Source organism: Gossypium arboreum, chromosome 3, assembly GCF_025698485.1.
Source record: "Gossypium arboreum isolate Shixiya-1 chromosome 3, ASM2569848v2, whole genome shotgun sequence".
NCBI lineage: Eukaryota > Viridiplantae > Streptophyta > Magnoliopsida > Malvales > Malvaceae > Gossypium > Gossypium arboreum.
This window is the reverse complement of record NC_069072.1, coordinates 27,142,805-27,214,893: the sequence shown is the minus strand read 5'-3', so window position 1 is coordinate 27,214,893 and position 72,089 is coordinate 27,142,805. Positions and strand designations below refer to the sequence as shown.

Sequence of the window (72,089 nt, the reverse complement as noted above, 5' to 3'; positions counted from 1 at the left end):
TTACACAGTAATAAGCAAAGAGGGACAGCTGTAATAAACCAAATTTGCCCAGCCCGTAAAATAAATAAATAAAAACAAAAACAAAAATTAAAAAATAATAAAAGTTTTTATAGTCCATTTACAAAACCCAAAATTGCTAGCCCATTTACATAGGCCAAATACCTAAACTACCCAGCAGCCCACTACACCCTTAACCCAAGGATACACGGCCCAAAGGGGCCCAAGCCACAAACAACAGACAGAAGGCCTAGGGTTTCTGAAACCCTAGGCATCGCAAGCACTAGACGAAGGCCCCAAACTCGCACTGCAATCTGTGCGCCAATCCCACCATCGACAAATTCTTGCCGTCATCGCCTCAATCAGCGTGCCAGTGAATTACCATCAACACCCCGTCGTCGCCGAATTACTCGCTGGTACCTGCAAAAAAAGGAAAGAAGAACAGCAAAGACAAATACAAATATAGCAAGAAAATCAAAGATTGTAAATATTTTTTCAGTGGCTATAAAAGCCCGAATCGAAACGATGTAAGACCACGTTTTTTTACAAGCACATATACAATAAAAATACAACAATTTATTGAAGAAACCGAGGTGATTCATTTTTATCCTTTTTTTCTTTTTGTTCTGAATATATACATATAAAATACTAAAAAATAATAAAAGAAGATTACCTCTCTTTTCGCTAAAAAAGCGAAACGTTTCGTATTCCGACCGCCGTACATGGCGAAGTCGGCAGTGGCGCGTGGGCACGTGGGAGCCCGATGACGGAGGCTCAACGAAGCTCCGAGGGTTTGCTCTCTGCCCCCTTTCAGAGATTTCTTTTGTTTTTTTTTTAATCGATTTTAAAATGATTTTTTAGGCTGAAATTTGGCTTTTATAGCCTCATGGAAACGGCGTCGTTTTGCTTAAAACAATAAGCCACAAAACGGTGTCGTTTCAAAGATCAGGATCCGCGTGTTGACCCGTGACTCGAATAGGATCCGCGTGTTTTCGTTTAAAGGGAAAATTGCCCAATCAACCCTTTCGCATTTTTAAATTTATAATTTCATTTTATTTTTATTTTAAATTGGCCCAAACCTTTTACATTTATTTCAATTTAATCCCAATGGCCATTATAAAACCTATCCTGAGAACGGCGTCGTTTTTGGGATTAGGGCTAAATTGCCTAGTGAGTCCTTTAGATTTTAGTGAGCATTTCAATTAGGCCCAAATTTTTTTATTCATTTGTAAATTAACCCTAGATTTTTTAATTAAATTCAATTTTAATTCCTTTTTATATATATTTAATTTATTTTAAATACTATATGTATTATTTATTTCTATAAACATTAGTTACATGTAAATAGTATATATATTATTTATATATTATCTATAATATTGTTTATATTATTATATATTTTGTTTATAAATTTTATTATATGTTATATATTTTACTATATATTATTCCTTACATTATTTTTATTTTATTATAAAATTTTGTTTCTATTTAACATATTATTATTTTATAAATATATTAAGTTATTATATCATATAATATGATTTTTATATATTAATCAAGGGTTCTCCTTTATCATTCTTATATTATTTTAAATATTTTTTAATATTTTTATTTTTATTTTGACTTATATTTTTATATGTTCATAATTTGTTTATTTATTTTTGTATTTTTATTTTTAGTATTGTTTTAATATGTTAAATTTTTTATAAATTATTTTTTATTTTTATATTTTTATATAGTCGCATGAAAATTGATTATTTATGTTGATTTAAGTTATATTTGCATGAAACATTATTGTATATGTAATTTATGATGTTATATTCGTTATTTTCTATGATATATTTTGCATGAAATATTAATGCATGTATATTTATGTTATTTATATCTACATGAAAGGTTAATGTATATTATGTAATTTATGTTGTTATTCATTATTTTCCATATTATAGTTGCATGAAATGTTAAAACATGTAGTTTATATTGTTTAGTATTAATATCTTGTAATATGTCAAACGCATCATTGTTATAAAAGTTTATATTTCATTTAACCCAAAAGAATTTTAAAAAATAAGGCAATGTTTTTTAGTATTTAGGAATTCGGGAAGTAGTATCCTAACATGTTGGGTTGCGATTTCCCGTTTGTCTAAATGTCTAAAAAACATCTCTCTAAATAAATTTTGTAAATCACAAGATGATTTCAGTTTCAAAAGTATAGGAATATCGTGTCCAATCATGCTGGATGTGATATTCGTATTCTTTTGAAGCGAAGGAATCTTGATTTTTAACTTAAATTATTATGGTTTTAAAAAGAGATCTTATTTCTAAATTCCATCAAACTTTTGACATTAAGACAAAACTATTCAATTTGGTACCAATTTTGGGCGTTGCGAGGGTGCTAATCCTTCCTCGTACGTAACCGACTCCCGAACCCTTTTTCTCACAATTTCGTAGACCAAAATATTTTATAAAGTGTTCCAATCACACTTAAAAAGGTTGGTGGCGACTCCCGTTCGTTTTCAAAATACCCCCCACCTTTTTAAATGGTTTCGACAACTGGTACTGGAAGTTGAAGAGATCATTGCGAGAGAAAAGAGCCATACGATTGAATGTGTAATTTATGGTTGAACTTGTAAACTTCATCTTCCTTATGTAACCGAAAAGAAAAAATTGGGATTTAGTCCCTATACTTAAAAAAACAAAAGTAATTTTTTTACTTGTTTGATTTAAAAGTCTTAGTCCAATTATTAACATTGCCAGCATTTATTGTCAAAATTTACCAATTTATTTGGTTAGGTTGCTCTCATATGACATTATATATATTGACGAAAAATAAACCTGTCAAGTTGGCAATTTTTTTTGAAAACCACTGTTTTCAAAATTTGATCAGATTAGCTGGTTGGATCAAGAATTGATTGAGGTACTGATTTAGAATAAAGAGTTGAATTGATTTACCTATAAATCGATACAAACTGGTGAAATTGGTTTTCTCCATTTTTAATATATATATATATATATATTTCAAATTTATGATTCTTTAAATAATATATTCAATTGAATCAGAAAATTTGATCTGATCGATTCAACCACTGAACTAGTTTTGAAAATCTTGACGAAAACTATTAACAATGTTGATTATTGGACTAAAATTTTAAATTAAAAAATAAAGATAAAATATTTAAATCCAAATATTTTAAAAATTAAAAAAATTAAATATTTGCAAATATTCAAATTTTACTCTAGCTAAGCTAGTTTTATGTGATTGACTGAGGAAGAAATGAATGGGCTGAATGTGTCCTTATACTTAAAAAGTTAAATAATTTACAAATTAAAAATATTGGGATTTAGTTCCTACACTTAAAAAGTTAAAAAAAAAAAAAGAGAGTAAATTTTCTTACTTGTTTGATTTAGAAGTCTTAGTCCAGTTATCAACATTGTCGACATTTCTTGTCAAAATTTACCAATTTATTTGATTAGGTTGCTATTCGGTTAGGTTGCTCTCATATGACATTATATAAATTGACAAAAAATAGACTTGTCAAGTTGGGAAATTTTTTGGAAACCACTGTTTTCATAATTTGACCAGATTAATTGGTTGGGTCGAGAATTGACCGAGGTATTGGTGTAGAGTAAAGAGGTGGATTGTAAAATTTATGATTCTTTAAATAATATATTCAGTTGAGCCAAAAAAAAATTTGATCTGATCGCTTCAACTACTAAACTAATTTTGAAAATCTTGACGAAAATTATTAACAATATGGATGATTGAACTAAAATTTTAAGTTAAAAAAAATAAAGTGTTCAAACTTTAACTTTTAAAGCATAAGAACTAAATCTCAAATTTTGTAAATTTCAAAAATTAATAGCATGCCTAAGTAAAATATTTAAATTCTAATATTTTACAAATTAAAAAAATCAAATATTTGTGAATATTCGAATTTTACTCTACCTACTGGCCATGAGAGGGCTAATTTACTAAAAAAGGGTCATTTCCAAAATTATTTACGGAAATGGGCCAATTTTTTTATTATTTACCGGAAAGGGCCGAATTCCTTGAAAGCGCGTCTACATCAGAGCGAAGTCAGGGGCTGTGTCAGCAAAACGCGTCCCTAGGGGTGCGTTTTTACCATGTCAGCACAAATCGCGCCCTCGTGGACGTACTTTGCTGATGTGGTAAAAATGCTCCCCCAGGGATGCGTTTTAGCTCATGTTTAAATTTTCAAAATAAGTAATTTTTTAAAATATTATAAAAATAGACTAATTTTTTAAAAAATTTTACAAGAATAAACCTTAAAAAAGACTCAAAGTGATAATACCACTTTTTTAAGGTGTCACCAATTAATATGAAAACAAAACTTACAAAGAAAATCTTTATATAGAATCAAAGTCTCATTTCCCTTGTTTTCTTAAGCAATGTGGGATATGAGATATGTATATATATAGACTCATGAATAGATTTGCAGCTTATTCCTAAACAATGTGGGATTCCTTCCTCTTTTAACTAACAACATGAGATTAAAAGCTACACTATATTTTATATTTTTTACTTAGAGTTTAAATTTTTTACAAAAGTTAACATTTGTTACATTATAAATAAAAATTTTAAACTCTATAAATAAAAAATTATAAAATATAAAATGAGTATGGTAAAATATTAAAAATAAATATTTAAAAATTACTAATAGTTGAGAGATCATTTTTAAGTTTTTATAATTCTATAGCTAAAAATCATAGTTAAGTGACTACTAATGTAATTTAATCTAGATATAAAAATATGAAAAGTAATTATTATATTTTATGTATATTATATATTTCTATAAAAACTTATTTAACATAATTATATACTATGTTTAAATAGATTATCTATCTAGTCAAAATACATCTAAAATAAATTTATCAGCATTCATTAGGTGATGAAAATTAAATTAAAATTAAAATTTAAAAAATTAAGTATAGTAAAATATTAAAAATAAGTAAATATTTAAAAAGATATATCAATTTTTAAAATTATAAAAAATACTATTTGAGTGCCAAATACTCACCATTTATTTATTAATCAAACATTCATAATATAAAATAAAAATAAAATTAAAAAATTAAAAGTATAACTTCTAAATTTAAATAATGGAAAATTATTTTAAAATTAGAATTGCATTGATATTAACTTCAAACATTTAAAGTTGAAAAGAAGATTATTGCATGTACAAGTTTCATATATGCAATTTGTTCTCTTTTTAATAATTCTTTTGTATATGTTAACAATTCTAAAATACAACAAGATTAAATATCTCAAAAGATAATTTTATAATATGAGAAAATATTAACAAAATATAAAAAAATAGAAATTGTTTTGTAAAAAATTATAAAATATAGTATAGCATTTAGTCTCATGTTGTTAGTTAAAAGAGGAAGGAATCCCACATTATTTAGGAACAAGCTGCAAACCTATTCATGAGTCTATATATACACATATCTCATATCCCACATTGCTTAAGAAAACAAGGGAAATGAGACTTTGGGTCTATATAAAGATTTGTTTTGTAAGTTTTATTTCCATATTAATTGGTGACACATTAAAAAAAATAGTGTTGTCAATTTGAACCTTTTTTAAATTTTATTCTTGTAAATTTTTTTAAAAAATTGGTCTTTTTTTATAATATTTAAAAAATGACCTTTTTTGAAAATTTAAATATGGACTAAAACGTGTCCTTGGGGGAGCGTTTTTTCCACATCAGCAAAGTGTGTCTATGAAGGCGTGAGTGTGTCTATGAAGGTGCGATTTGTGCTGACATGGCAAAAATGCTCCCTAAGGCTTTCAGTGAATTTAGACCTTTTTGATAAATAATTAAAAAATTAATCCATTTTCATAAATAACCTATTTTCATAAATAATTTTCGAAATGGGCGCTTTTTAGTAAATTAGCCCCATGAGAGGCTAGTTTTCTATGATTGACCGAGGAAGAAATGAATGGGGTGAATGGGACCCTATATTTGGCCAAAGTAATCAATCTTTCTATGGTTTCCTTCTTAAACCTCATTTTAAACAAAGCTTTTTTCGGTGGATTAGCTGTTAACATCACTCCCATAACCCTTCCCCACTGCTTTGCCGTTGATCTGTTCGGTTTTACACACTAATGGATTCAATCGTAAAGCGTACGATAAGATGTCGTCAATTAATGTCTCAAAAAGGATCCTCCTTAACATCATCAACAACAACGTGTATGAACGTAGTTACAACATGGAATATTTATAAGATAAGAGAGAATCGAAGAAAATGGCATACCTAGGGGTGAGTATTCAATCGAGTCGAGTTGAATTGAGTAAAAAAAGTTTATGTTAGTTGAGTTGATGAATCCTATTTTAACAACCTAATTCCATTTGAAATTTTTTCGAATCGAATTGAATCGAGTCAAGTCGAGTCCAGTTAACGAATCCTATTATTTATACTCAATATTGTATTTACATAAATCGATTATTTAACTAATAGACAAAGTACAAGATTATTTAACTACATAAACAATATAATGATTTTACCTTTTAACTTAATAGATAAACAATTATCAAAACAATGTAGTTTTACCTTATAATTTAATAGTTTTGACTTTGAACTTTAGAAAAGGTAAACATTTATTAAAACGACGCAATCTTACTTTGTCTTATTCGAGTTTTCGAATAATTTGAATTGTATAATTTATATTCGAGTTAAACTGAAAAATTTAAAAAATTTTATTCAAGTAACTCAAGTAACTCAAATAACTCAAATAAGTAAAACTATTTAATTCAAAATTTAAATTATTTATCAAATTTTTCGAATTAAATAAGATTTTGATTATGTGTGTTATGTTTTGCACTTGTTACAGGAAATAAAATAGAAAACAATATTTTGATACTGAGTTCTTTCCCACCAAATAACTACATTGATATAAAAGTATTGATTCCATGACCTAATTAGCAAAAATGAGGGTGAAGAACTTATTTATTTATTTATCGAAATTAAAGTGTTTATTATTAGTAATAATAATTAATCCCTTTCTAAAGAGATAGAGATTAAATTTTGATCTTCTTTAAAATAAATAATCCTCATTAATTTTGATATTGAGTACAAACATTATTTATTTGTTCATTTATTTTATGGATGTCCAAAGTGTAAAGCAAATTGGGCACAAATTGATGAGTTAGTGCACTCCACATGTTTGTCCAACAAAACGAAATGATTAGGTGGCGACCGCCAACATTGAAATTTCTGTTTTTTAAGAAAATAATCTTACAATTCCATTTACTCTTTGCTATATTCTTATTATATTTTAAAAGCATATAAATGTGAAAGTTGAAATCATCTCCATCAATATATACTGTGAGAGTAATTAAAAAGTAATAAAATAAAATAATAATAACAAAGCAAGGAATCAACAGGCTTTTGTTGTCGGTTTTTCATTTTCTTTTCCACTTTCATCTATTTAATATTTTAAATGTATATCCCACTGTAAATTGATCCACCAAGGCCACCATAACTGTTAGTAGATTTGTCTACAAGTTTGAAGATTATGATTATTCATATATTGGTGGAAATTATAAGAATTTAGATATTTTAGAAAGTGAATACATTTAGACCATAAATTTATACAAAATAAAAACCCAGATTTTTCTTAGTGAAAACCAAATTTAATTATAATTAAAAAATTAATTTAATTGCTGATATTAAATTCAGTGTTGAGAAATGATAAAATTATAAATATGAGAATTTTAAAATTTTGCTATTATTCTTTTGTCTTCCATTTATTCTCTAGCAATAGAACATAAATTATTAGAAATAAGAAAAATTACATGCAAGACAAACAAATTTCAAACAGGAAGACATGAAATCTCAATGAGAATTAGCTGATTAATTTAATTTTAAGGTTTTAGAAGGTGGAAATGATTTTGTAAATTTATTATTATTTTTTAATTAATTTCAATGAGAATGAGACCACTAATTTAATTTTGAAGTTTTCTTGAATCCAGCAATGAATAGAAATTACATTAGTAAATAGTAATTGAAGAAGAAAAAGAACAAGGAATTTAGTTCTTCATATTTTCTTCATCTATCGGATGGCCTTGGATTCATTAATTCTAATTTACTACACTCAAGCCCGTGCTCTTTGCCACGCCCTTAATACCGAAAACATACTCGGCTTTAGCATCTCTTCCATTACCAAACATTGGAACTCTTTTGTTAGTTGTAAGGCCAAAGGACAAGTTTATTATCATTGTACTGGCACAAATTCTTCCTCCCCAAAATCAAACTAAAAAATAAAAATTCTAAGTCCATTTACAAAAATAAATTGGCCCAAATAAGAAAGCCCAATAGCCAAATCTATCTACTAAATTTAATACCTAATAGCTCAACAAAACTAACAGAAACTCTAGTGTCACCCTAAAGCCATCTGCGCCGCAACCTCCTCCTCGTTAGCAAGCTCGTCGCCCAAGGTCTAACGCCTCGTTTGCCTCTTTCACCGAAATGGCAAGGCGCGGCTCCCCAACGCCGTTGACCTTGCCATGGACACCTGCAAAAAAAAAAAAAAAAAAGGACAAAAACGCAGCATGCAAAGAACAACAAAAATGAAAAATGAAAAATAGTAGTATAATATAACACATTCGGCTATAAAAGCCACAATAGCCATGTAATTTTTTTTTTGGATACAGAGAATAAAAAAAAATAGAATACAAGAAAGCAAAAAACTACAAGTGCTTAAAAAAAGAAAGAAGGTATTTTCATTTTTATTTTTTATTTCGAAGTATATATATAAAAATACAAAAGACTTAAGCTTTCACCTGCGCCGCTATTTTCGGTGGTCTTTTTGGCCTTGAAGGCTGCCGAATCCCTTGCGATTAGCCTATGGCTGTGCCGAAAAGGGATAAAAGCCAAAAAATCTCCTTTTTTGTTATTGAGCATTGACAGAATTCTAGAGATTTTGAACCCAAATTCGGTTTCCCCAAAAAAGTAGGAATAAAAAGGAAGTTTTTTGGGGTCTATGGCCACCGAAGGCGGCAGTCTCCGTCACCGATGACCTGTGGCTACAACAGAGACTCGCCGGCACCAAGGCTGGATAAGGGAAATAAATCATGAAGTTAAAAAATAACTCTTAATTTAAAGAAAATAAAAAGGTTTCAAAATGAATTCACACATCCAGTATTTTCAGTTTAATTTATTAATTATCTTTTGAAACCTCTTAGTAAACAAAAGTATGCATTCATTTTGAAACTTTTTTAGATAATTACATTTATTTTCTTTAAATTAAGATTTTTTTAATTTCATGTATGGTTTATTTATTTTATTATTTTTCACATGTAATTATCTTATTGGGTTGCCTAAGTAATAAATTAGATTTCATTAAAATATTCCATATCATCCTGTTAATTTTTTTAATGCTTTCATCAAATCTATTAAAAAAAAGCAGTTTGAAAAAAAAAATAAAGGATGAAGGTCAAAAAAGGCTCCAAAATACAATTAGGGCCATTTTGACAAAACATGTAAACGTTAGTGGCCAAATTTGTCATTAAGTCAATTAATATATATCTATATATATTAAAATAATTAATTTTATACATTTTAAAAATTATTGAAATTTTAAAAATAAATTAAAATTAATATAAAATTATTTAAAATTAAGTCCAAAATAAATAAATAAAAATACACATACAATTAATAGAATTAAAATTTATTTATTTTCTAAAATATTTTTATATTTTATATAAACCAAAAGATACTAATAAAATTAAAACATTGATATACATATATAATATTTTAAACTTTATATAATTTTAAAAATTATCTTGAATGAATTTAAACATACTAAACATATGGTTGTCTATATGCCTCGATTCTAAACTTAACTTTTAAATAATTTTATTAATTTTAATTTTTTGAAAATATTAAACTTTATTTAATATTTTTAAAAGTTATTAAAACATTTAAATTGATATAAACTTATAAAAAAATATAAAAAATATAAAAAAAGTCATAAAAACCGAATCAGATTAGTTGGTTGGACTCATTAGACTGAAATCAACAAGTGTATTAGTCCGAGAATACCATTAGACAAGTTGACCTGGAAAGCGGATGGTTGAACCAATTTTTAATTTTTTTAATATATAATTTTTTAATTTTTTATCTAATTGAACTGAACAGATCAATCGAATTGATAAATCGGTGGCCTAATCTATAACACTCCAAAAATTAAGAGGTTAGAATTTTAAAATTTACATAAACTAAATCCTAGCATTAGTGGTTAAAAAGCCTAGTAAAATCTCTCGAGAACTAATGTTCAAATTTCACTTTTTCCATTTTTCCCTTTTATTTTTCTGCACTTAAAGAATCATGGTGAAAGTAAATTATGTATTAATTGTGGTAAATTATGGCCATAGAATGGGCATAGCCCAATGGCCAAGCTTTATCCTTTCCATCCCTTTGAGTAGAAATTTAAATTATGTTTGTTTCATTTCCTTTCCTTTATTTTTTCCCTTGATTTCGGTTAAAAATGGTTTTAATTGCCAAACAACCTTTATTTATTTTTACCAAACCCAAACTAATAAACCACTTCCTAGCACAATTAGAATTTCCTATTTTATTCTAACCCAAATTGAAACCCCCCATTCTTCTTATTTCTTTTCAATTTTCTCTACAAACCCTCTTTTGCAAAACTCTCTCAAAGTTCTTTCAGGAAATTTAGTTCTTGAATCTTAACTTTGCAATCAAGTTCAAATTGAATCATTTATCATCAATCATTGAATTTTATGCCATCAATTTCTAAATTTCTATCAAGATTGGTAAGTTTTTTCTCGTTTCTTAATAGCTAAATCTCATCAATTCTGGAAAATTATTGTTTCCGATAGATCTTTCACCCGTTACGGATCTTTTATGATCTTGTCGAAGACCCCTTAAACCTTGAAACCCATCATTAATTCTTGTGTTTTGTCAATAGAAAGACCCGAGTAGGTAATCCGGATCATACTTGGATTTGAGGACCATCATACGAGACACCAAAAGTTGAGTGTGTGTTCTTTTACAAAAAATCGAGTCAAAATTAGAAACTACTCGATCGCTCATGGCCTACCACAAGGCTAAGGGTGAGCGTTTGATCGAATCCAATAGAAAATTTTTGAGTTAATCGATTTGACCAATCCTATTTTATCATTCTAACTTGACTTGAAATTTTTTCGAATTAAGTCGAGTATGATGGTGATAAGCCATAAAACTAACATATTTTAATCTCATTCTTGATGCGTTTTTGGATGATTTATTATATAATTTAATGAATTTGATGCTCCTAATCCTTTAATTTCATGTTTCCATACTTAGGAAAGCATAGGGGAGAAAAAGGAGCAGAAAATGGGCCAAATCAGACAAAACGAGCTACTTTCAAGATCCATACGGCCTGGCTATTCCCACACGGGCTGGCCACACACCCATGTGCCAGCCCATGTCGATATCGCTTCCTGTTTCCTAAACAAACAGAAAAAGCCAATTTTTAGGGTTTCTGAGCATTCTAAAGTCTATAAATACACACTAGAAGAGGACCTAAGGGAGCACACAGAGAAGAATGAAGAAATTACTCGAAGAACGCTATCGGAATCAACTCAGAAGCAGGATCTCCTTCAAGATTAAAGATCTCTAGTCAACTTCTCTAGAAGTTTTTGGGTTTCTTTATGTTTTGTTGTTTTTCTAATTTTGAGATGTTTTCCCCCCAAATTATGAACTAAATTCCCTAGATACCAAGGGAAGATGAAACCTATGACAGATCTTGTTATTTAATTTTTTGAATTACATGATAAATACTTGATTTCTTGATCTCAATTATGTGTACTTAATCCATGTTTTAATGTTTTCAGGATATTAATTCATGATTGATGTGCTTAATTCAGTGGAGCAAAAGTCTATGTTTAAGAGTAGATCTGTCATAATTGAGTGGAGTTGCATGCAATCCTAGAAATAGGACGACATAAATCTACCGGATTAGAGTCAAATCTAATAGGGGAATCCATAGATCGAGTTAATGCGACATGTAACACCCTAACCCGGCCTAGACATTATGGTTGAATCTGGCGATGTCACATGATAGGGTGTTTGAAAATTAAGTGTCTACGATAAATCCATTTCCATTTAATTACTTTTCTTATCTCTTATTACTTCCAAAATCCTTACTCGTTTAATCGATTGTCTTAAACTTAATTCGTTGCGGAAGCTTTTAAAATCATTTTAAGTAAATCGTGTGTTTAGAGAAAACTTTGCCTTTCTGAAAACTGAGTTTTCCTACATTTAGTAGTTATAAATCCATAAGAACAAATAAAAACCAAATTTAAACAAAAGTCTCGAAAAGTCCCCAAATTACATCCAAATAAACCACTGTAAATAAAACCATAATCATAAATTAATATAGATCGTAAAAGTCCAAAAACTGTGGTCATCATCGAGTCCTCCGCCGCACAAACCCATCTAGTTCTAGGGATTACCTGTACAGATAAAACAAAAAGGGTTGAGTTTAAGTTAACTTAGTGTGTAATCCCCACAGAAAACATGCATACAGTCAAACAACAAACAATCAATGCGATGCAGGCCTAAGCCCGATTCGATTTCGATGCAGTTCAAGCCATAGCCCATTTCGGTTTGAAGATCGATATGTATCGTATCGTAGTAGCCCATCACAATATCAATAATGCAAACAGTAATCAGTAACAGAGTCCTACCCACTAGCCTCTACATACAATCTTTGTCCATTCCTACACTCCATGTAGGGTTTAAAACACTCACCCATCCCTACACTCTAAGTAGTACCGAATGCGGCACATATTCAGTATATTGCAACTGAGCTGCCAGGTAAATAGACTTAAAGTCTTTCAGTACAATTCCTCCAAGTATCATCATCCCAACCTAATGCAATACAAACATACAATATTTCATGCTTTTATGCAACCATCAGTCATACGTATACATATATATATCAGTAATCACAAATAATTTATCATGCATCACATACACTCAGATCATATATTTAGGGGTCTAGGTGATGCTTACCGACCCTACAGTAGATTCACAATCAACTTGAGGGTCTCGTGCAACCCTAGGAACCATTTCAAATAAATGGACTCACACGCTGTGTGGACTACCCGTGTGGGCCCACACGGCCCAAATCAGTCTAGCCCGTATGTTGCACACAGCCTACCTGGCCATCACACAGTCGTGTCTTACGCACACGGTTTGGCCTCGTCGATCACACTCTCATGTTATGGCACACAGCTTACCACACGAGTGACCACACGCCCGTGTAGCGTCAACAGTGGGGTTTTTAGATTTCGTCGAAACCCCATTTTTTACATTTTTGGGTACAGACCTGGTATCGTTTCAATGCGAAACCATTTCTGAGCCTTCAAAAACTTTCAATCAAACAATGGTATTTTCCACAGAACTAGGACTCTATCAGCTATTTCGAGCCTCTGAATTTTCACCGATTCAAGACGTAATCAAACACAGCACAAGCGATATAGGGACAAGTTGGAAGGGAAACGAACAAGAAGAAAGGAAAAGAGAAAAGGCGAAAATTAGCAGAAAGAAACAGAAAATGAGATTTTTGCAAAAAAACGTCAAAACTGAGCAGCAAAAATTGCAGGAGAAAGGGAATTTCAGAAAAAGAATGATATCAAACGGATAATTCCCACAACTCTCATATCCTTTAAATCTATCCACTAAATCCCACTACCCAGACTTTTCATTCCACCGAAACTCTTACACATATCTGAGAAAAAATAAACTCCTTTGTAGGGATTCGAACTCAAGACCTCCAACACATCAACACTCCACCTAACCACCAGACCAGCAGGCCCATTCTGTTATGAGATTACAAGTAATTAAATATAAGCCTGTTGAACTAGTATCAGGCTTAATTCCAAAATAGCCAAAATTTGTCAAAAGCAAGGCTTGAACTTGGGACCTCTCACACACACCCAGAACACTTAACCACTGAAACATATACACAGTTGTGTCACATTTCCACAAAAGTCGAAATAGAAATTTTGGGGCGTTACACGACAATACAGGTTTTAATTAGAAAGAGATTTCAATTAATCAACCTAGCGTCACTTATTTTTACTCTCGAAAGAGATATTAATATAATTTAGGGATTTCTACGGATCAAGGCAAGTGAATAAACAATTTAATTCAGATTCAGAATAATAAATGAAGTCTAGGTGGAGTTTTTCCTGGATATTGTCTCTCTCATTGGTTTATTCGATTGTTTTCTTACTTTATCTCTATCAAGTTCTTAATAATTAGTTTAGATAATTTTAGATTTAAAACAAACTTCTTTAATTTACCGGCTAGATAATAGAAAGATAGTAAGTACTAGTACTTTTAGTCCTCGTGGATACGATTTTCCCGACTCACCAGCTATATTATTATTCGATAGGTGCACTTGCCTTTGTCGTGATTTTAGTTAGTTAAATGAATCATCATCAGATGGAATTCAAATCAAATATATTTGTTCGAGTTAAATTTTAAAAAAATGACTTTGGGTCCTTGTAACCAATATCACCCACCATAATAACTTTCATCACCTCATAATTTATTTATTAATCTTTTATATACGGGTTAGCTTCTTTGGCTGTTTAGTTGCTTAAATTATCTTATGATTCTTATCATTATGTATTTTGAAATTAAAAATATATTAAATGTAAAATGTGATTTTTTAATAAAAGTTATTTTAAAGATAAAATGTGAAATTGACGCCAACATAAAATTTTAACACGTATATTTTATGGAATCATCAATAATTTAATTTTAACATATTTATAAAGATTCAATATGATTAAACAATTCAATAATATAAATAATACAAAATGTGAAATTTAATTTAATAATATAAATAGTAGATATAAATAAAATTATTACTATTTAGGCTTAGTGATTTTTTGGATTATTTTAATTTTTTATTTAGAGTTAAAGGCGAGAAGTAAAAGTTTAGGGTGAAAATAAAAAGTTTTGGGAGAGAAAAATTTTGGGTGAAGATAAATGGGGGGAGTAAAATCTTGGAAGGAAAATATTCAAAAACATTTGAGGGGGGTGAGTTTGGGGTAGATGGGGGGTGAGATGGGAGGGGAGCAAAAGTTTAGGGGGAAAAGTAAAAAAAAATTGGGAGTTTGGGGTTAAAATGTGATACGGTCGTTGTTAGCATCAAAAATATCTTATCCCTATAAAATAATGAAAAAGAATAGTATAAGGGAAGTAGGGTCAAATCCTCAGGAATTGTATTTGCACAAATGCTTATTCCCCAAAATCCCAGACAGAATTGTGGCAAAAAAAACCTACGTACCTGGAAAAAATAAAAAAATTTGAATCAAAAGTTTTGATTGATTTGAAATTACGAAAATTAAAATTAAAATAGTAAAAATAAATAGAGTTGAGGAAAAGAGTTCTTATAGAGAGATTCCAGCCTTCGATTGTCTCGATCCGCCTTAGGTTCAATCCTCAGCTTTTAGGTGATCATTCTCAAAGAGAATAAGCCAGTTATAGTGGAAAAGGACGCCTACGACCACCAACTCCAAGATTTTAGACTTTTGATTTAGAGGAACCTGACTCTAGCCAAAAATCGCTTTTGTGGGACCATTTTATGCTAGATCATCACTTCTCAATGGCGAATGCCACTCCATTTTGCCTCTTTGGCTCACCAACCTCTGGCCCTGTAAGCTAACGAATTGACTGTGCAACCTTCCCAAAACATACAAAGCGGTCGTTCCTTGCACAAGTTAAAAAGATCACCTTTTAAGGGACATGGATGGAAGCGTTAGCCCTGTAATGCAAAAAAACGATGAATACTCGTTGAGAAGACTAATCACGGATTCTAAGCCTCATGAACCCTTTTGGGGAATTTCGACAACCTTTGGCAAGATAAGTTTAGTGGCTCATGATTTTTGGGGAAAAAGAAATAAATGTAATGGAAATAGAATTTTTATTGAATAATATGAAGGGAAATAAGGCTAAGCTTTTTGGGGGAGAGAGTGTTCACAGAAAAAATGAGTAAAATTTGTGTCACTCCATCCCCTATTTATAGTACTAGGAACATAGTCTATTCCTAATTAAATTCTAAAAGATAAATACAAATAAATAAAGATAATTAAAGATAAATAAAGATAAAAGCTAGGATAAATAAAGATAAAAGCTAAAATTAAATCTAAATAATTATCCTTAATAATTATCCTAATATAATTAGAATTTAAATAATCTTGTGCTATAAAATCTCTTCTTTGCACTTTTGCCCCAAATCATTCACAATTTATGTTTTTGACACTACCTCTTGCATGTTGGGTCATTTTATCTTTAAATTCACGCTTTTAGCCCTTAAATTTTCTTTTGCCTTCAATTTAGCCCCTATAAGATAAAAAACCATAAATAGCTAAAATTAGTAGAATCATACTCAAAATAAACGTATAATTAATACAAATATGTCATTCTAGAGTATTATCAAATTCCCCCTATTTAGCCCATGCTTGCCCTCAAGTATGGTTCCTACCCACTGTGAAATTTAGAACTTTTGCCAAGATTGAAAAACCACTCTAAAGTTTTATAAAAATTAGGCATAATTCATATGAAAGATAAAGAGAACCTTTAGCTTGCTTTAAGTAAAATTGAAAAAGTATTCCAATTAATATACACAAAAATTAAAATCGACTTGGATTATTTCATGAAAATTAGGTAATTTACTAAACTTACCCAGACACCATATTTGTTTTCACCTTTAGCCCCCGAATGCAATTTTATTATTAATACATTATTTTTTTTCTTTTTCTCTTTTTTTGTTCCTCTTATTATTATTATTATTATTATTATTATTATTATTATTGCTTAATAATACATTGAACATTTTGACACGAAGAGAGATGACAACCAAGCACCTTACCCAGGTTACTCGGCCCAACATACTCCTAATTTATTATATTTTTCTTAAGAACATATCGAACCTTTTGACGCGAAGAGAGATCACAGCCAAGCACCCCACCCCAGTTACTCAGCCCCACATATTCCTAAAAAAAAAATTTAATTCTGGTTAGTAGAGTTATCTAATATGTCACACAACCTTTTGACGCGAAATAGGATGACCACCCAAGCACCCTACCCTGATTACTCAGTCAGTCATGTTTTAAGCTGTACTCATAACCACAGAAGCATCACAATTTATTCTGATGAAATAAAATTTTAATTTGGAGGACTAGGAAAAACAATCAAGTGTCAAAAATAAGTGTCGGCAACTACCTAACAGTCATGTGCAAAAATTTAGCATGCAATTTTCATTTAGTGTCCTCTTTACATTTAGACTTAATCGATTTTACTATAAGCAAGATAGGGTTAACTCTATTAATCATAATTATTCAGCCTAAAAGAAATAAAACAGTGGAGATGAAATCAAACAAGAAAAATCATAACTCAGTAGACAAGAATCATGCATGTAGGTCAAACAGTGGGCAAGTCGTGGTGAAATTCTTGGGTATGAAAAAAAGTAGAATATTATTAAAATATATATGTATATATATGGGCAGCAACGAGTACAAAGCAACAGCAACAATAGCATATAAAATGACAAAAAAATGAGGAATGTCTCCCCTACTTAAAACATATTATCCTCTATGTGGAATAAAATAAATAAATAAATAGAAAGAAGAAAAGTTCAGAAGAACTCCCCATGTGGTTAGTTTCGTTAATGCATAACTGCAAGGAGGAGAAGGTTTGGCATCGCATGGAGGAGAGGAAGGAGGGGAAGGCATTCTTCGGTTAAGTTGACATGTCAGGGCATCGAGAATCAACACCGACAATTGTTGAAAACGAAGGAGGGTTCAGCAGCGGCATGGCTTCTAGTCTAACCATGATGGTGGGAAAAATCTGTGGTGAGGGTGAGGAAGAAGAGGGATAGTGGCTAGAGGGTTATTTGGGTGAAAATGAGGAAAAGTTTAAGGTTTGAAAGTGTATAATAAAGGGTGTTTTGCTGTAGGATGGGTGTTTGGATACGCGTTTTGGGTAAGTATAAAGCAGGGATACGCTATTCGTACTTGGAATAGGGATAGAATAAGGGATGTTTATGGAAGCATACCAATTCCTGAGTTTTTTTCCTCACCGATTTACCTAGACAGAAGAAGAGAAATTTATTAATATCCAAACAAAATAAAATAATATAATAATATAATAATATAATAAATAATAAAATAAAAATAAAAATTGAGTTTCCTCCCAACAAGTGCTTGTTTAACGTCGCTAGCTTGACACCTCAACTAGTATTGGGGCTGTTCCAACTGAATTCTTTCGTTTGTATGGGCTTGGAAATTCTCATTTTTTTCCACATCCACCATATTTGGGTTCAATCGTCCTTGTGCCTCTTTCTTTGGTTTCGTATTTTCCTCCAAGAAAATCTTGTGTGTGCCTGTCAAGGGGTTAATCCCTTTTAAGTCGGCAATGGTCTCATCATTCTCTAAAAATGCGCGCTTGAGATGCTCGGAAAGTGGTTTTAATTTTAGATCTGGTACCTGCACAATAGAATGTAGAAGTTTAGTATCCACAAGAGCCAATAATTCATTAACAGATTCAAAATTAGCAAACATTATTTTAGATTTATCTCTATAAGATGACTCAAAAGTTTCTTCTACTAATGAGTCAATTATGTCTACACGGTTTACGTTTAAGATTTCACTTAGGTGACTAATAGCGTCGTAAACGTTAAACTTCATGATCTCTCCGTCAAACTCCATCGTGAAAGTTTTGCTACGCACGTCAATCTTAGTATTTGTAGTACTAAGAAAAGGTCATCCCAACAAGATGTCTGAAGACCCAGGAGCTTTATCCTCTTCTATTTTTATCACATAAAAGTCCACAGGAAAGATAAGCCTGCTGACTTTCACTAATACGTCCTCAAGGACTCCTTCGAGATGCACAATAGACCTGTCTACTAATTGAATGATAACACTTGTTTTCGTCAAAAAACCCGTGTTAAGTAATTCATAAATAGAAAAAGGCATGACATTTATAAAGGCCCCTAAATCACACATAGCTTTTTTAATTCCTAAATGTCCTATTTTGCATAGTATTGCAAACATGCCTCTATCTTTACATTTTGCTGACATCCTCTGCTGTAACACTGCGAATACATTCTCACCAATGCCTACCTTTTTATTACCAGTTAATTTTCGCTTGTTGGTGCAGAGTTCTTTAAGGAACTTGGCATATCACAGAATTTGTTTGATGGCACCCAACATTGGTATGTAGATCTCGACATTCCTGAATGTTTTGAGGATCTCCTTGTCCTCTCTACCTTTTCGACATTGGTTCAATCATCTTGGGAATAGAGGTTGAATTATGGGCAGTAGAGGTTTCATTCCGACCTGTTCATCGTTCTTGTAACATTCCGAATTAGGGTCTAGTCGAAACAATGGTTTTAAGACCAAAAATCTAAAATAGAAATAATTATTTTATGATTATTTGATGATCCATGATATGATTTCATGTTTGTGTGAAATTTTCATGAAGAAATTCTATGCCTAAGATGTCCAATTTGACTTTAGGGACTAGATTGAATAAGTTGTAAAACTTGTGTTCTAGAAACTTCAAGCATGAAATTGCATTAGATTATTAATTAGAGGTCCTTAAATAGTAATTTGACCAAGTTTTAAAATTTTGGACAAAAATGGACATGAATAGAAAAAAATTGAAAGAAAGGCCCTAAGGGCATTTTTGTCATTTGGTAAATAAAAGAATAAAAAGGGGAAAATGAAGCAAAATTTTCTCATCTTCTCCATGTGTGTGCCAAAATTCCAAGAGACGCCATAGATGGGGTTTCTTCACTTTTCAAGCTCAAAAATGCATCCTAGTCTCTTTTTTAATGTTCTTTACATTTCTGAAGTTGTCATCAACCGATCTAGCTATTTCTACCATTATTTTGAGCTAGGGTTCATGTATGAAATTTGACCCATGTGTGACATAGTTGTATTTTGATGTTTAATGGAGGAATATGAATGTTTGATGTGTGATAAACATCTTTTGCTAAGTGATTTTTAGTGAAAACACCTAAAAAGGACTTGTTTGTAAAAGGTGTAAAAATGAGTAGTAGAAATGTGAAATAAAGGAAAATGTGGGCTGATATGAGTTAGAATATGAATCGACTAGGTTTTGGTAACCAAGAAAACATGCATTTTATTTGACGAGCCTACAGACTAAAGTGTAAATAAGTGAAAAGTTAAGGGTAAAAAGGTAATTTTACCAAAGTATGTGTTATGGGTCTATATGAGCAATGTATGTATTGAACAAGTTGAATTTGGCATTATAGATCAAGAAAAACGTGATTCGGGTCTTGATCGGGGGAAAAACAAAGTTTACGAGGATTAGGGTCGTTTCTATCATTTTGTATCAAGGTAAGTCCATTTGCAAATATTGCAGCATGTGCCATACTTTAAGTGCTTTAATATTGCATGTATGGTAAGTTCATATGAGATGTTATGTCATATTTCTATTGCTTTGATATCAAGTGAATTTTAATGCTTTATTACTATTATGAGTATGCTTGATTATTCCATGAGCATGTGATTAGTACTATGGATATTGAAATCGGCATTTCGAGCAAGCTCAATGGAAATGTGGTATCGAAGAATCCCGTTTGAACCTTAGGAATAGTTTAGGATATATGAAGAATGAGTTTAAGAGATTTGATAATATGCAAAATTATGTTCATTATGTTCAATGTATGATTAATACTTGTTTAAGTTGCATTTTATTTGCATGTGAACTTACTAAGCTTTAATGCTTACCCCCTTCTTTTCCTTTTCTTATAGTGTCGCCAAGCTAGCTCAGGGATCGAAAGACGTCAGAGCCTCGATCACACTATCAATTGAATATATCATTTTGAGTACGGCATAAATAGGGACTTGGTCTTTTAGTTATGTGTCATATTGATTAGCCAAATGAGTTGGCTCATGAAAGTATTATGATTATTTTGTATATGTCCATGAGAGGTGGCTCATATTGATTATTTGGGTTATAACCCTAATTATTGGTGCATGCATTCAAATATGCTTATGATTTAATGTGGTTATAGTTACTTATGGTTAATGAGTGTGATGGATGGCATGTATGTTTGGTGTATGAAATATGATTAATGTGCAATACAATAAATGTGGTACAAATGTGTAACTTGAAAGTAGGTTAGCAAAGATGATAGACAAATATGAAATTGGTGTAGAATGCCATATGAAAGTATGATAGTTTGAATAGGTGATATGTTGACATTACCAAGTCATAATTTAACCATGAATGTGAATGCTTGAGTAATCAAATGTGCCATGTTGCATGCCAGGAAGGGAGTGTAAGTATGTGAGTGTTTAAGAACGGCATATGGCTTGGAAAATAGCCTAGAAATTGTCCACACAGTTAGACACACGGGCATGTGTCTAGGCCGTGTGTGACACACGGACTGCCCCATGTGCGTGTGACCCGGCCTTGTGTCCCCTGCACCATAATTCTGCAAAACAAAATGCCCAATAGTAAACACACGGGCAGAGACATGGCCGTGTGTCTCAGCCGTGTGAAGGATACAGCCTTAGGACATAGGCGTGTGCCCAGGCCGTGTGAAGTCTGCACTTAATTTTTGGAATTTAATTCGCCACATGGCCTAAGCACATGGGCGTGTGACTTGGCCGTGTGACCTTATTTGGTTGATGACATCATAGTCAAAGAGTTACACAGGCTGAGGACATGGGCGTGTCCCAAGCCATACGGTCGTGTGTGACCACACGGCCTACCCACACAGGCGTATGACTCCCCAAAGTAGAAAAGTTTTCTAAGTTATCCTAAAGTTTTTTAAAGTTTTTGGTTTAGTCCCAAACCACTTTCGATGTATGTTTGCGGCCTCGTAGGCCCATATAAGGGACAATTTGCATATGTATGAATGAAATTGATTTGAACAAAAATTTGATGGTCCAGTTTTGTATGTGTGCTTGTGTTAAAGTCTGGTAACGCCTCGAACCCTGTCCCGACTTTGGATATGGGTAAGGGTTGTTATAGTTCTCGTGCTTTTCTTGGGTGGAATCTTGGCCAAGATTTCTATAAAGAATTGGTTCTAGTACTTTTCCACTTCACAACGTCATTGCATTTGCGTGTTGTCTTGGATTAGGTTCCGTTTGTGATGGCAGCTTCCCTTGAGAATTCATTTTCTCAATTGATGTGGTCAATTCTCTTAAAGACGTCTCAGTTTTCTATTGAAACTCCTTTGTTTCTTTTTAGAAATTAAGAGTTTGCTGCTGGAAATCAAGGACATTAGCTGTTAATTTATTAACCATGGTTTCTAGAGAGTTACCTGAATCTCATGGCTGTTGTGGAAACCAATTTTGATATGGTTGGTTATACCGTTGGTTGGCCCCATAACTCAAGTTAGGATGGTCTCTCCATTTTGGGTTGTAGGTATTCGCGTAGGGGTCATATCGCCTTTGTGATGGCCTAGGAAAATTTCCCACAGCATCCATATGAGCTATAGTATCATCATACAAACTAGGACATACATCAGTTGTATGTTCAAGTGTAGCACATATTCCGCATAATCGAGCTGGTTTTGTTTTTTCTACAATAAGAGAATTCACAATATTAGTAAGTCTATCAACTTATCTTCTAAGGTTGAATTACTTAGTTGGTGAACCTTTCTAGAGGGCTCAGGATTGGCTCGAAACTGTTAAGTATTTGCAACCATCGTAGATATCAAGTCCCTTGCTTGTTGGGGAGTCATGTTGACCAATGCTCCTCCACTGGCTGCGTCTACCATATTCATCTCCATGGGTTTCAAGCTTTCATAAAAGTATTGGAGTAGAAACTGTTCTGTTTTACCATGTTGTGGGCAACTTGCACATAACTTCTTAAATTGCTCCCAATAATCGTAAAGAGACTCTGATTCTTTTTGCCGTATCCCTACTATCTCTATTCTTAACTTAACTGCATGTGATGCTGGAAAAAACTGTTAAGAAACAAACGAGAAAGATTAGCCCAAGTTGCAATAGATCCAGGGGAAGATAAAACAACCATTCCCTAGCGGAATCCGCTAAGGAAAAGGAAAAGCACGCAATTTGATTTGATCCTCAGTTACCCCTCGAGGTTTCATGCTAAGACAAACCATATGAAACTCTTTCAGATATTTGTGGGGATTTTCATTTTGCAACCCACGAAAAGTTTGCAGTAACTGGATTAAACCTAATTTCAGTTCAAAATCAGTATCCATAGTAGGATACACGATGCACAATGGTGATTGTTCTGCCGGAGCTTCAGCCAATTGTTGAATCGTTTGATCCATAGGTTGATGTGCTAGATTCGGGTTTTCGTTAACCCTAGCGTTAAGCACTTCCTCTGGTGAATCAACTTTTACTTTTTCGCTTTCAAGTGTTTGAGTAGTATTTTTGTTAACCCTAGACTTAACTTCATCGTCGACTTTGATTTCTGGTGGTGGGTTACTTTGAGTCTCAACCACTCCTAACTGCTTTTTCTGTAACTTTGTCTCCTTGCGGTTAGCTCTTGCCTGAATCAAACACAAAAATACATGGAGTAGATCTGGTCATAAGAAATAAAGAACCAAGATTAGTACATTACCAGTCCCGAGCAACGGCGCCAAAATTTGATGCGGTGGTTGAAAGCACCAAAAAATCTTATCCCTATAAAATAGTGAAAAAAAATAGTATGAGGGAAGTAGGGTCAAATCCTTAGGGACTGGATTTGCACAAGTGCTTGCCCCGAAATCACGGACAGAATTGTGCCCAAGGAAACCTGCGTACCTGGAGAAGATAAAAAAAAATACAGACTTAAAATTTTTGATTGAATTGAAATTACGAAAATTAAAATTAAAAAAGTAGAGATAAATGGAGTTAAGGAAAAAGAGTTCTTATAGAAAGATTCTAACCTCCGATTGTTTCAATCCGCCTTGGGTTCAATCATCAGCTTTTAGGTGATCCTTCTCAAACAGAATAAGCCAGTTATAGTGGAAGAGGATGCCTACGACCACCAGCTCCTAGATTTTAGATTTATGATTTAAAGGAACCTGACTCTAGTTAACAATCGCTTTTTTGGGACCATCTTATACTAGATCATCACTTCTCAATGGCGAATGCCACGCTATTTTGTCTCTTGGGCTCGCCAACCTCTAACGCAGTAAGCTAACAAACCGACTGTGCAACCTTCCCAAAACATATAAAGCGGTCGTTTCTTGCACAAGTTGAAAAGATCACCTTTTAAGGGATATGGTCAGAAGCGTTAGCCCCGTAATGCGGAGAAACGATGAATACTCGTTGAGAAGGCTAAGCACGGATTCTAAGCCTCATGAACCCTTTTTGGGGAATTTCGACAACCTTTAGCTAGATAAGTTTAGTGGCTCGTGATTTTTGGGGAAAAAGAAATAAATGTAATGGAAATAGAATTTTTATTGAATAATATGAAAGGAAATAAGGCTAAACTTTTTGGGGGAGAAAGTGTTTACAGAAAAGATGAGTGAAATTTGTATCACACCATCCCCTATTTATAATACTAGGAAACTTATTCTATTCCTAATTAAATTCTAAAAGATAAATACAAATAAAAAAAGATAATTAAAGATAAATAAAGATAAAAGTTAGGATAAATAAAGATAAAAGCTAAAATTAATTCTAAATAATAATCCTTAATAATTATCCTAATATAATTAGAATTTAAATAGAGTCTTGTGCTATAAAATCTCTTCTTTGCACTTTTGCCCCAAATCTTCCACAATTTATATTTTCGACACCACCTCTTGCATGTTGGGCCATTTTATCTTTAAATTCACGCTTTTAGCCTCTAAATTTCCTTTTGTCTTCAATTTAGTCCCTATAAGATAAAAAGCCATAAATAACTCAAATTAGTAGGATCATACTTAAAATAAACATATAATTAATATATAAAAATATGTAATTCTAGAGTATTATCAAAATGTAAAATATTATAGTTTGATATTCAGTTTATTCAAATTATTTGAGTTATTCGAATTCGAAAATTTAACTCGATTCAACTCGAAATTCAAAAAAAATTGAGTTGACTCGAATAACTCGATTCATTTAACTCAAAATTCAAAATTTTTCGAGTTGAATTGAGTTTTGCTCACCTCTACACACGGGTGTGTGGCTAGTCCGTGTGGATCACACGGCCTCACACACGGCCATGTCCCCCTTAAAATCCCAAAACTCCACTTCTCACACGGTCTGAGTCTCCCCACACGGTTCTGTGGCCCTTGCATTTTATTTTGCCTTTGCACGACGTATCGCACATGGTCTAGGGCTCTCCACGCTGTTTGTTCACACAACCGTGTGGCCCCTAAATCTCAAAATTACAGGTTTGTCATATTCTTTATTATTTTTTTCAAATTAGTCTTTGATTAATTTTTAATGACATTTAGAGAAATAGATTTTGTAATTAGGTCCTAGATTAGGAATAGAACAATGAGATATATGGATGATTAAATTTACTAATTGAATTACTCTTGATTGATTGCTTGAATAGTGAATAATGTTACATGTATTTTATGAATACCCAATTGAATGATCTGAATGCCTAAATTGTTGGCAAAATGGATGCCTAATTTATTCATGATGGTCATTGATTGGTTATGAGATAAAAAGTAAACGATATATTGATTGAATGTCTTGGAATGTATTTATATTACATTTGCATGGGTTGGGTTGATATGATTAGAGGAAGAACTGGCAGTATATATGCATTTAAACGTTTGTTGTGTACTCACTGTTACAGCAAGTTCCAACTACGAAGGTCTCGCTGTGTACCCACAGTTATAGCAAACCCTGACTGCGACGTTTTCACTATGCTCTCACGATCCCTCTGACAACTCTTATCAGCAAAATGGTCGTGTTTCCGCAGTTACTAGCAGCTTTTATCTGTAATTACCTGAATCCGTATGTGGTATTAAGTCCACAAATTAGAGTAATGGTGGAGGGAGTTTGAGGGAACTCCCAATTTGGAGCGCTAGTGGTTAGGGGTACGACAACCGATTTTTAAACCTATTTCTGTACGACATGTTTCACAATTTATGCATAAATGACTGAATTACTTGATGAAACGATTGAACTGATTTATGTGCATATATCTTTTGTGAATAGTATGAATAACTTTGAAATTGATTTAAATGATTGTCTATGTTTGAGAATATTACTATTAGTTGACTAAAGTAGCAGCATCGAATTACCGTATTTGAAATTGCCAAATAATTATAACTGATTGTTATTCTTGATAATGAGGTAGGATGTTATTTAATGTTTTAAAAAATAAATGTATGATTTGGTTCCATAGCTCACTCCCCCTAATTTTCATCTTTACATATAGCCCTTTAGGCTAGGACGCAGACATGACACTCGGATGGTCTCAACTGTTGTTTCATCTTTATTTCCGTTAATGTTATTATTTTTAATTCCTTAAGAGGTAGAGTTATTTTTCGTTTTCTGTTATTGTGAACCGTGGTTTGGGTTTAGTTTTAATTTAATTGTTAGATGCATCCAATTTAGTATAGGTTATAAGAATTAGGTTATTAATTGTTAATATTTGATTAAACCGAATTGTTTTTTTAAAAAGACTTACGTTTTAATTCTGTTGCTAACTCTAATAAGTTTAACTAGAATATAAATTGTAAATCACCTGAATAAACTAGAGTTTTAAATGAAAATTGATTTTGATAAAGGCCAAGCCACTTCGATGGTTAATGTAATCTCTCGAATTCTAGTCTACTGTTTACGCTAGGTTAGGGAAGTTACATGATCAATTCGACCATTAGTTCGGTTTTGAAAAATTGGTTAGAATATTTCATTTTGGCATATGTTGATAGTTGGATAATGAAATTTTAGTTTGATAAAAATTTTAGATAATAAAATATTCGTTCAATCTATAAAATTCCTTTCTAGCCTACCTTATCTTTGGATTTTTTTAGGTAGAAGGTCGAAATAGCCAAAAACTGGTAGTATCAACAATCACAAATTCGTGGATCTCATCAAGAAAATCCACATTAAAAGTAAAATCATTAAAAGTCTTAAGTCCTAGCCAATTTAAACGATCGACAGTCCTATTACCCAAATGGACTACATAAGAAAATCAAAAGACAAAAATAAACGTTTAAACAAATGAGCCTCATACATGTAAGAGCCCAAGAAAGAAATATCATCCAAACTAGAATGAAGTTTTGAAATTACAGGTGCGCAATTAGATTCGAGCACAAGATGAAGATTGAACACATATTCCCATTTTAAAAAATAAATTTGTGTTTTTATAAGATTTTAATCAACAAATGTTGAAAGCAGAAGTAAGATGCATTCTAGTGTTTGAGAAAAAAAGTCAATTTTGAACTATAAAGATGACATTATTGGAAAGACAGTCAGGAATCTCTAAAAAATATATTTACGGACCCTAAAATGAATATAAAAAAAGGTTAACATATATCGAGACACATGAACTTGATAATTTATATCTACTTGGTACTTAAACTTGGAAATCGCAAATCAACTTAGTATTTTTTTAGGTACTTGACTAATGTCATTGAAATACACTAACATGACATTGATGTTTTGTTACAGTTGTGTAACCCGAATCCTGTCACTTGTTAAAGAAATAAAATAGAGAGGAAAAATAGGGGGATTTGTAGGGGCGAAAGATTGTAGCCCACCTTTAGATCCCCATTAAGCACCAAACGGGACTGGGGGTGCTAGGGCGGAGCCCTCGCTATACGGACCATGCTACACAAGTTGAATCCATATAAGACTAAACTTCTTCTATTAGACATTGATTATAATAGAGTTGTTTAACCCTTAAATAAATATAGTGAAACTCCTCTTGTATCATGTGGTTTTTCAACATTAGAGAATTTCTCCTCATTTGCCCGTGGTTTTTCCCGATAAGGGTTTTCTACGTAAAATTTGTATGTTCTTATTTTTCTTTCTTATTACTTTGCGGTCATTCTTATTGCCATTATTAACGTTAAATATAACGATGGCCAATAGCATGTTGACACATGACAACCTTATATTTTGACAAGTGGCAAAAAAATTTAAAAACAAAGAATATTAAAACACTGTAATTTTTTTACCATGTATCAAAATTTGAGGCTACCACATGTCGCTACACTATTGGTCATCAACGCCACATTAACGTATTATTACAATGTTAATCAGTACTTAAAAAAAGTATCAAGTTGATTTAGGTACCAATTAAGTAAAAAAAAAATTAAGTATTAAGGAGATATAAATTTCCAAATTTAGATATATTTGTATATGTTAACCTTATAAAAAGATACTTTAATTTTAAAAACAACAGGAAAATTATATTAAAAAATAGAATGAAAGTATTTAGTTTTCACGTATCCCTACCTGTACAAGTATAGACCCACTCGTGCCCTCCATATTGTACAAGGCCTATTATTTACTAGATAAGTCATAAACTCTGACACCAAGAAGTGTTATTATTATTGCCTACTTAACTTTGCTAACTTTTCTTTAGAAATTCTTACATTGTTAAAATGTCTATTGTTTGGCTCGACTATACTTCCATTTGCATTAGGACACGTGATAGGCCAAAAAGATGCTTGAACAGTAAGTTTGCCTTTAGCAAGTAGGAAAATCACCTGCAAGCTCACCCTCCCGAGATGATTACTTGGGCCTTAGATGGCCTAATATTCATTGAGAACATGAAGCCATTGGTCACCAAACATCATATGGTCTCAACTACTTTATTTCATCAGAGTCTGAATGAATGAAGGGTTTTATCCTCTCATAAACATCCTCATCTCATCAAAGACATTTCTTCTTACACATTCCATAATGATGACTAGATGGCAGGTCCAACATGTTAACACCATATTACACATGATCTTTTCCTATAAATACCTTCAAGAATGATGAAGATGGATTAACCCTTCAAAAACACGAAGATTGCATCTTGCCAACACCCATATTACACATGATCTTTTCCTATAAATACTTTCAAGAATGATGAAGATGGATCGAGCCTTCAAAAGCACTACGATTACATCTTGCCAACACCTTTTTAGCCCTCAACCTTCAAGTTCTCTACACTATCACTTTCCAGAACCTTCGGCTACCTACAATGACTGGATGAATGGCATCCACAATAATAACTCTTATCTCTTCTATATTCTTCTCTTTTTGTATAATTGTATCAACAATTGGTGTGGTAAGCGTCAAAGACATGGTGTCCTCAAATGATCAACCTAACCAGACCAACAATCCGACTGACCAAGTCAATTCTTTCACTCCACTCAACGCTCCCATCTCACCTGTTTCAAGTATTTCTACTAGTTTAAACTCTACACAAACCTTCCTTCTGCCTTCATTTTTGTTGAAACTCATTTGCAATTGCAAGTGTCCTCCTCTCTACATTAGAGCAACTAGTGAAAGCTCTAAAAAAATCCATCAGACTCCAACCCTACTGTTCATGTTACACCAATAGGAAATGATTTTCCAACCACTTTGACTCCCTCAACAGTTGTAGTGCCTCCGTCACAGCCTAGTGTAACTTCTCCTAGGCCTTTTGACCATATAACCCGCTATTTGTAAAAAGTTGTAACCTATCTTACAGCCACACCTCACCCCCCAACCGTGACGCCTATTCTACTATAGCGGTCTCACCAACAGGCATCAGGACCTTAGCATCATGACTTAGAGACTCAAGAGAAACTACGGCATTTGGAAAAGCAATTCTTTTAGAGAAAACGTTGATTCAAGAAGTAGCAGGAACAACAACCAAAAGAATACTCAGAATGAGCAGCTTATTGAGAACTAAGTTGCACTTGAGGAAAGAAAATCTAAAACTTCAATAGCATGAAACTCAATTTGCACTCTAAGGGGATAACAAGCACAATAATTTGGAATGTCGACCTCTCGGTGGCATCCTAAGCTCCTTGGAAAAACAACTCAAAGTTTTTAAGGCTAAGCTAATACAAAAGGTAAAAAAGGGAAGATTAAACAAATCTATCTAGAATTACTCCAATGGACCATTGGCACCCAAAGTTCTAGAAAATCGCATCTACCTTTCAAGTTTATGAAGTTCTGATATAACGAATTATGAGATCCAAAAGACCACTTGGCCCGGTATAATAACTACATGAATATACTAGGAGCATCTGATGGAGTGAAGTGTAGAGCCCTTTCCATGACTTTTTCACAATAGCCTGACAATGGTACCTATCACTACCTTGAAGATCAATCCATTCTTTTGATTAGTTAGTTGAGCAGGTCATGACCCTTTTTTTAGCCAACAAGACACTCCAACAATCCCCGGCATATTTGATAATCATCCAGTAAGAAGTGAATGAATCCCTATGTGATTACGTTAAAATATTTAGTGCTCCAGCATGACAACAAAGGAAGTCACTGATGAATGGGCCATTCAGGCCTCTATTGTCGGGACCTCTCATCAGTACCTAAGATGCATCATCATTGGGAACCCTCTAACCAAACTCTCCCATCTCTATAAAATGGTGCACAAATTTTAAGAATGAGATGAGGTTAGAAAAATCCGTGCTAACTTCTCCATATTAGCATCTGGCCAAAGCAACCTTCCACAAAGATCACCTTGTAAGAGATTTCAAGACTATAAGCAACCAAGGACCATCAACAACCAAGGACTAGTTTAGAACTCCAAACCTGACATTGGCCAAAGCAACCTTCCACAAAGATCACCTCGTAAGAGATTTCAAGACTATCAGCAGTCAAGGACCATTAGCAGCCTATGACCAGTTTAGAACTCCAAACCTGATATAACACCAATACGGAACTTCTTACAATGGAGTTCATAATAGAAAAAGATGTTCACATAAAACAATGGAGAACAACCTTACAACAAAGGTATTAGTAATCCCTTAAATTTGCCTACCATTATATATGAGAATGTCCGGGCCAAATAACCCAAGCAAGGTTAAGACCAAGATCTATAAAACATAAAACTCCTATGCGGTGTATGATATACGGCGAAAAGAAAATGCAAATGTTTCCTATGTTTTCTCCCTTCCTTCCCCATTCTCTTGACAACTGAAGAATTCACCAGATGGGCAACATTAATTCAACTAATAAAGCTACAATTTTAAACAACAAAATATACCAAAACATAGCAACAAACACCTGTTGTATTCTGTGGAGGCAGCAACAATCAGTTGCTATGATCGGTTCCAGTAGTAGCTTAAAGAATAGTGGCAGCAACTCACGGCATAAAAATGCTAGAAGTTGACAGCAATATTAGAAACTATATTATTGTTTTACTTAGTTCGGTGCAAGCTACTTATTCAGTAGCTAAGTTTCAAAAATTTAAAAGCAAATTATTTTTGTCCCTTTTTGTAGCTGGTCAAAGACCAAGCATGAAGTGAAAGTTGTATCGACGCATAACCCCTTCAATTGCCACACTAAGCTTTCAATTGACACCTAGCTTATGCCATGTAACTATCCTGTTTCTAGCTTTAAATATCTCACTATCAACGAATTGTGTAGACATTAGGCCACATGTTTTAATTAGCCAAGTATCTTATTTTCATTTACATGTAGCTTAATTCAAATATATAGTGTGGATTTTTGTAAGTCGTAGATTTGACCGTTTGAATTCACCTGATTTTGAGCGCAATCTTCGAAGCAAAATGTGTGAACTACTGCTTCTGTTTTCTTTGTTGGTATTTATATTGGGGAGGATATATGGATGTGATGGAGATAGAAAGCCGCAAGTTTCACATTATTATTTGATCAAAGTAGCTCTCTTGGTTTTTATTCCAGCCAGTTTTAGCTTTGTTTTAGTTTTATGTAAAACATGAAAGGGCTTAAAATCAAATAAGGTTACATCTGAATTTGATTAAGTAATTAATACATGATCCTTAAAAAACCATTTTAGTTTTCAATATATTCCTCAAAGAAACATACATTTAATGAAATGGGGTCTAATATTGAATAATTTTAGGTGAAACAAGGACCCTTTCCGTTCTATATAGCTTACGTAAAGTCTAAGTCTTCTTCGCTATATGTAAGGCCAATCGGAGGACGATTTCATGGTTTATAGTGCTCCCAAACTCTAGTAATTACTCTTATGTCATTTTCCATTGGTATGGCATATTTCATTCAGTTGATAACTGCTCAAACTCATCAAATGCCTTAAATATGAGCCTTGGCAACCCCTTTTCATCTTCTAGAGTCGATTACACCTTTGAAAAAAGCAGTTTAATCCAAAAGAAAAGATAATTAAATCTTGCTAATGGCTTACATCTCAAGCTCTCACCACAATTGAATCATTCATTGCACTAACCACTCAATATGCATAGCTTGCAGAGAAAAATTGCGGAGTCTAGATTCTGGCCAGTAGAACCATTTTCAAAGCTCCTTATACCTTCCATCAAAATCATATAGATTTACCAATTACAAAGGCAAAAACTAAAACATATTAGTCAGAGAAGGTGATGAGATTGAAAGGAAGAGAGAGTCCGGCTTGATTGAGAAAGTGAAAGATGAGATAAAAGGCAACCCAACCTGCCATCTCCCCTTTGTTCAATCTGAACCTTAGAGGTGATAAGATTTTGGATTATCAGTAATTTACAAGTTATCCGAATTGAGAGGGGAATATACTTCTAAAATTGAAGACAATAAATACTTCAGCAATATTTTTCCGTACTTAAATTTCATATATGAGCATAAGGATAGATGCAATCTAATATCTAAAAAGGATATTGGATATTCAGATAGCCCCCCTTACTGAGCATGATTCGAAGAAACAATATTGAAGAGGCTAAAAGGATGTAGTTTTTGGCATATATAAAAGATGACTTACTGCAAAGCCTTGGACACTGTCTTTCCAGATACAAACTGAATCCGAGACCATAGCTTTGAAACTGCAAAATTTTCAACATGTAAATAGCCAAGGTAAGGATAAAAGAAATTGCCACAAAGCCGCACATTTTGATTCTTATCAAAGCTACCAGATACCAAATAGTAGCCCAGATTCTGTCACTAGGAAACATTGAAGGTGCTGTATGAACCTGAAGGGCACCAGCATACAGCTCACATTCTTTCTCACTTCTGGTCTCGAACAACTAACGGAGTTCCCCTCAGCTTATTGATTTTCCGAGTCAAATTTAAAGCTTCATCCTTCTTCCCCTCATCAAGTAGAGCCTGTTTCAGATTACTAAACATCTTGGCCGGAGGTCGAATACCTGCATCCAACATTTCCTGAAAATATTTGCAAGCTTCACCTAACTTGTCCTTGTGACACAAACTGGTAATTAAATCAGAGTACATATGCATCCCTGGAAGCACTCCCTTGACCTTCATCTGATCCCAAACCTGCTTTGCCAAATCCACTCGATCCTCGTTGCAGAACATCCTTACTATAATTTCGTAAGTACTCACAGTTGGCTCACAGCCCGGCTCATTCGACATTTTCTGGAATCTGAAGTAAGCCTCATTCGTCCTCCGAGCCTTTATTAAGTGATGAAGAATTATATCGTAAGTTCTCGAATTTGGACCAGCCGAATGTTTTCTCATTTCATCTATCACTTGAAATGCATCATCTATTCGCATTGACCAACAATAAGCCCCAACAAGGGAATTATAAGTAGGAGCTTCTGGAGTAAAACCGCAACTCTTGAAACGTTCAAAAAACTCCAGAGCTTCACTTAACCTCTTCTCTGAACCTAATCCATTAATCAAAGTACAATAAACATGAGGTGTTGGCTTGCAATTCTTTGCCTCCATCTCATGAAATAACTCAATGGCTGCATCATACTTCTTCGCCTTACAATACGCACTGATCAAAATACCATAAGTCACAACATCTGGCTCGAAACCGTCATATTTCATCTCTAGGTAAACCTCGTCTAACCTCAACAAGTTGTGTTCTTTTCCCCACCCTTCCAACAAAATCGTGTAAGACTTTATATCGGGAACAAACCTTCTCTTTTTCATTTTATCAAACACTTTGTTTGCTTTCTCAACATGTCTGGACTTACACAGAGTATCAAGCAATCTATTGAAATCCGATGTTTCAAGCTTGAAACCGAACTCTTCCATCCTCTCAAAAGCCTCTATAGCCTCTTCAACCTTCCGGGCTCTTGCGTGCCGCCTTGAGATCAATGCAAAAGTATCTTTATTCAGTAATTTTCTACTCTTCATTTCATTCACCAAACTCCATATTAATTTGAACTGCTTAATCTTACCCAAAGCTTCAATCAAAGCATTGTAGCTTTCTGTGTTATATTTAAACCCTTTTTGCTTCTCTGCCCATGTAAAAAATGACAAAGCAATGACACCCGCATTGCTTAGCCTCTCCAAAACCTCTACAACAAGTGAAGGAGACACTTCAATTGAAGCATCTTCGAGCAATTTACCGGCATGAGAACCAGAGTGGGTGGAGAGGAGTGTGCAAATTCTGGTAGCGTCTTGTTCGAATTTGGGTTCTGTAGGGTTCTTTTCATAGTGTTCGACAGACAAATGTTTCGGCGTTAAATCCTCATGGATCGATCTATAGATGATATGATGAGGAGTTGAGGAATAAACAAATGAGGTTTCATGGCCTGGAAGTGAGTTACGATTGAAAATTCGACGTTCGACGGATTGCTTTGAGTAGGTAGGGAGTGATCGTGTGAAAAGAGCTGCAGCAATGGGTTTTCTGTGGGTTTTTGACAGTAAATTCAGAAATCGAAGGAGACTCATTTTCATGTTTGAGGGCTCACCTCCTACCTGTTTGTGACAAAAGAAATTACAGAGTCATTAACTTGCAATTTATTCTCAAAGAGAAACTAAAAAGCACATAAGCTAAAATGCAATTAGGAGTAGATATTCTCAACTTTGATTACTCGGGAAGATGACTTGACCACCCCTACCTCCAAGTGTACACGTACAAATTGAAGTATATCAAAGCTATAGAGTTTTAAGCAATTTAAGTCTCATAAACTCTTTTCAACTAAACGATTCAAAGTGAAACATTGAAACATAAGTCTCACTAATCAATTTATGGTTTTCCTTATTTCGGTAGTGGAAAAGGAATGTTATGAATTTCTACCTCGAATTCAAATGTTATCATATTAATGCTTTCCTATTTTTTAAGGAGAAGATGGTAATTCAGCAAGGGTTTACGTTAAGATCCACATATGAACAGGAACATGAATAGATTATCATCAAGCTCATGAACCTCAAAAAAGTCTTTGATTAATCGGACCATTGTCAACATATGGACCATAGGTCTTATCAGTATTTCCATATCAAAAATAATTTTTTTTTATTATAAATAACAATCTAATCTTCTTATTCTATCATATCATTGGGGTTAAAGCTGTGCAGTACAATTTCGTTTTCAATGTCTCTCATGACAATATTGTTAAATGATTTTTCTATGTTAATAGCCATGATACCGAAAGGAAGGAGAGGGAGAAGGATAATTGGAAGAAAAGTAGAGTTAAAAGCTTGCAAAGAATAGACAATGAGATGGCTTTAAGAATAAGGGAAATTTCGGCATTAAAGATAGGAAGTTAGAGATGGTGCATGATTTCAATGAACAAACATAATGGTTTGTGGAATAACGTAATGCTTCAGAATGGGTTATGACGCTTTGGGGTGTTTTTTTTTTTTTTTTTTGGGGACATCATAAAAAATCATTCACCTTTTAAAATGTATTGAAGTAAATATCTATTTATTCTCTGATAATTTCGAAAATTAGTAGAAATCTTCGGCCATTGTGTTTGAATTATTGCATGAATCATTACTTCCTTCTTGTTTCATTAGATGCCTTCACGTCAGAATTGCTTTTGAATGCGACCCTTCTCTGCTACTATTCTTGTTTCAATTTTTCATTCGTCCTTTATACACAATAAGAGGAAGTCAAATCCGTAATTAGCAAATTTTAACTTGATACACAATAAGGGAGTCTCTTCATATGCTTGCAAGGATAATTATGTTAATCTTCAAAAGTTTTAAACTTAGTAAAGACTATGGGAGGGAGACTCTTCGTTGCAGCTAGCAATGTTAATCTTGGAAGTGAAAAATTTAGTTAAAAGGCAGCACACACTAATCGCCTTTGCATTGGGAAAAAAAATGTCGGTTTGGGAGGGAAGAAAATGCATACACAAACTGCCGAAGTTTACAAAGGGGCATGTATATCATTTTGACAATTTTGAATTTTAATTTGTAAATGGCAACCCGAGTGACCTCCTTTTATGAAATTTGTTGTTATTGTACTAGTATCTTTAGCAGTTTTTAACAATGCTCGAATGACTTTAATCACCCTATTTGTTGCTAACCCTTTCAACATTTTGCTTAAATACAGAGAAATAAATTTCTCCCACTCAACGTTCATGATGTTCGGAATAGGTGATTAGCATAACTAAGCTTAAGAATAGGCTTTTCTCAGCTTGATTTCTTTAGTTTACACTCTTCTTTCCACCAATTACCGTCGTCCAATTACTGGTATGAAGAAGAATAACAGAGGCAGAGAAGAGATTTTAATGAAAGAATTTGTCTTTCTAACACAGCCAGCCAAATGAAAGGAGGGGGTAGACCTTACAACAGCATGCAAATGGCAGCTCAAAGAGGAAAGTCCTCCTAACAATGACTTCTGGGTGGCTTTTCACCATTAAAATAATGGAAGCCAACATTGTGGACCAAAACCTCAAATGAATTCACTTGTTTCTCTCTCAACCGTGTTTCAGAGGAAACCCCCCAGAAAAATAGACATACAGACCAAAAGAATGTATCTATCTTTTGAACCAAGGTCAACGCAGTGAGTCTATGTAATGTAATATTCACCTGCTTAAGCTGCACTGATTCGACTGTGAATTCCAGTCATCAAGAAGGTTCGTTATGGTTTCTGCAAACTTCTTTGCTTGAGGCCCAGGTTTCAAGACATTTACATCACCCCACTGTGAGCAAGTATCACTCCACCAGCTCTTCCGGCCAGTGCACCATGCCCCTGGGGCAGCTTGGTTTCGCTTGCGCTTGAGGATCTTTTCATCTACCATGTCCAACACAGGATCATCTTCTTTAAACATTCTTGCAAACGCCGCTCCACTTTGTGCCATTTGATCATAATCAGAAATGTTGAGAAAGTGGGGTTCCATCTTTGGAGGATTGTCCCAGATCATATATCTTAAATCACTGTTTACAGTGGTGTTCTTTAACTCCGGTGAATTGCAAATGACAGTATGAAAATAGCTTTCTTCAGATAACATAACATTGTTGAAATACATCAGAAGTGTCCGGGGTAGATTATCCCACCCAAAGATGCAAAATTCCAGAAAGGATCTGCTTAACACAACCCACGGCGAACCTGCAACCCAATGCCAAACCGTAAATGATAGCATCTCCGTAGAAGAAAACAGTCACAAATAGATTTTTATTTCACGAAAAGTAACGGATGACAATGATACGGATTGCAAACTATGCCTGTGAATATTTTAAAAGCATCAGGCATTGCCCGTTTCTCTGTAGCATAAAAAATTTTGGTCCTCCTTGCTAGGTAAAGCCCCGGGTCAACAACAATAGGCCGAAACCGTTGATCTCTGCATAAAGAACGAACCAATATGATTAGATTTAATTACAATAACAGGAGAATGATCTATAAATCTTATGAGAAGGGTTTGCCTACTCTTTCCACCCAAGGTCATTGTTATGATCAATAAAATTGAGGTCCCTCCTAACAGATGAAAACACATGGGACAAATCTGTGATATGAAATAAAAACAAAAACAAAAACAAAAAAAAAAAAAAAGGTTAGAACAATAAGAACAACAGAAAGATAAGACAAGTAACAAAGGGTGAAACCATAGTGTTCCTGCCATTGAAATTTGAAAGAAGAAATGCAGGTAAAAGGAAGGGCATCATAAATTTTGTTCAATATGACATCGAAGCTTGGCACCAATAATGCATGATTGGTTGTCCCCTGCCTCCTTTGAGAATATTTTTAAGTTTGGAGCTACAGAGAAGCAAAGAATGTGGCATGGGAATTAAGTTTAGGATTTTCTATTTCATTCATTCTAAAGCTTCTCTATCCAAAAACCAAATCAGGTTTTTCAATATAACCTACCAACGATGCGGCGATAAACACACATTATTTCAGAAGTTTGAATCTGTTCAGATATTAGTTTCAACATGTTAAGTATTTGAAACAATAGAACGTTAAGCGAAAAGGTACATAATAACCATATTCATAGACCTGATTTGTCTAGTTGCAAAAGTGTTACTTTGTCCGGACTCAGCATCCAAGCATAATAAAACAAGCAAAGAACATCAGAAACTCGATCATAGCACTTTCAGCTCCACGAATTTAACTTCTTTTTGGGCCCTTAAGTAGGTGATTAACCAAAACAGATACAATCTATAGCTAAAGTTTCTGTAGACGAAAAAAACATCACCTATTTCCTGCTAGAAAAGGAAATTATATTATTTAACATTATCTCGGGTTAAAATGATACAAGGGAATCTGCCATGTCCAAATGTTAAAGTGTATTAGCTTAAGGATCTATGTAAAACAACCTATAGTTTGCTAAACTGATGTATCAACCACTATATCTGACCATATCAAAAACAAGCCTAGCTAGAAATCTAAGCATTCGGGCATAGGATAAGCAAACCACTGTTACAGGTAGAAAATTGGTCCAAAAGTTTCCTTCATCAAAATTAAAAGTTCTAGCAAAATCAGCAGATCTGAAACCTCATGAATCATCAACATAAATATGCTGAAGTCACCCATTAAGAGAAAAATATGCCAGTCATCCCCCACTGCACAGTTTCCACTATCCAGTCTCTCAATTTGATAGCCTAAGTGTCATGTACATATGGATATGTACTGGAAAATTCGTTCCTTAAAGAGAATCTTCTTTTCAAGAGTCAGGGTGTTTACTAGATGCTTTCTGATCTAATATATTTTCAGGATTTGACTTAAAATCAATAGTAACTAGTCAGAAACATGATCAAATTCAAGAATTTTCCTCGAATCGTATGCAACATTCCCAAATCATATCCAATTTTTAGACTGTAGGAAAGATTTAAGATTTAGAAATGGTGCACCAAATTTTGGCAGAATAAATCCAAGCAAAAGAGCAACTACAACTAGGAGTCAACTATCTATTGTGGTTAATTTATACTAATTTCCCAGAAAAAGCAACCTAAACCAATTCAGAACATCTGCCTAATCCAAGATCATAAAGAGCACCAGAATCAGAAAATCCTAATCCAACATCATAAAGAGCACCAGAATCAGAAAATCTCAAGTCCCATTTCGTATCAAACCGTATATTATGAACTGAGACAATGCAAATTCATCAAAATTTCAAGTAATTCCAATTAAATCAAGATCATGTATATCCAAAGTCAAACTGTTCTCTGAATTCACCTAATTACTCCATATAAGAGAAAAACAACATAAATAATTTTTTAAAAATGAACCCAAATCGCTTACCGTCTTGAGTAAGCAAGGGATAATCCAAAGCACTCAAAGCAATAAACCAATCCCAGCCAGGATCAACCTTCATCAAAATAGCAGCAGCGTGCAAAGTGGAAGCAATATACGAAGAACCCATGTACGAAAACCGATCAGGGTTCCCTATAACATCCACATTTGAAAAGCTCCTAATAGCAGGCACAGATTTCAAAGCCACAACCAAACTATACCGTTCGCCATCAGTGGCATCAGCTCCAAGATGCAATACATAACGATTCCTGGGGTGATAGACAGCAAGGAGTAGCCTAAAGATCCGATCTTTATCACCTTTTCCACCAAATATATAATACCCAAAAGCTGGTGGATATGGAAGGCCGAGTTGGACTAGTGAAGGGAAAGGTCTAGGGGAGCTGAAAGGTGAGATCGAGTAAAGTACGAGGAGGAGGACAGAGAGAAATGTAAGGGAAAGAAGACTGAAAAACCATTTCCTTTCAGCTCCCATAACAAAAGTGTTTTAAGGGTCTTCAAAAATTGTGGTAAAATTAGATTCAAAGATTGACTTTTGAGCATATGTGTTTGTTGACGGTCGAATGAGGAAATCCGGGTTGAATTTGGATTTTGAAGATGTTACAGGAGAAAGGTCGGATCTCTGGTTCCACAAGACTGAAAACCATTGATGATAAAATCTAGATCAGCACAGTAAAGCTCTTTTTTGTTTTTTGTTTTTTGCTCAATTCTCTCTCTCCCTCTCTCTCTCTCACTCTATCTTGCTGTAATGTCAATCAAAATGATTATAGCATTTTTCTTTTCTCTCCTTTTCTCTTGCTTGTTTGTGTAAAATGTTCAAATCCTTGGCTTGTTTTGATGATGAAATGAATTCTTTTTTATTTTGGAGGTGAAAGAGTTAACTAGGGTTAGGGTTTTTTATTCTATTTTTTCTCTTTCAGGTTAGATTTGGCTTAGGTGGAGAGAAAGAACATTTGAAGTTTCAATCTGTGGATCTTCTGATCTTTACGATTTGATTTGTTTTTTTTCTGATAAGGTATAATAATCCATTTTACCCTCTAACTTTAAAAAAAATTATTATTTATTTATTTATTTTTCATTTTTAAATTATTAAATTTACGTTTATGAAATCATCCTAAAATAAGTGATAAATAAATTAATGAAAATTAATGAAAAATAAAAGAAAAAAAAATTCAAAGTCTATGCATTCTGATAATTAGATCCAAAATAAGATATTAAGGGTAAACTCCGTTTTTTTCCTCTTTTGGGTGGGTCCAAAAACACAAAACCAGAGTTGCGCGTCAAGTAACGCGCTTCCGTGAAGGCAATCCCTGGATTAAGTTAATTTAAAAGATACAGATCTAGATTTGCTAAACTCCTTTTAGAAAGGTGGTTTTCACAGTTCTTAAATTAGGGAAAAATATGGATTGCGTCTTTGAATCAACTCTCCCTGCATGCGCTAAGCAAAGACGTGTGATGATATGATGAAAATTGACCAAGGAAATAAATAGGTTTAATTCATCTCTGACTCTTGGGTTTAGATCATAGTAGATGGCCGTCTTTGTTTCATCTTCCTACTGCTATATTCATATCAAACTTCATTCTGCTTTTCTTTAACCGTCTAGATGTCAATGTTTTGAGGTTTTTTTTTTTTTTTGGGTTAATTCCATTTGAGGTTTTCTTCTAATTAATCACTAAAATATTAGTATTCCATCCATTTAATTTTCAGCTTACCATTAAAATGTCAACTTGATATATAAATATATTTAAAATATACAGATTAAATTTTAAATATATATTAAAAAAACGTGTCATTGAAATTTAAGGGTTACTCTTTTAACACATCATATTTAGAGATATTCATTGGTTGGGTCGATTTACGTTGGACTTAAGTATGATATTAACAATTATACTTGTCCGAATCCAACCTAACTTGAAATATGAGTCTAAAATTTTGTCAAGTCTGTCATATTTATAAATGGTTAATCCAAACTCATTTTAGGTCTGTCCATATTAAAAAAAAACTAGAATATATATTTATATTATTTTAATTTTATAAATTTTATTTATTAAATTTTTATATATAACTAGAAATTCTATCACACATGTATGCATGCGAAACTACAAATTTAGCACACAGATGTATGTTTCAAAATAACATACAATAAACAATAAAACATAAAGTTTGAAACTAATAATAATAACAATACATATGTAATATGTACGCAATTAAAATAAAAAATAGTTTAACTTACGAGTAAAAGAAAATTGAAATAGGCGATTAATCATATTAAGAATATTAAATGCACTCCAATTGTTTATTATAATATTGCCATTTTTATAGCATGTTAAAAAAATATCAAGTTACTGAGGAGAACAATCAATATTAAATTTCATTTTTTAAAAATTAAATATCGAGTTGACTTATGACACAAACACAATCAGTGACATTATCTATACTATAAATCTTATATCACGCGTATGTGCGTGGAAACCACATATTTTGAACACAAATGTGTGTTTAAAAATAACATACAATAAATAATAAAACACAAAGTTTGAAACTAATAATAATAACACATAGGCAATATGTGCGAAATTAAAATTAAAATATCACAAGTAAGAGCTCTTTCAAGCTGCTCCCCCCATAAAAACCTAGACTCACATCTGGTCCTATTTTTCTTTAACCAAAACTATACTAGAAACTCTTTCTCATGAGAGCCAACTTGTATTGTTTAACAAAATTCTACAAGGTATTCTTGTTGTTCACAAAACCATCGAAATAAGCATGCATTTCTTGGCTTCATTGTGTTGATTTCATTCCAACCCAAGATAGATGGCTAAGATAAAGAGGAACCTAGCTTTGCCTACATACAACTTGATCAACCATTCATTTCCATCCAAGCCATATTTATTCAGAAACTCACCCCACAGGCTTTCAAACTCTTTAACAAGAAAACTTTCCTAAAAAATGACCTTGAATTCATTTTTAATTGCTTTATACTGAGCATGATGCTTAAGCTTGTTAAGCAGCTTAGTATAAATGTGCCATATGTAGAATTATGTTTTGTGTTTGACATCACTTCATTGATCATTGCTCTAGTGCTTTCACACTGATCTATCAAAATGCAAGTAGGACAAATGTCGCCCATGGCAGATATCCAAGTACTAAATAGCCACTTAAATGTCCCCACATCTTCACGTGAAATCAGTGCAAAACCTAATAAGATAGATTGTTCATGGTGATTAGCTCTAACAAATAAAGCAAAAGGCATTCTATACATGTTCACAAGATACATAGTATCAAAACTAAATATATCATAAAAGAAAACAAAAGCAATTTTACTCTAAGGATGGATCTGAATAATATTCTTCAACCTTCCAGATCCATTTCAATCAAACTGGTGGATGCATTCACTATTTTTAATTCCTCAAATACTCAATATCCCTCTCTTCAATGATTAGCATTATGTTGCTATGGATGTAGTTTCTATAATCCTCTAGTAAACGCTCCATTTGATATGGTCCAATTGATTGAACTTGTATCAATTTAACGTTCTTGCAAATTGGAAGGCTAGTATATCATTTGCCTCCAAGGTTCTTTTTAACTGATTAGACACATACCTATGTCTAGACATTAGTCTTGCCATTTTAGGAATTAGTTCATGTAAATGATTTCTGATTACTCTACTAACATGTCACATTCCATCAACTCCTAAAACAACATTCACCTTCACGGGACAAGAAATTTCCTTGCTCTTCTTCCTTTTATTAGCTTTACCACTTTTATTAAAAGCTATTCATATACAATTAACAACATCTGATTTTTTTTTTCTTACTCAATGACCTTTTCACCATGCTAAACCCTTTCAACTTCACATACGGTTGATAAAAATTGAACATGTCATCAAGGCTTCTAAATCTCATTCCTACCGTTGGCCCAATAACTATCTCATCCTCTATTTAATTCTCACCAGCATTGAATCCTTTTACATTAGATTGAATAAAACCTTGAAAACCAACTTGTTGATCATCAAGTTCTTCTCATTTATTCAAACCTGAACCATTAGCATTTGCATTAGAGCCACCATCAATTGAATTGTGATTTCCTAATCTTGTGTTCAATAAACTATCTAATGGATTTGGTGCCCTAAGTGTAGTATATTTGTTTATATACTTGTACTGTTTTCAAATAAATTGGTTTAATAAAATTATTCATAAATTATATTAATACCCTTTGTGTATTGTCATCAATGGTTTTTGCACACAAAGCAAAATGAAAGTAAATATTGAATAATTGGTTATCTAACATTTAATTAATACTAAGAGATATTACATTGTTGGATTGTAATACAGAAAGACAGCTTGTATCAGTAGATGAACCTAAATATGTCCTTAGTCTAGTAAAAAATGAACAAATTGATTGAAAGAATAATATGTCATCTATTAAGCCTAATTGGGGAGATGCTTTATCTTGGGCATTGGAGCTATGACTCTCAGAAGATAATGACATAAATGTGACTGACTAGATTGAGAGTACATTAGGCAGAACCCAAGTACAGTAGATTATGAATCCGTTTATAGATTTTATTCACTTGTGACGTTCATAGTGCGACATACATTAGTCTTAAATGGATGATGGACTATGTATGTATGACTCATATACTTTAATGTAAGTAAAAGCTTGAATTCAAAAATATAATGAAGTGAAACCTGATGTGTTGGGTATACGACTTCTGCAATATGTAACATCATTCACAATAGTAGAATTCATAGCCCAAGAACTGGGTAAATGGATCTCACAACAACGTTTTTGAATTACTATCTTGAAGAGAGCATCTACATTATGCAACCCACTAAATATATAACTAAATGAATGAGCATGAAGTTTGCAAATTGCTTAAATTCATATATGGACTTAAGTAAGCATCCCACTCATGGAATCAAATATTTGATCAGGTGATCAAGACTTTTGGATTGGAGCAAAACGTAGATGAACATTGTGTTTACAGACGTTTAGCGGATAAAAAGGTGGTTTTCTCATTTTATATGTCGATAACATTCTACTCATTAGAAATGGTGTTGGAAAATTGTCATTGGTTAAACTGTGGCTAACCCAACGTTTAATATGGACTTGGGAAAAGCTAATTTTGTTCTATGTATTTGCATCCTAAGGGATCAAAAAAATAAAGTGATGAAGCTGTCTCAAGTTTCATACATAGACAAGATGTTGGAGCGTTATACAATGATCGATTCGAAGAAGGGAAATAAACCTTCCATATCGAGATTTCATATTATCTTTAGAGGATTGTCCTAAGACAATGAAAGAAATAGAAAACATGAGAAATGTTCCTTATGCTTCGGTAGTAGAAAGTCTCATGTATGCTATGTTATGCACACGTTCGGATATCTATTTTACAGTGGGGTTGGTAAGTCGGTATCAAGCAAATCCAGTCCAAGACACTAACAAGCAATTAAGCATATACTCAAGTATTATGGAGAACGAAAGATTATATGCTTGTGTATTTTGGAGGAGACATTACTATTGGGAAATGCGCCCATATTGTATTAAACATGTAACTGTTTTCTATTTATTTGAACAATGAATAATTAAATAAAATTAATTTCACATTTCACTATTATGTCTTTTGTATTTTCTGTCTTTTATATTTTGCATGCATAGAGAAATTGTGACAAGAAAATATTAGCTCATGGATTGTCTAAAGTTCAAACTAAAGATAAGTGGTATTGTAAAGAACGTTTACATTGTGAAAAAGACAATTTACTTCAGTAGATAATCTAAATGAGCCCGTAATCTCGTAAGAGAATCAAAGTTAGCATTTGATTCAAATACTGATAAAGATTATTATTCGTCTACAATTCCAATTAGGGAAATGGCTAGTCTTGGTTGTCAGAGTAGTTGACTCTACGAGTAGAGGCATAGATGTATTCATTGGTAGAATGATACATTAGACTGGACCCAAGATGAATTAATTCTGAATCTGTTTGTGAATTAATTCACTTGTGACGTTTATGGTGTGATTTACCTAAATATTGAGTTAGTCACTGACCATGCGTATGCAACTCATGTGCTTTGATATAAGTGGAGGCTTATGCTCTAAAGATGATCGAGCCCATAGCCAATATATTGGGCACCTGACTTGTGTATCGCATGGATTTACTAGAAATAGTGGAATTCATAACTCAATTAAAGAGTTAATAATACCCTGTTATTGGCATTGTGTGGGTTGATAATATGGAACGTGACCACGGGTTACTTGTTCTCGAACAAACAATTTATCACAGTCGTTTGTTGACATTGATCATATTAATCATTAAAAAGACACAATAGTGACAATGATATAAAATATGATTGTATTGAGTGAGCAGATTTATTTCAAAGGAATCAAGGATATCATATGAGGGTAACACACACATGACGAGGTCATTGGACAAAATAGTTGGATAAATTGCTTTCGTAAAGAGTATACAATAAGGAGTTTTCAATCATGGTACTTATTGTGGACTGACTCCATGATTAAGTAATTGCGAATTATTGGAATGATGTTTTTGGACATAATTGCAATCACTAGAGCCTAATTGTATATATCGAATTGGTCTATTCGCTAGCTCAACAAAAGCTAGACCGAACTGCATTTTGAATTAGAAGAAAATTCTACGACTTTGGGAATAATTTAATTGAGTCAATTTATTCGATGTGAAATTCAATTAGGTGGTCGTAAGAATTGTTTAACTAGAGAATTTGATTAAAGAATTTTCTTGAAAAATTAATTTTGAAAATCTAAGTGATTTTTGAAAAAAAATAATTTTGATCAAGTAAAATTAAATTAATCAAATCAATTAAAATTAATATAGTATTTTTGAAAGTTAATTTTCAAGTTAGACAATTGGCCCAATGGATAATTGAACTTGAAAATTGGACCTGAGATCGTAAATTGGTCCTGGGAGACCAAAATCGAGATCTAAAAATTGGTCGAACCGAGCCCGATATTTGAAACCGGACCGACAGTCCAACTGGTGGTTTAAGAGAGACACCAAACCCTCATATAACATGAAGGGGGCGACAACCCTAGTAGAAATACAATAGTGAGTCATTCACTCTTCTCTTACTTTAAGTAGGATGTTTTTCTATTTAAAATAAACCTCTATAACTCTACTAGAGTTCTACCTTCTCTTCCTATAAATAGATGTCACATATAGAGCTATTAACATAACTTTTGAGAGATTATTATTCTCAACTTTTAAAAATATTTTTCTAAAATAACAATTTTATCGATTTCTTTTAAAGAAGAGAGAATTTTTGTTTTCACCCTAAAATTTTTTTCTAGTTTTGTATTTTGGTTCAATTGGTTCGAGCCCACACTTGAAGTAGTTCGTGGTACAAGAATAACGAAAAAGATCGTTTGGTTGAAAGCCGAAAAACATCAAGGATCCACTTATCAGAAAACTTAAATGCGTATTTGGTTAAGGTTTATTGCTATAAATATCATAAATTGAGTCGGTTTTCAAAATTTAAATTTTCCACTGTGCAAGAAAATCGTTTTTAAATCGAATTTTTTCCAACATAAATAACTTAATTACTATTTGATGTTAATTGATTTTTTATGAAGGAAGATGTAATGGTTACCATAAGATAAAATATGATTATATTGGGAGAATGAATTTATCCCAAAGAAATTAAGGATATCCTACAAGGGTAACACACTTATGACAAGATTACTAGACGAGTATTGATCAAGTAGTTTTCGTAATGGTATGTAATTGGGGAGAGCTCAGTGACAATACTATAGTGGAATGACTTCGTGACTAAATAAGTTTATAATTAATAGACGAAAAGTTGAAACTTAATTATAAATTATTTGAACCTTAATTTTTAACTGCCTCTAAACGGGCGAATGTTTAGAGTTAAAGTTGTGCAAATAAATAAATATAAATTAAGTGCAATATATGCAAGTATACATGTCAAATTAAATAATTCGAGGATCATACCCAAGGGATTGCAAATTGGAGATATTATTATTAATTACAAAATATAATTACTAATCTAATCGATTTACAAGTTAGTAGTGTAAACCCAAAAATAGTGATTAAACTAATTAAATTAATAAACCTAAATTAGCCTAATGGAATTTCTTATTCCTAGTGTCGAAAATGTGAGCTCTTGGCCTATAATTGATTAAATCTCTAATTATCAACTAAATTATCTTTAACTAATTTGTTTACCACCCTTAGCTACGAATACCCTCTTAGTTTCATCTTAACTAAGAATTACCACCTAGGTCACCATATCGGTCTCTTACTAGTCATTCAGATACCTTTTTGGTCTCATCGTTTGGCACAAGTTATACTCGACAGTCTACCCCCTCTTGATCTCACCTGTCCCAGTATTCTACTAGGGGAGTCACACCCTAATATACTAAGCACTCTTGAATAAACACCCAATTTTAGATAAATAATTACTTAATCGATTAATCAGTTCCACAACTGAAACATGCTAGATATAAATAAATCACATAATTTATTCTAACACTTATATAAACATTAGTTGATCAGGCTAACAAAATATAAATAAAAGAACAAAATAGAATAGTAAAGATAATGCACATGAATATATATTGAAACACGGTTCCAAAGTAATCTCCGATTCCAAATATCTTCTCATTGAAATAGGCAAGTTTCGATTAAACAAACATAGAAATAAAATATAAAGAAAACTTAATAACAAAAATTGTCCATCTAAGTCTACAGACCAATCCCGGTAACCTAAGGTGACTTATATAAGCTACGGGCTACTTGGTGATTGATTAACCTAGATACACTTTGGGATCCTAATTAATGCAATATTCTAATAAATGTTCAGGGTCTCAAAAGGGAAATATCGCAAAAGTGTCATCCAAGGAATTAACTTCATTTTGGCCTACCTTCGTCGTGACATGGGGAAACTCCTTGTCACGACGTTGCTGCTGTTAATTCCTTCACATGATCGTTGCGTCGTCATGACGAGGGAAAATTCCTTGTCATGACGTAGAATGCTTTTCTGGCCTTAGTAACTTTGTTGATCTATCGAGCTCCTCTGTGTTGAGGCCCGATCATCATCCCTTGTATTCTTGGGCTTGAGTTGGCACCTTACACATTTAATTAGCCCAATAGTCACTCCCAAGGCTCGAGTTAGCCTTACAGGTCATCGAAACAATAGAAAATGCATAAAAATACTTATTTTATTAATATTTAGTTCCTAACCTACTAATACTGAAAATATAATAATTAATTATAAAATACTGAGAAAACAAGGTTGTTAAGTGTTGAAATGTACTTAAACTACCACTATAATTTGCGGTAAGTCAATTATAGATGTCCAATCGGTCCTTCCGCTAGCTCGGTGAAACTAGAACTAGTTTGCATATATAATTAAATGAACAGAAATGGATAGAGATTGTATAGTTAGAGAAATGAGTTACATTCTAAAATTAATGTGGTTTCTCAGTAAGTATGAAAATGACATGAGAATTAATTTAAGTTTTTGAATTAATATTTAATCAAATAATTGAAATTTGAAAAATGAAATGAAATTAATTGGTTATCATGAATCTATTGAATATGGAAATTAAATATATTTCTCATAGATTTTTTTACGATAAAGTTGACATGACTTTAACAAAAGTAGAATTGAGTTGAAAAAATTATTTAATTGAAAAATTAATTTAATAAATAATATTTATTTTGAGAAATAGAAAAACATGTATTGGGTTGGATTAAGTTATAAAGTATTGGGTTAAAAGTCCAAGAGGCACATACAATTAGACCTAATACAAGAGAGACCCAAAATCGCTAATAATATATATGAGGGGCAACAACCATATTATATTTAACTAGGGTGTGTCGCCCCTCTTTTGGTAGAACTAGGGGACTAGTTTTTCTGTCAAATAAGTATTATTTGTATTCTACTAATTCAACCAAAATTCTCTATCTCTCCCTATTGTTACTCTATCTGAAAATAATGAGAACTTATTTCCTAAGTATAAATCTTATTTTCGGGAATAATAATTATACTTGTTTCTATAGAGAAAGATATTTACTTTCCTATTGAAAGTAAGAAAATTATTTTTGGTTTGTGTTTTATTCGTGATTGTTCGAGCTCTCATTCGAAGCGGTTTGTAGTGTGAGAATTGTGAAAAAGATCATTTGGTTAAAAGTCAAGAACATTAAAAATCTGACTCACACAAAACACAGATACATTTTGAAAAAAGTTTCTAAAAATATTACAAACCAATTCAATTTTTAAATATTTAAATTTTCACTTTAATAAAAAAAAAAAGAAAGAAATTGTATTCAAACCGAATTTTTCCATCATCGTCAAATAAGGCAAACAATACATTCAATGTTTCACTAACATCAATGTTTTGGAGTTGGTTTTGACTTGTTCATTAACATCAATGTTTCACGATTTCCCTCATTCATGATTATCTCTGTGACCATCTTTTGTTTCGTTTGTAGTATCCATTACATCAACTCTCTTCAAAACTTAGAATGAAAAAAGAGAACTGATATGAACAAAATAGAAAAAAAAACGTAAGCTGACTTTTCATATGCCTCTCATTCCTATTATTAACTAGTCTTTTTATTTTCTGCAAAGCAATAATTGGTTTTGATAGTGAATGTTAACAATGATAGCAGACAGTAGAGGGAACACATGGAAAAGTTGTAAGGGTGTTTTTGTAAATTGATCAATTCTGTACATGTTTAACAACCCCCTTTAATTATGTTTTTTTTTTTTTTTTAATGTTGTATTTGTAGAGTAGTTTGATAAAAGAGGTTAAGCAATTAATGTGGGTTATTAACTACTTAAATTAGCATCGAATTCCCAAACTAATGCATGGTTAGAACTTTCTTTTCCCCTCATGCTCAAATATCATTGATTGTTGAGGAAACCAATGCTGCACCATGAAGTGAGCAGTTATATGTCCTGTCCAGAACCTATAAAATTACAGGATACCTTAATTGATCATTTTTTTTTTTTTTGGTTATTTTCCTCCATTTATACTTTTTCATAATATAGTTAATATGATGATTTGATTCTTGAAATATACACGTTTTTCCTTTTTTTTTTTCAATTTAATACCTAAAGTTGTCCTCTCTTAAGGGTTTTAGTCCAAAATGTAACTGATGTAAAAAAAAAAAAAAGTTTTTGGGCAATTAAGTAATGACAGGTGTCTTTAGTTTTTCAATTCTTAATATAATTTTAATTTAAAATTATTTTTCTTTTTCTTTTTCTTTTTTTTTATCATCAACTCCTTCAAAGAAACCTAAAAAAGTTATCAACTCCTTCAACCTCTTGAAAAAAGCCCTTTCTAAACCAAACAAACAACTGAGAAGAAATTTGAATTGGGTAAGAATCATTATCCATGCTATCACCACTCACAATAACTTTAATTTTATCCTACAAACAAACTTTTGAATCAAGTTTACTGTTAACTTAGGATTTTAATAATAATAATAATAACAACATGTTTTTACTATCAAATTATGTTTTGTTATTTTAACAAAAAACAGTTATGCTATTTTTTTAATTTTAAACAAATATAGAAAATCCACATGACACGATTTAATTGGCCAGATTGTTTTTTTTCTCTAATGCCTGTCAAAGTTTGGACTAAAAACTTTAACAGTGGTATATTTTAAGTACCACATCAGAAAAATAAAAGTTTAAGTACTAAAATAGAAATTCAAGTATATTTCAAAAGTCAAATCGTAAATTAAGCACTTTCTCAATAAAAAGTTCTCATAATGAATTAAGATAAAATGTTTTTCAATAAAAATATATAATTTATTGAACTTATTTCTGTTGACTTTAGTGGCAAAAATTAAACCTTAATCACTATAATTAAGAGTTTAATTTATGATAACATCATATATTATAAAAACATGGTATAAAAAATAATTATAAGAGAGAAAAAATAAGATTGGGTGACGGATTTAAAAATTAAGTTAGTTCATAGATATATATATAATATTACTATTTTATATGTTGATATATATAATCATAAAATAATTATTTATACTATAAAAAATATCTAATTACGCTTAATGTCTCAAATCAAGTGACACCAACTCAATAGATAAAAACACAAAAAACTAAAACTATTGTTTTGTTAAAATATAGTCATAATTATATCACCTAAACATTTTATGAATTAAATTTAAAATTATCAATCCTGTTAAACAAGCTACTTAAAATATCATTTTCTCAATAAAAGCTATTAGTTTGTTTTTCTCAAAACTAAACCACCCATTATTGTTCATTAAATTCTAATTATTAGAAAAAATCTATCCACATTTTTAAGAAAAATTATTAAAATTATATATAATATATATACTTTCACATGTGTGACAAATTCTAGTTGCTAATTACGTGTTTTTCACAATTTTTTTTTTAGAGATAAACCTTTTAAGGATCGAACTAATCGCCTAGGCATGAAGGAGTGCTAAAAGTATAAGAAGGTTTAAATAAAAAGTACAAGTATTTAAAAATAAGCTTATACAAAAAAAATTAAGCTTGTTTAAATTGAGTCAAGTTTGGGCTCCAACATTAAAAGGACTGTGCCTAACCCATTTTCTATTTTATCATATATATATATTTATATAGTATGCAATATATAAAAATTAAATTAAATATATAATATTATCATGTAAATATTAAAAGATACGTTTAAAATTTATAAAGAAATTAACAAAAATATTAAATTAAAATATTAAATTAAAAACATGATATATTTTCAAAAATAATTAAAAAAATGGATAGATTTAAAAGCAGCTTAAGTCAAATATGGGCGAGCTTGAGTAAAACTTGAGGCCAATATTTTGAGCTTAGATGAGCATTAGTGCTAATATTACTACATAAACCCGCTCGACCTAACTCACAAACACTTCTATTTAAATATTAAGTTTTAGTTAGTGACATATAAATATATAATATATTATAACTAGTTTATATATAGATATACATACCTATGAAATAACTTTAAATTTTAAATACAATAACTAAAACTATTAAAAGTTTGCTTTAAGTAACATTTATATCTTCTCTCTTTATTGAAATTGAATAAAATTGTTTTTGTCACTTCCAATTGAATTGGTGTCCAGTTAATAACTAAAAATATTAAAATTTTACTTTAAATAATATTTATACCTTCTCTCTTTATATATATTGAAATTGAATAAAATTGTTTTTGTTATTTCCAATTGAATTGATGTCTAGTTAATAATTAAAATTTTAAAATTTTACTTTAAATAATATTTATACCTTCTCTCTCGATATATATTGAAATTAAATAAAGTTGTTTTTGTCATTTTCAACTTAATTGGTGTCTAGTTAATTCAATTATAGGTTTTATGTAAGTGTAGAGCATATATTGTTTCTTTTTTTTTATCTTATTTTCCTTTTTAATTTAATTTTAACGATTTCTTTGAAATTTCTTTTCTTTTTGAATATATCAAATTCAATTTTTCAAAAAGTTAATTTCAATGTACACATTTGATCGCTTGCTTAAAATTGTCAAAATAGGATCGGATTGTCGATTGAATTAGGAATGAGTAGTCCAAGATTCATCCGATACCAAAATCAATAAAAAATGGTTTAAGCACTAAAAGATGATTGAATCGATCAATTGAAATGGGTTAAAGCTAGTTTAAATATTTAATTTTGTTATAATTTATCAAATGAAAGTTTATATTTCTAATATTTTTTTGTTTTTTGTTTTTTTAATTTTTCTAATTTTCTTTTGAATTTTGAAAATTTTTATTTTTTCGTAATTGAAATGGAAGTCAATTGGATGAACCGAAAATCAATAGTTTGACTAATTTGACTTTCAACATTACATATTATCAAATATGTATGATAAATTCATATTTTTAATATATTTATTTTTGGCTAACTATCGAATAAAATACTATTAGATTTAGATTTTTCTTATCAACAATGAAATTGGTGTGCTGAATTCAAACTCTTACAAAAGGGGCTAAATTGGAACAAAAAGAAAAGATGAGAGCTTGATTGAAAGATTGAAAATTCAAAAAGTAACTGGATAAAGATTGAAGGATTTTTGATATTATTACAACTCTGTAATTAGTTTAAATTTAATCTCTAGTTTAAATTTAATTTTTAAATTTTAAATTATTTAGTGATAATATTTAGGATTATTTAATGATAATATTTAATAAAAATCTAACTAAATTTTAGCACTAAAAGTGTGTATTAATACCTAGTGGCTACAACCAATCACACATACTTAGCTTTAGGCTTTAATAAATTCTTTTTTTTTCATTATCTGTTTCACTTTTTATTCTAGCATTTTCAATTCTCTTTGTTTTACTTTCAACTTTTTTGGTTTAATTACCGTCTAAGGCCTGTTCCCTTTTCACTTTCCATAATTCCACTTGAACTATTTACTTTCAAGAATGATTTTTTCATGATTAATTAACCCTTTTTTAGCTTTAGCCTGGAAATTGCTCTAACAAAACAATCGTAAGATATAAACCTGCTCAAAAAACTCTCAACACAGTACTTTCTATCTCTTCGGTATATGAGATAGTACAGATTAGTCCCTTAAAGTTGGGTTAGAGTTGTCTGGCATACAGTTAGGAAGACGAATCGGTCGTGCTGTGTTCGAATTCCCGCGAACAAATTGGCGTGTCTAGGTGGAAAAAGCCAGTTGGATTCTGTCAAGGCAGATAGAGATCAGATTTAAATGACCCACGCAATTGAGGCTGTTGATTCGAGTTGGGCTTTTTAGATCACAAGGCTGTCGAAATCTTAAATTGCAAACATGTGTATCGCTATTAGAAATTTAGCAAGATTTGGTTTGTAGGTCGTACTGGGATTGGCTACATAAGGAAAAGTTGGTAGTTGGGGCATTCTTGGTCGCTATAACCAATTTATTGCTTGGAAGGGAAGATCTATTTTAAGGATCGATTTAAGATTAGAGTACACCTAGGCTAAGGCTAAGCTTAAAAAAATTATTTATCAATTTATTTTATTTTCTTAAATTTATTTTTTACATTTTCGAATATGTTTTTATTTTATTTTTTATATTTCCTTATTTTATTATCTTAATCAATTTAATCCACCCATTTTTATTTTTTTAGCATTTCTACACATAGGTCGTGGGCATGACTGTGACCGCGACGACAGTTTTGGTCACGAAAAAAGGTGAAATTAGATAGTCAGTCCCTGTAGATTCGACTCTACTGCTTTATACTATTATTTTTTCATAGGAATTTATATTTGATGGTTTCGACGCCCATCAAATTTTGGCATTGTTGCTGGGGATTGGTAAAAATTTATAATTTTTGTTTATTTTCTTTATGACGAGGTCAGAATTGTGGACTCTAGCATTTGAACCAAAAATAGAAAAGTTGGCTCAAACACTTCGAAGAGAAGCTACTCAACGCAGTAAACAACCACAACTCGACTTTGAATAAGGATCTTACACTGAAGATATTTATTTATCCTAAGATTCAGACGACATGGCATATCAAACTATATGCCAACTTGCAGTTGCACCAAATGAACAACAACCGCTATGCATAACTTATTCAGCGGGCGAAACACCATTCGATTTGAAGTCGAGATTAATACATTTATTGCCTACTTTTTGCAGTTTGAAAAATGAGAACCCCTATACTCATCTAAAAGAGATTCACATGGTTTGTCTAAGCATTAAACCAGAAAGAGTAACTAAGGATAAAATAAAACTACGAGTTTTTCCTTTTTCATTAGCTGACTCTAATAGAGAATGATTGTTCTATTTACCTCCAGGATCTGTTAATACTTGGACTGATATGTCTCGATTGTTTCTTGACAGGTTTTCTCCTGCAGCTCCAGAAGTTGAGTTAAGGAGGACTATAGTCGGAATACAACAAAAAGAAACAGAATCACTCTATGAATATTAGGAGTGATATAAGAAGTTGTGCACAAGTTGCCCACAACATGGCCTGTCTGAACAGTCGCTCTTACAATATTTCTACGAGAGGCTACTCTGAATGGAAATGAAGATGATTGGTACCGTTAGTGGAGGGGCTCTTGTAAATTCTCAACAGTATCGACCACCTATGGAACCTATGAGAAGGGCCCATGAGCTAAGTACTCATTCCATAGTAAATAAGATTGATGAACTTACTAATGTGGTTAAAAATATACGTGCAGAACATGCGAACCCAACTCGTGTAACACTCCTAACCCGTATCCGTCGTTGAAATAGGGTTATGGAGCATTACTGGACTAGCATAATAGTAAACCATTCAATTCATTCATTAATGCAAACATAATCTAATTACATTCAAATACATTCATAATGTCCCTTAATCGAGCCATCGAGACCCTAAATATAATTTGAAAACAGACCGGGACTAAATCGAAAACATTTGGAAATTTTAGGAAAAAAGTTAAAAATTTTGAACTACACGGATCACACGGCTAAGGCACACGCCTATGTCTTAGATCGTGTGGACATTTGACATATGGACACACGACCGTGTCCTAGCCCGTGTCCATGCCCGTGTAACTCGCTGACTTGGGTCACCTTATCGAATTCATTAAACAAGTTACCTTATCGGGATTTTCCATTCGAAGAACGACTTACGGGTAAGAGTACATCGTCAAAAAAAGCTCATAAGAGCTGGTCCTCTTGAATACGCTAACAGAAGCTCGAAAGCTAAACGGAAGCTTGTAAGAGCAGATCTACCCAATCACACCAAATAGAAAGTAAAACACGAGAGTTCGCAATAAATGCTAAACCCCGGTTTACTTGGGTAAAATGTTGATATCTCCTTCCAATACCATCTCCACTCTAAACCCCCGTCATACACCAAATCACGAATGTACTCAAATCCCGCGTTCAATTCAAACCGAATATCCTATTGAATATTATAATTCAAACAATAATTCATTTCCAACAATAGAATATATACATAATATCAATCATCAATTTATACAAAATGTTAAATTTTAACCGTACGAACTTACTTGCACTGAATTGTAGTAATTGTAGAAGTTCAGGGACTATTCTGCTATTTTTCCTTTTTTATGAGTATATACAGGATCTTGATCTAAAATATAAAATTACTCATTTATTAGCATATATTTCATTTCCAATCCATTTTACAATTAATACCCTTTTATTTTTCAAATTTGCATAATTACCCTAAACTTTTACCATTTTTGCAATTTAGTCCATTAGCTCGAAATTCATCAAATTAACTAATTTTTCAAATTAATAATCAATCCAAATATTCTAGGCCATCAAACATCCCTTAATGAACCTAAAATTTACTATCAAACCCTAATATTTTGACATTTTCATAATTTAATCCTAAAATTAAAATTTAACAAAAATCACTTTACAAAATCATCACACAACACAATCAAAGCTCCAAATACATGATATACATAAACATCTAATATTCATCAATGAAAACTTCCAAAATTTTTAATAGAATCAAAAACAAAGATACGGGCTAGTTGGACCTAGTTGCAACGATATCAAAAACATAAAAATCACAAGAAACAGGTATAGAAAACACTCACATGCAAGGTAAAAGACTTGGCTGATTCTCCTAGATTTAAAAACCATGAATTTCAGCTATGGAAATGTAAAATGAAGAAGAAACCTATTTATTTTTACTTAATTTTGTTTTAATTTCAACTAAATTACAAGTTTGCCATTATAATTTTATTATTTTGTCTTTTTCCATCAATTAGCTTCCCACTATATTATTTAGGGCTTAATTATCACTTAAGTCCTTCCTCAATTAATAATTACACCATTTCATCACCTAATTGCTATAATTAGCAAGTTTTGCGCCTTTTTCAATTTAGTCCTTTTTCTTTAATTAACTATCTAAACATTAATATTTCTTAACCAAATTTTAATACGACTATAATGACTCTATAAATATTTTAAAAATAATATTTATGAGTAGACACAATGAAATTTGTGGTCTCGAAACCACTGTTCTGTCACCACTGAAAACCGGGTTGTTACGACTCTCCCTACTTAGGAAATTTTGTCCTTAAATTTGTTACCTGAAAATAGATTTGGATATTGTAGTCTCATTGATTCCTCAGTTTCCCAAGTATCTTCTTCTGAACCATGTCTATGCCACAAGACTTTTACAAACGGTACTCGTTTATTTCGCAGTTCTTTGACTTCTTGAGCTAAAATTCTCACTGGTTCCTCCATCAAATCTGATTTTAGCTCAATCTCACTATGAGGGATCAAACGTGAAGGATTAGATCTATACTGTCTCAGCATCAATACGTGGAACATATTATGGATTTTCTCGAGTTTAGACAACAAAGCTAATCTATAAGCTACAAGGCCGATTTTTTCAACAATTTCATACGGTCTGATAAATCTCAGACTCAGCTTTTCTTTCTTGCCGAACCGTAACACTTTTTTACAAGGAGAGACTTTTAAGAATACCCGATCACTAACAGCAAATTTCATATCTTTTCTTTTCAGATTCGAGTACAATTTCTTACGATCAGATGCAGCTTTCAAACTATCCCGAATAATCCAAATTTTGTCTTCTGTTTCTCAGATCAAATCAAGTCCTACCATTTTGGATTCACTCAATTCAGACCAATACAACGATGTTTTACATTTTCTCCCATAAAGAGCTTCAACCGGTGCCATTTTTATACTGGATTGATAACTGTTATTATAAGCAAATTCAGTTAACGGTAAGTACTTTTCCCAGTTACCTTCAAATTCGAGTATACAACATCTCAATGTATCTTCCAGAAATTGAGTCACTTGTTCTGATTGCCCTTAAGTCTGAGGATGAAATGTTATGCTGAAATGAAGCTTAGTGCTTTAAGCCTAATAAAGTTTGCTCCAAAATCTTGATGTAAATCTAGTTCTCGATCTGAAATAATAGATGTCGGAACTCTGTGTAATCTCATAATTTTAGATACATATAGTTCCGCTAATCTCTCAAGTGTGAAGTCTATTCTAACTGGAATAAAATGTGCAGATTTAGTCAATCTATCAACAATCACCCAGATCGAATATTTTTTTCTCAGAGTTATAGGTAAACCAGATATGAAATGCATCGTGACTCGCTCCCATTTCTATTCAGGAATCATAACCGATTGTAATAAATTCGAAGGTACCTGATGTACTACTTTCACCTGCTGACAAATCAAACATTTAGCTACAAATTCACAAATTTTTCGTTTCATATCCAGCCACCAATACATTTGTTTCACGTCACAATACATCTTTGTACTACCCGGATGAATAAAATACGTACTACTATGAGTTTACTAAAAATATCATACTTCAATTCCAGCTTATTCGGAACACAAATACTACTACGATAACAAAATATATCACTATCATCAATATTGTACTCCGAACTCAAATTATTCTGAATCAATTGTCATTTCATCATCAACCTCGAATCTTCGTCTTGCAATTCCTGAATTTGTTGTCGAAACAGGGGTTCCATTCTCAACTCTACTAATACAAAACCATCTTCATTAAGAGCTAAATGAATGTTCAACACTCGAAGTGCAAACAATGACGACATTCGACTAAGTGCATCCGCAATGACATTAGCCTTTCCCGGATGATAATCAATAACCAGATCGTAATCTTTCAGTAACTCGAACCACCATTTTTGTCTCAAATTCAATTATTTCTGAGTCATAAAATACTTTAAACTTTTGTGATATGTAAACACGTGACATTTCTCACCTTATAAATAATGTCTCCAAATCTTCAAAGCGAATACTATCGCGGCTAGCTCGAGATCATGAATAGGACAATTCTTTTCATGTGACTTTAATTGCAGAGAAGCATAAGCTACTACTTTCCCTGATTGCATCAATACACAACCCAAACCGTTGAGAGATGCATCACTATAAACAACATATGCTACTCTAGATTTAGGCTAAGTTAATACTGGAGCTTCTGTCAACATGTTCTTCAACTGATCAAAACTCTGTTGGCACTTATCAGACTTAACAAACTCAATATTTTTCTGTAATAATCTAGTCATTGGAGAAGCAATAATCGAAAAGTTTTTAATAAAGCATTGATAATAACCTATTAAACCCAGAAAACTTCGCACTTCTGAAACATTTTTAGAGGTCTTCCCATTCATTACAGCAAAAAGTTTACTCGGATCAACTCGAATCCCATCAGCCGATACTATGTGACCCCAAAATCCAACCTTGTGAAGCTAGAATTCACATTTACTAAATTTTGTGTACAACTACTTTTCTCTTAAAGTTTGTAATACAATTCTCAGATGTTAAGCATGCTCAGATTCTGTTTTGAAATAAATCAATATATAGTAAATAAACACAACAACGAATCTATCTAAATGAGGTTGAAAAATTGGATTCATTAAATCTATAAAAGCAGTAGGGGCATTAGTCAAACCAAATGACATTACTAGAAACTCATAATGACCGTAACGAGTTCTGAAAGCAGTCTTTGACACATCACAGTCTTTAATCTTCAATTTATAATTCCCGGATCTGAGATCCATCTTCGAAAATATTGTGGCACCTTTTGATTGATCAAATAAATCGTCAATAAGTGGAAAATGATATTTATTTTTTACTGTGACTTTGATCAACTGTCTATAGTCTATACACAATCTCAAAGACCCGTCTTTCTTTTTCACAAACAATATAAGTGCAAAGCAGGGAGACATGCTTGGTCGAATAAAATCTCGATCTAATAACTCTTGTAATTATGCTTTCAATTCTTTTAGTTCAGCTGGTGCCATAAGGTACGGTGATATTGATATCGGTGCAGTTCCAAGAACCAAATCAATCACAAACTCAACTTCACGATCAGGAGGTAAACCCGACAACTCTTTAGGAAATATATAAACGAACTCACTAACAACTAGTAACTGATTTAGCTTTCATTCTGAATCTCGATATCAAGGATATATACTAGAAATGCTTCGTTACCTTTTCGTATCAATCTCTGAGTAGAAAAAGCTAAAATAATTCTAACAACATATTTTGGATTCTCAGACTCAACTGAAATTATCTTTCCTGTCTGACATTTCAAATCGTTTCGTTTCTTTCTACAGTTTACCACAGCAACATGCAAAGATAACCAACCCATACCTAGAATAACATCAAATTCTCGAAAGAGTAACAAAATCAAATCAGCAGGGAATTCATAGCTCTTAACGTTTAGTGGAAAAGCACAAAAAACTAAATTAACTATCACAGTATGACCTAGTGGATTAGTAACTTTAATATCATAATCAGTAGATTCAATAGGTAACTTCTTTTTCGTTACTAATGTAGTGCAAATATAAGAATAAGTTGACCCAAGGTTAATCAATGCATACACAATAACATCAAAGAGATAGAATATACCGGCAATCATATCAGGAGCAGTAGCTTCCTCTCTGGCTCAGATGGCGTAGGTGCGAGTAAGTGCTCTAGCCTCTGACCGAATGACAGTGTCTTTCATTCCCATACGAGTAGTCCCGGTAGCACTATTCTGGCCTAGACGTCTACTTTTTTGAGAGGTAAACATTTACTTTTCTTTCTGATCTTCATCCTCTTTTGGTGTTTTAGGAAAATTATTAATAAAATAATCACTCGAACCACATCTATAATAGGCTCTCGATTTACCTCTACACTCATAAGATAATATTTCTCGCAATATCTACAATTGGGCTTCGGAGCATTTTGTACACTATCCATACTATTAGTTGGTCTAGTAGGTACTCTGAATTCATGTTGAATCATCTTGTTTTTGTTCGGATGCTCAGACAATAAGGTAGCTCGACTAAAACCATATTTAGTCTTCTTCACTGGTGATGCAGAAAATGACTTGGAAGAACCTCTCTTGTGAAATTCTCAAATTCATCTATTTGGTTGTATCTTGCTGTTGTACAGTTCTTCCATTTTCTGTGCATGATCAGACAAAACAAATTCTCGTATTTCATTACCTTCGTTCATTATTTGGATTTCATCATTCTGGCCATCTTCAAACCAGATACACATTTCTTCTTCAGTAGGTACAATTTCTCAGACATATTTATTGAGATACACACATTCTTTCTCGTATTCAACTACTGATCTATTTCTTTGACGTAACTTAAGAAATTTTATCTTTTTCTTGTCCAGATACCTTTTCCTGAAATATTTCTTTTTAAACTCGGTCTGAAAGAATTTTCAGAAAATTTTCTCTCTCGGTACCACAGCTACTATTATCGACCACCAACTATATGCTTCTTCTTTTAATAACAAAATATCACATCTAAGAAAGTCATCAGGAGAGCAAGCCATTTCTTTGAAAACTCGTAATACATTTTGAAGCCAGTACTCAACTTCAACCAGATCATCCTTTGATCTGCCCCGAAATTCTTAAGCACTACAATTTTTAAGTTTCTTAATCAGAATACGTCTATTAGGTTCAATCACTAGAGGAGGTGGAGGTGCAACCGAAGGTACAATAGGTGGTACAATAGGGGTAGAGGTCGTTGAGCTAGATTTTTCACTTGTATAAACTCGCTGGACCACTGGTTCATATACTCAAATAACATATTTTTAAGCTCATGTTCGTGAGTTAGAGGAATCGGGACATTACTACTCGTCCCAATATCATAAGTCGGTATGTTACTGTTAACCCCATCATTGTCAGCACGATTAGATCTATTTGACATCTTTACAATCTATAGGAAAATGAAGGTTAGATCGGATCAAACACATCACACTATTGCAGATTATATGGCATGTATTTCTAGACATTTCACACGCTACGTTTAGTCCGAGAATCGACTAAACTGTAGCTCTAATACCATTAAATGTAACACCCCTAACCTGTATCTGTCACTGGAACAAGGTTATGGAACATTACTAGACCAACAAAATAGTAAATCATTCAATTCATACATCAATACAAACATAATCTAATTACATTCAAATACATTCATAATGTCTCTTAATCGAAACTTTGAAAACAGTTTGGGACTAAATAAAAAACATTTGAAAATTTTAGGAAAAGAGTTGAAAAATTTAAACTGTAGGGGTCACATAGCTGAACACACGCTCGTGTCTCAGGCCGTGTGGACATTCAAAATAGGGACACACGACCTGTCCCAGCCCTTGTCCATGCCCGTGTAACTCATTAACTTGGGTCACGCGGTCAAGTCACATACACGTCTGTCAAGCCATGACACCTCGAAATGTGTAACGACCCGATAGTCGGGTAATCAGAAAAGTGTATTTTTGTGTCTCTATTTTCATGAAACAAATTCATAAATATTTTTAGTTGTGTGGTTAATTAGGTTTTGGTTAGGTGAATTAGCTTGAGTTAAGATTAATTAGATGAAAGGATTAAATTGAATAAAATGTAAAAGTTTAATTATAGATTAAAGAAAAGTTGAAGGATTAAATTAGTAAATAAACCATAAGAGACAAGTGTATGGTATAAATAATAACAAGTGTAGTATTTATGTACATATACTTGTAAAATATTATATATATGTACTATAATAATTAAGTAATACTTAATATTTAAGTACTATATATTATATTATATTATAATAATAAAGTAATTAATAATAAAACAAAAAATAAAAATAGAAATAGAAAAAGGAACAAAAAAGCAAACAAAACAGGGGAGAAAAAGAGAGAAAGAAAAAGAAAAAGAAAAAGAGAAATTAGGGTTTTAAGGGTTTAAATTCAATTTGGTAAGTCAATTTAGCTTCTTTTCTTGTAATTTTGATGTTTTTAGAATTCTAGAACAAAATGCTACTTGATTTATGTTGAAATTTTAGAAGTTAATGAATTTTTAGATGCTGTTCATGTTGAATTTATTAAAAAATTAGGGTTAAATTGATAAATTTTCAAGTTAGAATTGAAAAATGATTAAATTGTAAAATAAATTATAAGTTTTAAATAATAGGACTAAATTGAAAGAATTTAAAATTAGGGTTTCATGGTGAAATTAGAGAGTTGAAATTAGTTTAAAGTGAAAATTAAATGAGATATGAAATTAGTTTTGTAAGAAAAGAGTTAGTTTTGATTTAAGGACTAAATTGGAATTTAGGAAAAAGTTAAGTATAAATTGAAATATTCAATGTGAAATTGTGTTATATTGATAAATTTTAATTGTTTCGATTTCCGTGGCTAATGTTGAGCCAGAGATCTCAGCTAAGAAAAGAAAAGACAAGATTATCAAGGAGTAACTTGAGAATTACGGTTTGTATTTCTATAATCCGAAGCTAATTATTAATTGTTGTATTTATTATTATATATATGGTAAGTGGAATTAAGGTGAGTATTGGTATTGAATTGTATTGAATTGAATTGAATTGAATTGAATTGAATTGAATTGAATTGAATTGAATTGAATTGAATTGAATTGAATTATGAGTATATGTGTGATTATTTGAAATGTGTATAGATTGGAAATTGAAAAGTGATTTGGAAACCCTATTAACTGTATTGGGCTGAGTCGGATATAATTGGCATGTCATAGGATTGGAAGTGTTCACAGATACTTTGACCATGAATCGATAAGACACTAGGTGTCACATTATTACCTCAGTTAAATTCGATGAGGTATTGGGTACCACTTTACTTCGGTATGGCTAATGAGACATAGGTTGTCAAATTATTACTTCGAATTATTCGATGAGGCACTGGGTGCCATACTGGTGTGTTTTGGTTGGATTTGTGTATCCTCCAAAGTTCGAGTTGTGCTAATAGGGGTAAATAAATGAATTGGCAATAAGATTGATATTGGATGTGAATTTGAAATTTGACATTGAATTGAATTGTGCAAATGAAATGCATGAACCAAGGGTTCATGAAAAGATAATTGCTATTGCTAAATGTTATGTAAATCAAAATGAGAAAATATATTTGAATTAGCCATATTATGAATTGAATTATTAATTGATTAATGTTTACACATGGTTAAAAGTGTATGCTATATAATATTACTTTCTAAAGTATTCGGATTATAGAAATACCACTGAGTTTTATACTCAACGTACAGTTTGTTTCCATACGCAGGTTAGGTTAAAGTTAAATCGTTGAATCAGCATCCAAAGCCGATCCTGAACTCAAAAACGTGGTAAAGTATATATTTTTTTGGTAAATGGCATGTACCTAGAATGTTGTGTTTGTCATTTTGAGAAATGTTTGTAAATGATGTTGTAATATGATAATGGTTACTTATATATATAAAATGTTAAAGTTATTAAATGATAAGTTTTAATAGTAGATTTGTATGAAATTAGAATTAGTTTGAATGAGTTTTAATTGGATTGATTTGGTCAGTATATGTGAAATACCTATAGGAGTACATTGGTTAGGTACTTAGGATGATTAATTAGACATTGTAATAGGCCCAATTTGCCCGGGCTTATGAAAAATCAAAAAAGTAGAAAAAAATCCAAACACAAAAAAATAATAAAAAAATCAAACAGAAATAAAATAATAAATTAAAGTGTTTATGGATTTAAAGTCCATTTACAATTCATTTAGCCCAAAAAAATAATAGCCTAAACAAACACCCAAAATCCTTTAACCCAATTACATAAAATCCGACCCAATTAAATAAATCCTAAAACCCAATTCTAATAGCCCAAACACGAGGCCCAATACACCCAAAAAGGAGTACAGCAGATGAGAGCACCAGAAGCTTCTGGAATAGGCCAGAGAGTTGGGTTCCCACGAGTGGCTCCTCGCACGGCCTCCTTCGCACGTCTCCTCGCACGTCTCCTTGCACCTTCGTACGGCCGAGTCTGTACAGGAATACACCAGAAGAACCACTAACAGAATACGACAAATAAATGTAATTTTTATTTTTATTTATTCTAAAAATCTGGCTATAAAAAGCTGTTGATTTCATCTCTGTAATCTTACGCACACTACGCAAATCCAATACCAAGAATCAAAAAAATCAAAAGGTGATTTAAAATTTTTCTTCCGTCTTCAATATTTTTTTCTCTTTTGCATATATCTTGTTTTTAGTTTTTTTTAAAAAAAAAAAGAAAAACAAGAAAGTTACCTTCATGAATGCATCGATAAGATCCCTTGTCTTCTCCATCGAAATCGGGGTTAGAAATGCGAATGCTCAAGTGAAAATGGTCTTTGAGTGTTGATTCTGATGGAAATAAAGGTTGCTTCTACACCACTCACCAATTTTAATGGTGAACTGGTAACGAAATGGTCTTAGTAAACCCTAGAACTACTGCGCCGAAACCCGTACAAATGGGTGCTTAGATTGTGGCTTGAAAAATGGCAGAATGCCATTCAATTTCTTTTTAATTTTGAATCAAAATTGAAACAGCGCCGTTTATAATGAGGAAGATCTGCGCGTCAGCCCATTTAGCAGGCCAGATCTGCGCATTTCCATTCAAAATGGGGAATTTGCGCATTAGATCCTTCCCTTCGCGCGAAGCCTTCAATTGCGCCCTATTAACTTACCTTGTTTTTTTAAAATTTGGCTCTATAATTTGTGCGCCTTTTCACTTTGGTCCACAGTTCAGTGCAGCGTTTGGGCGCGGGATATTTCCAATTCCAGTCCCCGCACATTGATCCTATTTTGCAATTATTTTATTTGTAAATTGTTGCTTCAATTTTTTTTTTTAAATTAAGTTGTTATTCTTTTTTATTTACTGCACATACATTTTCTTTTACATGCTTGATTATTGGTTGTAATATTTCACGTTGCTTTGATAATTGAATGTTGTTTTAAAACATTATTATAATCTTTTCTCGTTTATTCTATCATTTTAATAATTGGTGTGTTATTTGTAATAAAATTCATTTTAGTTTATGTATGCTATTAATTTTATGTTATTTTATAATTTCTTTTGAATTTATTCATATATTTTAATGTTTACATATATATATATATATATATATATTTTGAGAAAATCATCTATTTTATGTGTCATTTAAGTTGTTATTAAGCATATATTTAGTACTTATATTTAACCTACATGTAATATTAAAGCCATGTTATTTTTATACATATGGTTTTTAATAAATTTGTATATAATTGTGTTTTAAATTTATTACATATATAATTTATGATAAAATTAAGTTAATCTTATAATTCATATTTTAATTCAATGTTATTTTGACATATAATTATTTCTAAAATTTCTTCACATATACATTACCCATATTAAATTATTTTTACTATAGTACATGTTATTGATTTCATATAACTCTATGTAAATATTTTTCTATGTATATATCTTCCTTTAAAGTTATCTATGTGTATGATATATTTCTTTTAAGGACCATATTTTAAATTGTACAATTTACTTATTTTTCGCACTTCCATATCTTATTATTTTTATGCATATATCATCAATGTGTACCATCAATCCAAATCAATTTGTTGCATGTAAAATTATATTATATATTATTTGTTTCAAAATTCCTTTTATAAATATAGTTTTATAAATATACATCATTAAATTTATGTATTTTGTAAATATAGTTTTTACCTTTTGTGTATATGATTATATTTTTAAAGATTTGTTACATGTATAATTTATATATGTACTTAATTTTTCATACATTATTAATTTCATGCTATTTTTTTTTTACAAATAATTATTCCCAAATTTATTTATATATACATGTTTTATGAATTTATTATGTACATTATATTTTATCATGTGTTTGATTATTCTTTTATATTTTATATATTATTTAAGCTATCATGCACATTGTCAATTTTAAATAAATTTGTGTTGAACAAACTTGTCAACTTATATTATGTGTTCATTAATGCATCATTATTTTGAAAATGTCTTATACTATATTGACTTCTAATTCCATTTTATTTTGTACATATTTTGTGAATCGTTTTATATTGTGCTATGTTAATTATTGTTGTATATATATTTTTTGTATTGATTGTTCACCATCCATGCTTAAAAATTTTTGGTCACATTGTACTTAGAATATTTGTACATAATTGTTGGATTTATTAATTGAGGTTTATTGTACTATATATGTGCATATTATTTCATGTTCATTAACTCTTTTTATACAAATGTTTTGTTACAATGCATTAAATATTCCATCTATTTTAAAATTAATAAACATTTTTATATCCAATTTTTCTTATTAGTCAAAAATTTTGAAATAAGGCAATATTCAATATTCGAGGAATTCGAGAAATCGTGCCCTACCGTGCTGGGTATGATTTTTTCAGTGAACTAAATATTTGGATATCCTTTTACAAGTTTAACATACAAGTTTTTGAGGGTCAAAAATCAATCGTATTTTTGAAGGTATAAGGGATAGTGTCCAATCGTGCTAGATATGATGTTGCATATCTTTAAAACGAGAGAATTTTGACTGCTAATTTGAACTAGTCAAACATTTTAAAAAAGGAATTATACTTCGAAAGATCATTTTTTTTTAAAAAAAACCTTTGATATAGGGATAGCATCGAATCAATTTGGTACCAATTTTTCGGCGCAATGAGGGTGCTCACCTTTCCTCATGCGTAACCGACTCCCGAACCCATTTTTGATTTTTACGTAAACCAAAATTGTCATTAATGGAACAAAAAGTTTTAGTAGGTGGCCTAATCACACCTAAACTAAGAGATTGGTGGCGACTCCACATTTTTGTTTTCAAAAGTAGATCCCCATTATTTTCAAAATAAAAAGGGTTTCAACAGACATGTTTAAAATATATTTGAATGTGTTTTGGATTGGTTGAATGTTTGGTTTTTGTGTTGTTTGAGGTTCAAGATTTGCAAGGTTGGTAAACTTAAAGTTTAAGACTCATTTTGAGTCCACACGGGCATCTGACCAGGCCATGTGAGACACCGGGCTTGTAGATGGGCGTGTGTTTAGGCCGTGTGTCCCCTACATATTAAAATTTTAAAACAGAATGTTCAGGCATGACCACACGGGCAGAGACACGGGTGTGTGTCTCAGCCGTGTGAAGCACACGGCCTAGCACACGAGCGTGTGGTTTGGCCGTGTGAGGTAAGTCAAGAAGTTACATGTGTTAGGACACGGCCTGAAGCACGAACAAGTCATAGGGTCTCATGCGCGTGTCCCTTGACCACATGGGCATGTCCCTTGATCACACGGGCGTGTGTGCCCTGCACCTAGGAAAAATTTTGAAATTTCGCGAAAAATTCTCTGAGTTTCCGATTAAGCCCCAATTTGTTTCTAATACGTGTTTTATGCCTAGAAGGTTCATAAAGGGACTATATAATATAATTATGATGTTTATGTGTAAATAATTATGAATTATTCGTATATGATCTATAATGTCTGATAATGCTCCGTAACCTTGTTCCAGCGATGGATAAGGGTTAGGGGGTGTTACAAAATGACCTCACACGCCCATGTGCTAGGCTGTGTACTAGGCCGTTTAACTGCCTAACTTGTATACATTGAACCTACAGGGGACACACGGCCATGCGACATGGTCGTATGTCATACACGGCTGAAATACATGCCCATGTCTCGGGCCGTGTGGCCTCAAAATGAACCTTAAAACACAAGTTTACCATTTCAGATTGCTTGGACCTTAAGAAACTAAAATACTAACCAAAATACCAAATCAAAATGACATTAATTGGGTCAAAAACACATCAAAACAAACCTAATACGTGCCTAACCAATGTACCATCATTGGTACCACAATTATATACAACTTTATCTCAAAATACACATTAATTCAATTAATCAACTCATTCAAGCAATACCAAATCAAAATACCTAACAAAGTTACCACAACCACAATAATTCAAATGTATGTAAGCCACACATACTAGCATAACAATTATACCTCATTCTCATACCATTTGAAAATTGGTTATTTGCACAAAATATTATTCATAACATTCATATAAGCCAAACATTAACCAAAATAACACAAAAGCCTATACATGCCATATAATCCAAATTAAACGTTTCAAAAACTATCGAGATAAACTGGATAGTGGGACTTGAGTGTCAATCCAATCGTCCAAGTTTTCGAAAGTCTACAATGACATTAAACAACATAAGTAAGCTTAATAAAGCTTAGTAAGTTTGACGAGTTAAACGATAAATCTTACGAAACTAACTATAATAATTCAAACAATAAAAATCATCAAAGAGAACTCCCTGTCATTCACAACTTCAATCGATAAATACATCTGTATCCAAATCAATATAAAAACAACTCACATGTCTTTCGAATTCATTAAACAAGTTACCTTACCAACATTTTCCATTTGAAGAATGACTTAAGGGTAAGAGTACATCGTCAACACAAGCTCATAAGAGTTGTTCCTCTCGAATATGCCAACAAAAGCTCGAAAGCTGAACAGAAGCTCTTAAGAGCTGAACAGAAGCTCGTAAGAGCTGATCCACCCAATCAAACAGAAAGTAAAACACGAGAGTTCACAAAAAATGCTAAACCCTAGTTTACTTGGGTAAAATGCTGATATCTTTCTCCAATACCATCTCCACTCCAAACCCCTGTCATACACCAAATCACGAATGTACTCAAATCCCCCTTCAATTCAAACTAAATATCCAATTCAATATTATAATTCAAACAATAATTCATTTCCAACAACAGAATATATACATAATACCAACCATAAATTTATAAAAATGTTAAATTTTAACTATACGAACTTACCTGGATTGAATTGTAGTAATTGCAGAAGTTTAGGGACTATTCTACTATTTTTCCTTTTCCACGAGTATCTACAGGATCTTGATCTAAAATATAAATTTACTCATTAATTAGCATATATTTCATTTCCAATCTATTTTACAATTAATATACTTTTATTTTTTTGAATTTGCACAATTACCCCAAACTTTTACCATTTTTACAATGTAGTCCCTTAACGAAATTTATCAAATTAACTAATTTTCTCCAATCAATAATCAATCCAAATATTTTAGGCCCTCAAACAGCCCTTGCTAAACCTAAAATTCACTATCAAACCCTAATATTTTGACATTTTCACAATTTAATCCTAAAATCAAAATTTAAAAATCACTTTACAAAATCATTACACAACACAATCAAAGCTCCAAATACATGATATTCATAAAAAAAAATCTAATATTAATCAATGAAAATTTCCAAAATTTTTAACAGAATCAAAAACGAATGCACGGGTTAGTTGGACCTAGTTGCGACGATCTTAAAAACATAAAAATTACAAGAAATAGGTATAGAAAACACTCATATGCAAGGTAAAAGACTTGGTCGATTCTCCTCGATTTAAAAACCATGAATTTCGGCTATGACAATATAAAATGAAGAAGAAACCTATTTCTTTTTTACTTAATTTTGTTTTGATTTAAAGTAAATTATAATTTCATTATTTTGTCATTTTCCATCAATTTGCTGCCCCACTATATTATTTAGGGCTTAATTATCACTTAAGTCTTTTATCAATTAATAATTACACCATTTCATCACCTAATTACTAGAATTAGTAAGTTTTGCACCTTTTTCAATTTAGTCCTTTTTCTTTAATTAATAATCTAAACATTAATATTTCTTAACCAAATTTTAATACTGAATATAATGAATCTATAAATATTCTAAAAATAATATTTACGAGTTGACACGATGAAATTTGTTGCCCCAAAACCACTATTCCATCAACATTGAAAATTAGGTTGTTACAGCTTGGTTGTGTAGGATTTGTGCTAAGCCTAATCATCTTACCGACTCGTGCCCAATTTTACTTGAGGACACAACTGCACAAGTATATGCCATTGGGAACTTCCAAGGGCCACCGCAAAGGCACTATAATCCATAGTCGAACTTGTATAATGGAGGGTGAAGGGACCACCCAAATCTAAGCTATGAATCGAACCCTCGATACAATCAAACATATCAGCCAAGACCACTTTCACCTCAATAGTATCAACCTCTAAAGTCATTTCTCGAAACCATAGTAGAAAGGTTAGCTATTAGCACCGAAAAGTTCCAACAAAAAACTGAAGCGCATCTCTAAGAAATGGATTACCAAATAAGTAAGCTGGCACTCACAGTTACTCGTTTGGAGAACTAACGAAAATTACCATTTCAAGCTGAGCTGAATCCACGTCCAAATGCGAGTGTTGTAACCGTAAAAGAAGGAACAGAGTCAAAACTAGTGCCTGGCACAAGTCGTGACCACGACATTAAACAGGAAGCTGAACTAGTAACTCCCACTAAGATGGAACCTTATAAACCATTTGTTGTACCTCTCCCATACCCTAAAAGGCTCGCCCGAGTGTAAAAGGAACGAGAGGAAAAAGAAATCCTCGAAACATTTCGTAAGGTAAAAATTAATATTCCTTTACTTGATGCAATTAAACAGGTTCCATGCTATGCAAAATTTTTGAAAGAATTGTACACCAGAAAAAAAGAAGCTCTAAGGAAACGAATGGGTAAATGTGGGAGAAAATGTTTCTGCAGTACTACAAAGAAAAATTCCACCTAAGTGTAAAGACCAAGGTATGTTTTCTATATGCTGCAAAATAGGTAATATTGGCATAAAAAAACATCTATTAATGTAATGCCTTTATCTATTTTTAAATTACTAAACCCGGGTCCTTTGAAA

The 72,089-nt window shown here is 32.1% G+C and overlaps 2 protein-coding genes and 1 long non-coding RNA gene across 5 annotated transcripts; all 3 read right to left on the bottom strand.

Annotated features, from left to right (window-relative positions):
• Positions 1–32,121: 32,121 nt before the first annotated feature.
• LOC108474755 (pentatricopeptide repeat-containing protein At1g71060, mitochondrial) lies at positions 32,122–35,156 on the bottom strand. Of its 3 annotated transcripts, XR_008280013.1 has the most exons (3): positions 33,059–34,855; positions 32,851–32,911; positions 32,122–32,412 (listed from the first exon to the last, which is right to left on the bottom strand). XR_008280013.1 is itself a non-coding variant. In XM_017776766.2 (2 exons), exon 2 carries the CDS (start codon positions 34,734–34,736, stop codon positions 33,093–33,095), a length of 1,644 nt encoding a protein of 547 aa, XP_017632255.1. In that variant the 5' UTR covers positions 34,737–34,757; positions 34,865–35,156; the 3' UTR covers positions 32,800–33,092. The 3 variants fall into 3 exon arrangements, 2 of the variants coding, with proteins under 2 accessions (XP_017632255.1, XP_052881575.1); XM_017776766.2 differs by lacking the exon at positions 32,122–32,412 and adding an exon at positions 34,865–35,156 and having other exon boundaries at positions 32,800–34,757; XM_053025615.1 differs by lacking the exon at positions 32,122–32,412 and having other exon boundaries at positions 32,800–32,911.
• A 1,290-nt stretch (positions 35,157–36,446) lies between these two features.
• On the bottom strand, positions 36,447–40,650 carry LOC108476366 (beta-glucuronosyltransferase GlcAT14A-like). The gene is made up of 4 exons (XM_017778565.2): positions 39,469–40,650; positions 37,657–37,732; positions 37,455–37,570; positions 36,447–37,338 (listed from the first exon to the last, which is right to left on the bottom strand). Exons 1-4 carry the CDS (start codon positions 39,950–39,952, stop codon positions 36,815–36,817), a joined length of 1,200 nt encoding a protein of 399 aa, XP_017634054.1. The 5' UTR covers positions 39,953–40,650; the 3' UTR covers positions 36,447–36,814.
• Positions 40,651–64,951: 24,301 nt separating this feature from the next.
• LOC108475509 (uncharacterized) lies at positions 64,952–65,924 on the bottom strand. Its single transcript, XR_001869982.2, has 2 exons — positions 65,544–65,924; positions 64,952–65,277 (listed from the first exon to the last, which is right to left on the bottom strand). It is a non-coding gene; the product is annotated as an uncharacterized LOC108475509 (long non-coding RNA).
• Between the last annotated feature and the right edge of the window lie 6,165 nt (positions 65,925–72,089).

Excerpts from the sequence above, each read along its gene's own strand:
- LOC108476366 (XM_017778565.2), bottom strand. The coding sequence starts at position 39,952 with ATGGGAGCTGAAAGGAAATGGTTTTTCAGTCTTCTTTCCCTTACATTT. Across the intron at positions 37,733-39,468 it reads TCCCTTGCTTACTCAAGACG|ATTTGTCCCATGTGTTTTCA; the intron begins GTAAGCGATTTG and ends TTCATATCACAG. Across the intron at positions 37,339-37,454 it reads TGCTTTTAAAATATTCACAG|GTTCGCCGTGGGTTGTGTTA; the intron begins GCATAGTTTGCA and ends ATTGGGTTGCAG.
- LOC108474755 (XM_017776766.2), bottom strand. The coding sequence starts at position 34,736 with ATGAAAATGAGTCTCCTTCGATTTCTGAATTTACTGTCAAAAACCCAC.